The following is a 72,089-nucleotide window of genomic DNA, read 5'->3' as shown; positions in this document are numbered from 1 at the left end:
GGAGGAGACTCTTGAGAGTCCCATGGACTGCAAGATCAAACCTCTCCATTCTTAAGGAAATCAGCCCTGAGTGCTGACTGGAAGGACAGATCGTGAAGCTGAGACTCCAATACTTTGGCCACCTCATGAGAAGAGAGGACTCCCTGGAAAAGACCCTGATGTTGGGAAAGATGGAGGGCACAAGGAGAAGGGGATGACAGAGGATGAGATGGATAGTGTTCTCGAAGCTACCAGCATGAGTTTGAGTTAACTGCGGGAGGCAGTGGAAGACAGAAGTGCCTGGCGTGCTCTGGTCCATGGGGTCACGAAGAGTCGGACACGACTAAACGACTAAGCAACAACAACAACAAGAAGAACAATGTAATCATTAAATAGTTAACAGATGATAAATACAATAGTAAAGGTAAAGGTAAAGGTACCCCTCCCCGTACGGGCCAGTCTTGACAGACTCTAGGGTTGTGCGCCCATCTCACTCAAGAGGCCGGGGGCCAGCGCTGTCCGGAGACACTTCCGGGTCACGTGGCCAGCATGACATCGCTGCTCTGGCAAGCCAGAGCCGCACACGGAAACGCCATTTACCTTCCCGCTAGTAAGCGGTCCCTATTTATCTACTTGCACCCAGGAGTGCTTTCGAACTGTTAGGTTGGCAGGCGCTGGGACCGAACAACGGGAGCGCACCCCGCCGCGGGGATTTGAACCGCCGACCTTTCGATCGGCAAGCCCTAGGCGCTGAGGCTTTTACCCACAGCGCCACCCGCCACCCACGATAAATACAATATACGGCACTAATAATCATGTAAGAAGGTCATGTTCCAACCTTACTGCATTTTTTGTGTCACATGCAACTAGAACTATTCTGTTTCTAGTGCGCTTAAGATTTCTATCCACTTTTTTCAATTTGGGGTTTACACACACATTTTAACTTCCGAGTTCAGAGGTGTGTCTTTAGTCACTGTTAGTAGGCATGGTTTTATTACGTCTTCCCCATGATCCATGGACATCTGTGGCACAGCCATTTTCTTTCTCTGCTTACTGGTGGTGTGCGGTGAAAGTGATAAGACTGGGATAGAACCTTGTTGGTCATTGTTCCATAGCCGTCATCTACGAGATATCCACAGTTCTCTTTTCAGAGCAAGTCGTCAGAGGTTCCCTGGAGCTGGGGAAAGGAGAGCAAGGGAATCACTGCACGAAATTATAGGCTGGCCCAGTGGGTGAGGCAGCACATTGCTGAGAAATGTGTGCAATCTTAGGCCTTGAAAACAAAGCACAAATCGAGGGCTACAGAGGTCCTTAAAGTGTCAAGATTGTAATCAATTGGTCTACATCCACTGGGACAGGATCTTATAATCCATGAAACTATTAATTTCCAAAGATTAAAACAGTAATTTCTATGCTGGGAAATATGATTCTGCTCTATGTCATATATATATATATATATATATATATATATATAATTTCACTTTTCATTTTACATATATTTACCTCATCATCATCATCATCTTTATATCAATCCGCATTTTCTTCTACTTCCCTCCCCTCCTTTCTGCGGTTACTTATTTTATATCTTTTTATTACTGCATATCCAATTTAAATCTATTTATTAACTTCCCATTATATTCTCTTTTAGTTATCCATTACTGTACCAGTTTATGCCAACCCTGCTAACATTTTAAGTTGTTTACAATGCGTCTTCAAATAACCAAAAGATTTTTCTCCAGTAAGTCATAATGAGTCTCTCATCTTGATTTCATATTCTTCCATTAACTTTCACCATTTCTGCATATTCCATCAGTTTTAATTGCCAGTCTCCTTTCGTTGAAACTGTTTCTTCTTTCCACTTTTGGGTATACATCATACAAGCTGCTGTGGTAGCATACATAATTTTTTTTTCTTTTCTTTGTATACCTCTCCACCAATTATTCCGATTCTGCGCTGTCTTCGTCAGATGAAACCCACAGTCAACAATTATTTCTATTTTTTTACAGACAGGAAACCAAAGCCAAGAATGGGAAGTGACTTTGTCGATCAACAAAAGGCCACACAACTTGCACTTGGTGAAGGTGGAACTTGAACCCAAGTCCTCCAAAATCAACCCCAACGGACTCTCCTTTAGAAATCTCTTCCTAAATACACAGCATGCAAAGAACAAAAGAAGGTTAATATCATATAAAGAGTCTGCGCTATATGAAAACGTTGTTTGGGCTCACTTTGTCCAGCATACAAGCACCTGTCCAAGGAACTCTCCACTCAGCTGGGCCAAATGAAAAGAGGGAAGGCAGCATGGTGCAGTGGTTAGAATGCCTCCTGCTGCAAGCTGTGTGGCAGCTCAATGGCTGAGCACACACTTTGCACATCCAATCCTTCACATTTCTGGTAAAATATATCAGCAGCAGGTAATCAGAAAGATCTCTGCTTTGACTCTGGAAAGAGTCACTGCCAGGAAGGAGAGACAATCTTGGGACAGCTAAACCAATGTCCTAAACCAATCAACCTTTTTGAGTCCACGGCTCCTTTGACCAACTACATTCTTTCTGTGGCACCTCTGTGGGGTTCAGGAGCCCAGTTATGTCACCCCTTTCTGGCAGAGGCAGCAGACCGTCACCCCTTTTTGAACACTCTCCCTTGTGAAGTGTTCCCTCAGCCTCCTCTCCTCTCCCCTCTCCTTGGGAGTCCTCTGAGCAGTCGCTACTGCCACCCCTGGTCCCTGAGCTCCCACCCCCCACCCCAAAGAGAGGTGCCTCTTCACACTGCCTCACAGGGCCCCAGCCTTGGTGGCCCAACGGAGACTGGCCAGAGGTGAACATGAGGCTAACACCTTACCTTGGGAGGCAGCAGTGGGCACCACTGGGTTTACATGATGGAAAGGCTCCCTTTCAGCACCGGACACTCAGCTCCCAGGCAGGCCTTGCACACAGCAAACACAAGAAAGGCCAGCACAGTGCCTGCCTGCCTGGCCTCCCAATTGTTTAGCCATTCCCAAGGGCTGGTGGACTGGCTGGCTGGGCTCCCTTGCTCATTTGCTTGCTTACTCCAAGGCCACCTCAGTTCTTGACAACCAGCATCCTCTGGCCACCCCATAGGCACCCCATAGGCACCCATAGGTGCTTGTAGCCAGGGCTGCCTCAACAAACAGCCACGCAAGCCTTTGGGAGGCTGAGACATGAGAAGGCTTCAGATGAAGAAAGGGAGGAAAGAGGGACAGAGACCAGTGCTGCCCGCAGCACCCCGACTATCATTCAAGGCACCCCAGAGTGCCACGGCACACTGGTTGACAACCACTTTCCTAGCCTGTTAGAAGGCAGCTTCCAATGTAACTTGCCAGCTTAAAAGGTAGCAGCCCAGCATGAAACAGAAGCAGCATTTCCTCCACAACCACATGCCACAAGAGTTCTTAGCCACACTCTCTTCTTAAGGGAAATCCAGGGCTCCCCCTGCTCTTCCTGGTTGTTTTGGTTTTTTCTTTTTGCTGCAGGGATTTCTAAAAAGGTCTTCCCTCGTCCAGACAGAACCTGTAACCCCGAGCTTTTAGAAAAGGGCAGGAAATCGATCTCCCGAGTCTGTCAGGCCGGCATGAAGCCCCTGCTCAAGGAGAGGATATGGTTACAAGGCACAGGTGCACTGCCAGGATGCCTCGCCAATGGTAGCGCAAGCAAGGAAGGGCTTCTCTCCCTTCGCAGTCGAAGAAAGAAATTTGTCAGTGACAAGAAAGATGGCTTGCGTGCCGCGCATTCCTGGGCCTGAGGAATAATGAAAGTGGGAGGGGAAGGAGAGGGGGAAATCAAATTTCAACTAAGGATGTCAGCAGCGAAGTTAACGCAGGTGCAATATTCCCCTAAACAAAGGCCATCTTTGTTTCTCCTCTATTTTGTGCTGCAAAAAGGAGTTTCCTTCCTCCTCCTCCTCGCCCTCCTCCTTTTATCAGCTCATGGAAGATTAAAATGCTGATACCCTTCCCCAGCAAAAATATTTTTACAGCTCTTGCTCAAAGGACTGGAAGATGAGTCGCTTTTGACGGAACTTAAAAACAGGGACATTTTAAAAACGAGAAGTCTAGACAGTAGCGTTGTTCAAGGTAGTATTTATTAAGAACGTTGTCAGGGAGGGGTGGAGAAAGACACACACCTGGATTGTTAAAAACTGCTGCAGTTCAAAATATGAGAACGTCACATCTCAAAGAACAGAGCTGGAGTGGCGCATTAGAGTGTTGGACTGCAGCAGGGGTGGTCAATGTGGTGGCACTCGAAAAAGAATTGGACTTCATCTCCCATCATCCCTGAACATTGGTCACCCTGGCTAGAGCAGATGGGAGTCCAATAGTGTCTAGTGGGTCACAGGTTCCCCATCCCTCCTGGAGCCCAGAGACCCCCAGAGCCAGGCTGGGCAGAGCTCCCTGCTTGTGCCCTCTCAAAAACATGTGGCCTCTGGACCCCCCCCCCCCCAATGTGCCCCTGGTTGGATGAACAAAGCTTGCAAAGCAACAGAAGAACAAATAAACTGAGTTGCTCAAAATTAATATCTGGATGTAAAGGCTCCAGAAGCAAATTGGTTACTGTGGCTTACTGGCAAGGGGGCAAGTCAGCAGGGAGGTAGGCATGGTGCAAACTTGCCAATCTGATGCTCCTTCCATTGCGTCTGCACTGCACCAACCTGGGTGGAGTCTACACACGTATTTTTTTTTAAAAAAATGCTGTGAGAATGTTTTATTTTAAAACGTTTTGAAAAATGCATTGAATTTTGCATAGCTCACTGTCGCCATCCAGTGTCACCTTTGTAGATTGCACTTTGCAACGCATTTGAAACGTTTTATGTGCAGCTGTGTAGCCGAGTTCCTGGTAAGCCACAGCAACCCACTGCCTGGAAGCTAGCAGAGCAACTCTGTCCCACTGCACTTCTGGGTCCTGGATGTATGTGGAGATAGTGGACAGAGCATTAGATGGGGATTGGGAGTGTAGGAGACAGAGCAGTAGACTTAAACTGGGGAGAACAGGAATTCGATTTGTCACTAAGCCATATAATTCATTGCGTAGCCCTGGGGACAAATCATTAGCCTAACCTGCTTCCCCAGGACAATTATGAGAATAAAATGGGGCAACTTCCTTCACGTCCTGGGCTCCTTAAAGGAATGGTGGAAAACAAATATAATAATATAATCCATAACAATGTCTGAAAACCTTAAATCTTCGGGCAAACTGAGGAGGAAAAACATCGTCAGGAGATCTACGAGCCTAACATTCGTTGTTTATATCCCATAAGCTGTAACATATGGAAAGATTTGGAAATATAAGAAACATTGTCCTGGCTATTAAGATGAAAAATGTCAGGCCTGGCTTTTTAAATGTCATGGAGGAAAATTTACTGCACCTTAGGAAAGAGCACTGGATCAGAGAATTGTTCGGAACAAAGGAACTCGATTTATTCTGCAAATGTTTGCATTTAACAATCCAAAGTTACCTTATACACCACGGAAGTCAGAGCAACTGATTATAAGATAATTATGGCTTAATGCTTCAGTCCAGCTCCATATATATTGGCCCTTATCCAAAGGAAATTAGCACCAGTTTATACATTCAGGAGAATCATGTGGGCTGTACTATTTTTGACTGTGAGTCAGGGATTACAGGTTTTGACCTAAACATATATACCCACACAAAAACACAAATTGCGTTCATTGCCTACAGAAATATAGCAAACCAGGGAACGGGGTAATCCTAGCTTTTCCCCTGATATGCTAACTTTCCAGGTGCAGGGAGTCTATTCCATGGAGGACCATGAAATCTTCTCCCATCTGAGACACTATGTCACCCAGGGAGCTTGATGGATGAGTAAGAACTTCAACTAGGATCTCCTTATTCAGCACTCAGACCACTATGCCACGCTGCCTGACAGGTAGGTCTACTCAGAAGTAGAGGAAAGACCATAGCACAGAGCTAACGCACACACTTTTCACTCAGGTAGATTCGATCCTGCCATCTCTAGGTTTGGCTGAGAGAGACCCCTTTCTGAAACGCCAAGGAGTTGCTGTCAGTCCGTGTAGACAATATTGAGCTAAATGGGCCAATGTTGTGACTCAGTGCTATGTTCCTAGCATGCAGGTCTCCTTCCTCCACCACAAAACTTACAATCCTTGGCCAGGCCAGTGTTTGAACTGGGCCATATTAATTTACAGAAGCAGAGGTAGGAGGGTGTGTTTTTCCTCTATTATTCAATTGACTCTCTGTTTTCTGTATTTAACGTAAGTGGATTCGCAATAGATTTTTTTCCTTCTTTTTCTTTAAGCATTCAGATGTAATGGAAGCCGTTTATGCACCTTTGGAAAATTAGCCAGCGTTTAATAAAGCAAACAGGAGCTGTTTCTGATGCAAGAAAAGAGAGCTTGTGTGGAGCGAGGGCTACTTCATAAACAGAGAGCCAACAAGCTCTCCTTAAACTCGGCCCTGCAGATCACGAGAGGCACAACCTTGAGTTGATTGAAGGGACGGAGCCAAAATAGGACGTTCTTGTGGTGAGACGGCCGATATGGTCAGGCTGGAAAAGCTCTCAACTGCTTCCTGTGGTCAGCCAAATTCCGCAGGCTTGCAGAACTGCCCTGCCTTGGAATAAAAGATTTCTTAGAATTTGCTGGGCACTAGTCAGGGACTCTGCAAACGACCTGTGATTCAGTCCTGGATCGTTCCGGCTCCTTAAACAAACTCAGATAAAGAATAAAAATGTGGCCGTGCTTTCTCTGGATCCATTCCCAAGACTGCAAGAGGCACTTGGGGAGGAAACGAAATCTCTAGCGACACCTCATTCTGGGAAAACTGAACTGACGGGTACAAAAATATTACACACACATACACCAGAATATCAAAAGCAAGACTAGGCACGATGATCCTGATTCCATACCCTCCAACATTTCCCTGATGAAAATACGGACATCCTATTCAATCATAATACAGTGGTACCTCGGGTTAAGTACTTAATTCGTTCTGGAGGTCCGTTCTTAACCTGAAGCACCACTTTAGCTAATGGGGCCTCCTGCTGCCTCTGCACTGCTGGAGCACGATTTCTGTTCTCATCCTGAAGCAAAGTTATTAACCCGAGGTACTATTTCTGGGTTAGTAGAGTCTGTAACCTGAAGCGTATGTAACCCGAGGTACCACTGTAATTTTACTATTTATACTCCATCCATCTGACTGGGTTGCGCCAGCCACTCTGGGTGGCTTCCAACATATATAAAAACATAATCCAACATTACACATTAATGCGAGATAACGACAACTGTGACTTTAAAGAAGAATGGGAACTTTTCACAAATTACTTAAAAAGACAACAAAATGAATTGGACTCGTTGGCAGGTTTTGAATAAACATACACAGATTTATTGACTGATAACATGGTAGGCAGATAATGTAAGGATTTGTATAATTTTATAACATGCAGAGAATAATATGTGCTGAGAAGTTAGAGGAGCTGAGGGAAGTCTCTGGGGGAGGGGAGGGGGTTTGAGGGGGGACAAAAGGGGAGAAAATAATGAATATGATATGTTTTGATATGTTGTTATGTTGAAATTGCTAATAAAAACACATTAAAAAAACTACCCTAGACAGAGCTGCATTTAGATGTCTTCTAATGGTTGTATAGTTACTTATCTCCTTGGCTCGGGGGTCACATAACTCCATACCCTCCAACATTTCTCTGGTGAAAATAGTGACATCCTAAGGAAAAGCGGGACACATTCTGGGATCAAATAAAAAACCGGCTCGGCTTCTGTAAATCCGGGACTGTCCCTGGAAAATAGGATGTAGTATGTTTAACATACAATATAAATCACATGTAACATACTACCGTATTTTTCGCCCTATAGGACGCACTTTTCCCCCTCCAAAAAGGAAGGGGAAATGTGTGTGCGTCCTATGGGGCGAATGCAGGCTTTCGCTGAAGCCTGGAGAGTGAGAGGGGTTGGTGCGCACCGACCCCCCTCGCTCTCCAGGCTTCAGGAAACTCTGTGCAAGCCGCGGGAGCCCTCCCCCGGCTTGCGCAGCGCTGCCTCTTATCCCGAAGCCCCGGCGCGCTCAGCAGTCGCGCCAGGGCTTCGGGTAGCTCTGCGCAAGCTGCGGGAGGGCTCCCACAGCTTGCGCAGAGCAGCCTGTTCTGGGGGCTGGGGTCAGGGGAAGCTCGGGCTTCCCCCACCCCAGCCCCGCGCCTGGGGGGGAAATAATTTTTTTTTCTTTATTTCCCCCCAAAAAAACTAGGTGCGCCTTATGGGCCGGTGCGTCCTAAGGGGCGCAAAATATGGTATATAGAACTTACATATTGAAAGGGTAAAATTTGATACAGGTAAAAATAATTATTTTTTTTAAGATATAATGGTTAAATTAAGAGCATCCCCAAAGCAGTCAACTGCAATCTCCTATATAACTCTTGTCAGGATTTTCATTTCTGCTAAGAGAGACCTTGCGAGTTACCCTACAATTGGTGTCCAGCAGGCAGTAGAAAATCTTTTCTGGAATGGTATTGAAATAGAGATGCGGCAGAATAGATCCCGGTTCTTGGTTCAGAGTGAAGTGAACAAAAGAACAAATAGTGAGGCAGATCCTCAATTTCTGGGGCTCAACAGAACCGCCCTGAGACCTTCGGGTATAGGGCGGTATAGAATTAATACTACCAACAACAACAACAAATGCATAAGTAGAGCGCCAAGGGGGAGCCTCTTTTGTAGGCGGCTTTTCCTCAAAGCCACTTCTGCCCTTCAGTGGAGGTGGGGTTGTGGGCTTCACAGCCCAGCCCCCACGTGATTGGGGGGATTCCCTGCTGCGTCACCACCTGGCCAGCCAATCGGCTGGCTCTGGGGGCATGGCCTGCCTTATTTAAGGCAGGACGCGGCCGGGGATCTCCCTCTTTGCTGCTCCGCAGCTATTTGGTTTTCCCACCCTCCTGCCCTTTAAGGTTTTGGCTTTGACCTTGCTATGGACCTTGGTTGGTCACTGTTGAGGGGCCTGGTAGGATTTTTTCCACTTGGCAAATTGGCACCAGCCACTTGGTTTTCGCCTACCTCGTAGCAAATTGTCACAACTTTCTGGGTATTGGCAGTTAGGCATTGGTATGGTTTTGTGGATGGAAGAGGGGAGGTAACGCCATAACCTGCCCCGCATATTGAAGGGTAGTCTGATAAAGGATTCTGGGGGGCGTGGCCTTGTCCAAAGCCTAGGGAGGTGAGGGCCAAAGGCACGCCCCCTAGCGGTGACCGGGGGAGTTCCTAGTTGATGTGCATCATCAGGACTCCCTCTACTGGTGGTTAGCCCTTCCCGGACTTCAATCGGATGGCCTGAAGTTGGATATAGTCAGTTAGGACCAATGCCTAAGTAAATACCGCTCATCACTGTAACCAATAAAGTTGTGGCCTTTTTAGCCTATTAACCTTAATAATTGCGTCATGCATCATTATTTCCACCTGGAAGGGGGGGCAGGAACTTGCCACGCAACCTCTTCTTCCTGTAATCGTTTTTCACAGAAGGACACAGGGATGCTGAATCAATGCCGATGAGGTAAACAAAAGGAATGGATAATTGAAACTCAATCTTAGCACCAGGTCTACGCAACCCTTGGCTTCAGCGAGACAGCATAAGACTCTGTGATTCACAGTGAAAGCCCAGTCGCTTCAAGGGAATACCAGTGTCCAAAAGAATTATTCACATCGGAGTCAGAGGAAATCCCTCTCTGGGACAATGGGGGCACCTCGGCAAACTGGAAACATTCTCTCTTCAACTAAAGTTACGATGCTGGAATGTTTCACGGGACAAGTCGTACAACACAAATCACAGTGAATTAAGAGGGCCACCACTTGGGCTACCTCCAAAATATTTAGGCTCGGTTTCTTCTTCACCCAGATAGGATAGGAGAAAATTTTGCCCTCCATTTGTCAAGGATGGGTTTTATGATGTGCATATGTATGAATGTTTTGTGTTCCCCCCCCCCGACCCCCTCCCAAGGTTTTAAATTTTAAAAAAGAAAAAGCTGTAGTCTGTTCTGCAGTTTCGGGACTTCTTCTTCCTGTACAGCACTTTATTTATTTATTTATTTATTTATTTATTTATTTATTTATTTATTATTTTTGACACATATAGACTGCCTATTAACCACATCTTCTGGGCAGTACGTCAGAAAGAGAGAGAGAGAGAGAGAGAGAGAGAGAGAGAGAGAGAGAGAGAGAGAGAGAGAGAGAGAGAGAGAGAGCTGGCCAGAAAAAGCTAAAACAATAAATCAATGCAAATATCCACATAAAATCAACGCGCACATCATAAAATCATCATTTTAAAAGTAACAACCCCAGCATTTAAAACTTGGCTAAAATCTTTTGTTCCAAGGGCCAAAATCCTAGCGCTGTGCACTGGATTCAACTGAATTCCAAATTGGTCTGCCTAGAGGAGGCTGCTTCTCTGAAGTTGGGTAGGGACAGCCCCAGATTACCCTGGCGTGGTTTTGACTGCCCACAGTGATCTGAGGCTGTCAGTGGGTGAGGCACCAGGTGGGAAGGAAGGAAGGAAGGAAGGAAGGAAGGAAGGAAGGAAGGAAGGAAGGAAGGAAGGAAGGAAGGAAGGAAACTGGGGGTCTGTTTTGCAAGTATCTCCTTTTCTTGCCCCTGTAAGGGCAGGTGTGTTGTCTCAGGCCATGGGTAGGCAAACTAAGGCCCGGGGGCCGGATCTGGCACAATCACCTTCTAAATCTGGCCCATGGACGGTCAGGGAACCAGCGTGTTTTTACATGAGTAGAACGTGTCCTTTTATTTAAAATGCATCTCTGGGTTATTTGTGGGGCACAGGAATTCGGTCATTGTTATTTTTCTTCAAAATATAGTCTGCCCCCCCCACAAGGTCTGAGGGACAGTGGACCAGCCCCCTGCTGAAAAAGTTTGCTGACCCTGTCTCAGGCCATGTCAGGTCTCATTGGATTGAGGGACTGTGCACAGCCCTATAAAACACATTTAAAATATCCCTGCATATTATACACATTCTATAAGGGGTTTCCCTTGCATTTGATCTGAAAGCTGCAGTTAGGGCAGTTCACGGTGCTGCTATCAATATATTAAGTACAGGATTCCATGCGAAAACATACGCTGTATACATGGCCAACTTCAGGTGGAAAACACGGCACGCAATTTGTTGATCTTCCCTTTCCACGGGGATCGAAGAGACCGATTCCAGAACCTTTACTAACTCCGGGAAACAGAAGCGGTTCATTTTTTTGCGTTAACAGATTTGTGGCACACAGAGTGGCGCTTAATGCTCTGGCCGCAAGTAAGATGAGAAAGCGAGAGCTAGCCAGTATTGCAATAAGTTGAGCCGGAGATTTGGAGGTCTAACGGATGTTGAGCTAAGTATGAGATAACAGATGACATTTATTAATTCCGACTCCCTTTCTTCAAATCATTGGTGCCTTGTTTTACGTAATTGCTGTATGCTCCACGTTTTGGTTTGCAGTGTGGCAAATCAGATGGGTTGAAACTGTTACGGCCTCTGGTTAATACGATAAACTTTTGATTGTTGAGTCTACTGTATATAAAGCTCTTAGCACATGGGTAGGCAAACTAAGGCCAGGGGGCCGGATCTGGCCCAATCGCCTTCTAATCCGGCCCGCGGATGGTCTGGGAATCAGCTTGTTTTTACATGAGTAGAATGTTTGCTTTTATTTAAAATGCTTCTCTGGGTTATTTGTGGGGCATAGGAATTCATTCATATATATTTTTCAAAATATAGTCTGGCCCCCCACAAGGTCTGAGGGACCGGCCCCCTGCTGAAAAAGTTTGCTGACCCCTGCCTCAGTACCTTGTAAAAGCAAGACATGCATTCATTCAAAGAAAGTACTGTATGTAGAAAAGGGGGAAATATTATTTTATTTTGTTTCTTTTTCATTATTAGATTTATATACTGCCCTTCATCCAAAAATCTCACGGTGGCTCACAGAATAAAATGAAGGATAGAAACAAGCAAATAAGTAAAACAAAACAGCAAAACAATAACCCACCCCCCAATAACCCATTCTTCCACAATTCATCTGACATCTTTTAAACATGATTATTAGGGGGAGGGGTTGAATTAATGGCTTGAAGCAGAAAGAAAACATTCTGGGCTGCCTGCTTACCTTACTTATACAATTTATAAGTAATGAAATGAGCAATGATGTGTGTGCCTGCTTTAGTGCAGAACCTCTCTTTGGTGTTTTGTGCCATGGTGTGAGTTTTAATGAACACAAGACAAAAGTGGGCAAACAGGGGGAGCACCCAGTGTATGTCTCAGGTAGATACACTTATTTATCCAAGCTAAGCATCCATACTCTTCCATCCTATGTTATGTCCTAACGTGGGACCATCAGTTGTAGCACATTTTTGAACAGCCCATACATTGTTTGCTTCCAAACTATGGGATATCTCAAGTCAGCTCAATATTAGGAACAACCAAAGTTTCCTCTCTGAGCGATGCAGGAATGAGGTCTGCTTTGAATAACGGCCTTAACACAGATTCCTGGCGATACAATGCTGGTGTATAGCCTTGATGAATTAACTGTGCCCTTTTTTAATAATAATAATAATAATAATAATAATAATAATAATAATAATAATAATATTTTCAAATTTTACATTCCAAATTAAGCATCTTTTATTATGCCATACATTTATTGACTTCCCTCCCTTCCGTTCCAAGGTTCATTTAACTTTCCCACCATTCCTGCATATTTTGATATATCCATTTAATTCTATTTTCCTATCTTACATTGCTTCAATGTTTATTATACTGTTGAATTTACTTTAATACTGCCAGCGTTTTCAACTGCACACAATTATTTTCAATATACTCGACAAAAAAATTTCCACTCCTCCTTAAATACCTCTTCTTCTTGTTCTCTTATTCTACTTGTTAGTCCCACTAACTCTGCATATTCTAACATCTTAAGTTGCCAATCCTCCTTGCTAGGGACCTCCTTCCCTTTCCATTTTTGGGCTAGCAAGATTCAAGCTGTTGTTGTTGCGTACATAAATATATTTTTTCTGACTCCTGGGAACCTCTGTCTGAATAATACCTAACAAAAATGCCTCTGGGGTTTTTTGGGGGGGGAGGTTGTTAGAACATTTTTTTTCATCTCATTATTTATCATTTCCCAATATTCTTTTACATTTCCTCATGCCCACCACATATGGAAAAAGTTTCCCTCTCTTCAACCACTTTAAAGTGTATGTCTGTGTGTGTGTGTGTGTGTGTGTGTGTGTGTGTGTGTGTGTGTATATATAAAAGTAAAGGACCCCTGACAGTTAAGTCTAGTCACAAACGACTCTGGGATTGCGGCGCTCATCTTGCTTTATTGGCTGAGGGAGCCGACGTTTGTCCGCAGATAGTTTTTCCGGGTCATGTGGCCAGCATGACTAAGCCGCTTCTGGCAAAACCAGAGCAGCACATGGAAACGCCGTTTACCTTCCCGCTGGAGTGGTACCTATTTATCTACTTGCGCCTGCATGCTTTCAAGCTGCTAGGTTGGCAGGAGCTGGGACCAAGCAGTGGGAGCTCACCCCGTCGCGCGGATTCGAACCGCCGACCTCCCGATCGGCAAGCCCTAGGCTCAGTGGTTTAGACCAGTGTTTCCCAACCGGTGTTCCGCGGCACACTAGTGTGCCGCGAGACGTTGCCTGGTGTGCCGCGGGAAAAATTAAAAAATTCGAAAGATATCTGGAGAGGCGGCCTTCAGGCGAGTTTTAATTTTAATTTTCCTTCTCCCACTTAATGCCCCACGCTCGCCCGAGCAGCTTGCAGTCCTCGGTAACCACGGCGACCCGAGGGAGGGGAGGGAACAGGGAAGTCGAGGGCGGCGGCGAGCCGCGATGACGTCAGTGGGCCGCGCCGCCTCGCCCTGGCACGGTGTGAGAGCCCCGGCTAGTGGCGCGAGCTTCAGAATAAGTGGGATCCGCGTGCGCGAGACCGAGATCGCGGGTAAGGAGCTCAGCCCTGGGCAGGAGGAAGCGGGGCCGCGCGTGCGGGCCACATCCCCACAGAGAGCGAGCCTCCCCCGGCCCACCACTCCGGGCAGGTCCACTCGCATGAGGGGGCGGCGATGGCGACGGCCGGCAGCTTGCCTGCAATGCCATCCCTCGAGCAGGCGAGGAGCCCGGAGGCTACCAGATGCGAGTCCTCTTTCCCACCCTGCTCGGGAGTCCAGAGCACTTGGTCGCATTCAGGATCTAGAGTGGGGAAGCGGGGCTTGTGTCTGGGCTGGACACATTGGGCTGCCTGTGCCGCTCGACCTGCGGGGAGAAATCAGGGTGGGAGTCACGACCGTGAGGCAGGGCTGCCAAGTGTGGCAGAAGAGGACACGGCCGTCGCACCTGTCCTTAGGTAGGAGCTTCTTCCGTGTCGACCTGCTGCCCTAAAGTCTTGGCTTTTTTCTTGGCTTTTTGGCGGTTGGCACAGAAGGAAGGCAAGGGGGAGGGGGAAAAAATGAAACTTACACTTTCGTGCGTCCCTCCCGGAGTGACGCTGTGCGCTGACGTCACGGGGCTGTAATGGTGGTGTGCCTCGAGATTTTTTTCATGAAACAAGTGTGCCTTTGCCCAAAAAAGGTTGGGAAACACTGGTTTAGACCACAGTGTCACCCGTGTCCCTAGCGCCACCCGCATCCTTCGTTTAAAGTTATAGCTGCTGCTAATTTCTTTAACCCCTCTCATAATCATTATACTAGCAGCTAGCACCCAGTAATCCTGCCCATCCTTCACCTGAACTGCCTCACCCACCCATTAGTGACAGCATACACCCCATTGCTTCTATACTACAGATCCGAGGTAACCTTTGCCATTTTGCATTCCTATGGATTTTTCTCTTGTACTATGTTTTTTTGGGTTGCATGACTTTGTTTTTTAACTTCCACCAGAATTGCAGCACAATCCATTCGGATATAGAGTGACTTGGGTGCTATTTTCTTGCCTGGTGTGGAGAAGTGCTTTATGATGTGCTTGCTGACAGCACGGAATGCAATCCCTGTCTCCAGGGAAAGCCACTCTGTCCACTGCTCTAATGGTGCTTATCGTTTGCCTTTTTTTGGTGTGTGTTTTTTCATATATATATATAGCAGCTTTCATTAGAGGTTTCAACATATTAAGCAATAAAATCCAAACTCTTTTGTAGAAAGATAATAAAAGACAATATATCAAAAGAAAAGACTAATATAGGAAAAGAAAATATAAAACACAATAGTCATGATCCTCATAAAACAGAAGTGTGTGTGTGTGTGTGTGTGTGTGTGTGTGTGTGTGGCCCTCTTTCTCCATTTTATCTCAGTCTTCAAGCCACATACTGAAAGTTAAATCCCCCATCTCTAGAGCTGCCATATATCCTGTTTTTCCAGGACAGACCCAGGAATCGGGCAATCATTTTGTGTCCGGGCGGATTTCTGCTGAATTGTCTGCAAAATGTCTGGGGAAACCCGAACATATAGCAAGGGTTAAAAAAAAAATCCTTATAAAAAACAGGGGAAAGCCCCAAAATGTTCTTTTTGGCTTGGGGTGAAATGTTCCCCCAAAAAAGCTCAACAATTTTGAGGGGGGAGGAATGCTCAACAACTTTCTCTGGCTATTCACTTTGGAAATATGGCAACAATACCCATCTCTATCAAGATGCTGTCAGCGGCTCCCAGCTAGTTGCCCAGGAAAGTGTAAAGACAAGGGAAAGTTTCTTACAGTCCTTTTTTATTCCAATCTTTATAGAGAGAGGCTTTGGAACCCAGCCTCTTGGATAATGGCGTTGTCCTGAGTGAACCTTCACTCTATCCCAGTTCCTTATTCGTCATCATCATCATCATCTCTACAGCTGCTATGTGCCCTCTGTCTTTGAACTCTTTGCTCTCCTACTTTTAAGGCTCGCCGGGTTCTGGGAGATGGAGGGTCTGGAACGCTTTCTAATGACAAAGTGTCAGCCGGGTGTTGTTCTAGCTCTCCCATGATTTCCCGATTTCCCCCCTCATGTGCCTCTGAGCTGCAACCTCCCTCAATCCCCTGTTGTAAATCTACCGTATATTGTCTTCCTCTTCCTCCTCCCTGGAAGGGTCTGGATGGGGAGGCGGTCTCCACTATTCCTCCTCGGCCCAGTCCCTGACAATCTCCCACCTCAGAAATCTCCCCCTTTCCTCAGCCTCACACCTTGAAAAAAACCATTCAGAACTGGGTCTTTTGTGTGTTTTTAAGCAATGGTGAAATTAACAAAGATTTTCTTTGCACCTGTTTAAATCACCAGGCTTCTCAATTTCCCTAAATATCTCTCCACTAACTGCAGAGGGGTGGGTGGGTGTTTGGGGGGGGTGGCTAATGTGAGACTCTTGTCAATTTCACCATACAGGTTTGTTTGTTTTAACATAGGCATTCCTAGGTACTCTGCCCACGTGAACTTGTTTTAAAAGAAATAAACAACATTGCTTCATCTGTGCCCCCAATGGAAGTGAAACGTACGCCGCTTTTCAGTTTAGCTGAGTTCCTCCCAGCTGGCTACAATGTCACAAATCTATTTCTGCATTCATTTTCAAATAAGTTCATTTGTAGCCCACCCCCAGACTGCAGCATTAAATTCAATGCAAACAAAATGGCGGTGGCAGCAGCCAGTGTGGTGTAGTGGTTAAGAGCGGTAGACTCCTAATCTGGGGAACCGGGTTCGTGTCTCCACTCCTCCACATGCAGCTGCTGGGTGACTTTGGGCTGGTCACACTTCTTTGAAGTCTCTCAGCCCCACTCACCTCACAGAGTGTTTGTTGTGGGGGAGGAAGGGAAGGAGAATGCTAGCCGCTTTGAGACTCCTTCGGGTAGTGATAAAGTGGGATATCAAATCCAAACTCTTCTTCTTCTTCTTTAAAGCATTTCTAAAGGCGAAAAGGTAGGGAAATTCAAGGCGATTGTGCTTCCGGTTGGATGTTTATTCTGGGGTGGCTGATCTTCATGGATGCAGCTGTTTTGCAGTGCCCACATGATATCATTGGCACCAAAATGCTAGCCTTTCCTATTTTAGTACAAATCCTCTGAGAATTCTGCTGAGAATATTAATGTCTCTGGTATCTTTTGGTACCAAAGGAGCAGAAGCGATTATTTATGTATGCAACAACAGCAGCGCAGAGATGGAAAGAATATAAAGTCCCAACCAGAGATGAATGGTTGATGAAGATGATAGACAACGCTGAAATGGTGAAAATGATAGGGAAAATCATAAACCAAGAAGATAGAAACTTTAATAAGAAATGGGGGGGGAGAGATACAATTTACTTAAGAGAACACTGTAAACAACTAAAAACTTGAGTATTTGAGTAACGCTGGCAATGCATTAAAAACTAAGGTAAAAATTGATTATCTTAAGAAAACAGAGAAAATATATGATGCAGTAGAAAAAGTTTGATAATGGAAACCGTGGAGGGAAGTCTAAGGAATCAGGGAATCCTAAATTATTATGATTAATGTTTGAATTCAAATGTATAGTGTAAAACTGAATAAAAATATATATAGATACAGTGGTACCTCACTGAAAAGACCCACTGAGTTCAAGCAACTTGGAATAAAATTACAGTGGTACCTCAGGTTACACATGCTTCAGGTTACATACGCTTCAGGTTACAGACTCCGCTAACCCAGAAATAGTACCCCGGGTTAAGAACTTTGCTTCAGGATGAGAACAGAAATTGTGCTCCGGTGGCACGGCAGCAGCAGGAGGCCCCATTAGCTAAAGTGGTGCTTCAGGTTAAGAACAGTTTCAGAACAGGACCTCCGGAACGAATTAAGTACTTAACCCAAGGTACCACTGTATATATAAAGAGAGAATATTGATGTCTCTGGGCATCGGATTGGTGATATCTGGCCTAAAGAATGCCAGATGCCGCAAGAGTCACAAGAAAGGGTAATTTAAAAACAGGTTGTACTTAAAAAGGAGAAAAGTCAATCTTTCAGACTCTGAAAAGTCAATGCCCTCCTGTTTCTGGACACTTACTAGCTAATTGAATATTAAATATGAAAAAAGTAAAATAGTGAGATACCATTACAGAACTACAGGAAGCCAAGGGCATGTCAACATATGGTTGTCTTTCAAAACCCTTAGTGAGCATAATTGACCCCAAATCCCTGAACAAATAGCTAGCTAATTTTAATTAGGGGAAGTATTTTCTTTGTAAAATATTGGAGCCATTCCTACAAGGGTCATTTTTTTCCCTCCAAAAAAAAGAAAGAAAGAGGGAAGTTTAGAATAGAACATTATTTGCTTATTTAAATGATTCAGTCTGCTTGCTTTATAATTAGAGTTCATTTCTCAGTGAAAATCTCTCTCCCTCTCTCTTTTGCTATGCAGTTAAAAATTAAATTACATAAACTAGAAAATTAGAGGTTCCCCTTGGGTTGGGTACAGATGGCCATAATTACAGACCATGTCAACGCTTCCAGTGTGGAACTTTCCTGCGGTAAATAAAATACTGTTTATTTCCCGCTTTTCACAAGAGAGGCCTGTAAGATAGGCTTATAACCAAACATTAACGACACATGTAAAATAATCAAGAAAATATAAACTGAAGAAGAGTGCTTTAGCACTGATGGGCAACACTCTATGGCGCTGCAAGCTTTTGATGCTCAAGGTGCTGCGAACTGTACCCAAACTCACATCTCAGGGTGGAAGTATCCCAGGAGAGTGTAGATATCTGGACCCTGAGAGCCCCATGTGGCAGTAGCTTGATGCTCGAGACCTGCATGCCAGTGGGTAAGGCTGGCGGGGGTGGCTGATGCTGGCGCCATTAACACATGCACACATTCAACAAACGTACATGGAGACATATACCCAGATGCACAATGAACACCTCCATTCAGCACACATTGAAAACATATAACACCGGTCCTGAAAGATCTAGATTGGTACATTTCCAAACACAATTCAAAGTGTTGGTGCTGACCTTGAAACCCTAAACAGCCTCAGCCCAGTATACCTGAAGGATCATCTCCACCCCCATCGTTCAGGCCAGACACCGAGGTCCAGCTCCGAGGGTCTTCTGGTGGTTCCCACACTGCAAGAAGTAAGGTTACAGGGAACCAGGCACAGGGCCTTCTCGGTAGTGGCACCTGCCCTGTGGAATGTCCTCCCATCAGATGTCAAGGAAATAAACAAGTATCTGACTTTTAGAAGACATTTGAAGGCAACCCTGTATCAGGAAATTTTCAATGTCTGATGTTTTACCATTTTTTATGTGCTGTAAGCCACCAAGAGTGGCTGGGGAAACCCAGCCAGATGGGTGGAGTATAAATAAAATTATTATTATTATTATTATTATTATTATTATTATTATTATTACACACTCATTTAGGCTGCATCAGGAATACTGTATATGTTAAAACCTTCCCTTCTCAGCAACTCTAAGGTTCAGCTGATTCAATGTGGCTGTCAAAAGGTATACTCAATGCTGATTTTCGACAAAAAGAGGTGCCAGAACTCACCATGAACTCACCTCATTCTCCTAGAATTGCAATGGCACCCAACTGAGAGGTGCTGGTACTGAGTTCAAGCTGGAAAAAATCCCTGTTTTTACAAAGGACCAAACTCTAAAAATTCACTTTGAATATATTGATCACATCTAATCAACAGGTTGTGCAACACTGGCTATGGGCCCAGAGAATCAACAAGTCAAATTAATTTAAAAAAAGCAGGTGAAAGGTAAAGGTAAATAACCCCTGGACAGCTAAGTCCAGTCAAAGGCGACTATGGGGTGCGGCGATCATCTCGCTTTCAGGCCTGCGTTTGTCCACAGACAGCTTTCCAGGTCATGTGGCCAACATGACTGAACTGCTTCTGGTGCAACGGGACACCATGACCGAAATGCTGTTTATCTTCCCGCCGCAGTGATACCTATTTATCTATTTGCACTGGCATGCTTTCAAACTGCTAGGTTGGCAGGAGCTGGGATAGAACAAATGTTGGGCTCGCCCCATCATGCGGATTTGAACTGCCGACCTTGTGATCTGCAAGCCCAAGAGGCTCAGTGGTTTAGACCACAGCGCCACAAGCATTCAGCCCTTAAATGTGGATCCTGTTGAACAATACAGTAAATGGTGTTGTTTAACAAAAGTCATGTCAGATATGTTGGCCAAGCCACCCATTTATACCAAATAAAGGCAGGATTTGCCGTAATACTTAATGACTTGAATAAAGACCTTTAACAGAACAGAGGCAAGGGGAAGAGCGAACACTTTCTTTTATATATATATATAATTGTTATTAGTTTTTTTTAACATATCATTTTCAACAGTAATTAAACATACTTTTACATCTTATTCAAATTTTTGACTTCCATCAATCCTGTCTGAAAATTTTCCAATCTAATCTCTCAGTATGCATTTCTTATCTTCCTTATTACATTTCAAACTCATAACCAATATCTCTATCTTTTTCTACTTTGTAACACTTCGTATATTTCTCCTTACAAAACTTCTTGTAGTCCTACTAGCGTAATTTGTTGATTACAGTTGCTCTTCAAATAATTCATATACTTCTTCCAATCTTCTGTATATCTGTTCCCACAGGTTTCGAATCCTTCCTGCCATTTTGTCCAATTCTGCATAGTCCATTAATTTCATCTGCCATTCTTCTTTTGTCAGAATTTCTTCTTGTTTCCATTTCTGGGCTAACAATACTCTTGCCACAGTGAAGAGAACATTTTCTAAACATGCATGCCTATCCAAAGGTTGTTAAAAACACATTTTCTGAGTGTTACAATAATTCTCTGAAATATTTCCAGCGTTTGAAAACCTCTTGCTTAGTTGTTTAACATTGTCCTTTGCTGTCAAACGTTCTGGGAGCCTTGAAAAGGGGGAAGGAGTTTAATTACAATGGGAGGAATGTGCAATGCAAGCTGGTGTTTTAACACCTGCAAACAGTGCTTTCGGAGCTAACCGTGGTTAGCAGAAGTGCTGGCGCCGAGGTAACACTACACCACAGCTTGCCCTGCAATGAGAGCTATAGTGATTGACACATAAGATGGGAAGAACATTGAGGAAGGGAAGAATGGAGCCCAAAGAACACCTGATCTCTTAACCATGGTTAACAGAATAAGAAGCATCGCATCAGCATTGAGCTAAAGATATTCTGTGTTTCATTGTTGTTGTTGTTTAGTCATTTAGTCGTGTCCAACTCTTCGTGACCCCATGGACCAGAGCACACCAGGCACTCCTGTCTTCCACTGCCTCCCGCAGTTTGGTCAAACTCATGCTGGTAGCTTCAAGAACACAGTCCAACCATCTCGTCCTCTGTCGTCCCCTTCTCCTTGTGCCCTCCATCTTTCCCAACATCAGGGTCTTTTCCAGGGAGTCTTCTCTTCTCATGAGGTGGCCAATGTATTGGAGCCTCAGCTTCATGATCTGTCCTTCCAGTGAGCACTCAGGGCTGATTTCCTTAAGAATGGATAGGTTTGATCTTCTTGCAGTCCATGGGACTCTCAAGAGTCTCCTCCAGCACCATAATTCAAAAGCATCAATTCTTCGGCTATCAGCCTTCTTTATGGTCCAGCTCTCACTTCCATACATCACTACTGGGAAAACCATAGCTTGAACTATATGGACCTTTATTGGCAAGGTGATGTCTCTGCTTTTTAAGATGCTGTCTAGGTTTGTCATTGCTTTTCTCCCAAGAAGCAGGCGTCTTTTAGTTTCGTGACTGCTGTCACCATCTGCAGTGATCATGGAGCCCAAGAAAGTAAAATATCTCACTGCCTCCATTTCTTCCCCTTCTATTTGCCAGGAGGTGATGGGCCCAATGGCCATGATCTTCGTTTTTTTGTTGTTGAGCTTCAAACCATATTTTGTGCTCTCCTCTTTCACCCTCATTAAAAGGTTCTTTAATTCCTCCTCACTTTCTGCCATCAAGGTTGTGTCATCTGCATATCTGCATATCTGTTGATATTTCTTCCTGCAATCTTAATTCCTGCTTGGGATTCATCCAGCCCAGCCTTTCGCATGATGAATTCTGCATATAAGTTAAATAAGCAGGGAGACAATATACAGCCTTGTCGTACTCTTTTCCCAATTTTGAACCAATCAGTTGTTCCATCTGTGTTTCGTAGGGATATATATTTTTTAATTTGTGCAAATGTTCAACGCAGGCAGGGGGAGTAGGATTGCTTCCCAGCTTCACCCTCCATTGCTGATTGTACCTTGTAAGCGATATCACCATGTATTTCAGCTGTGTCTGTGTAAACTCTCTCCACATGATTCACACCCGCAAAACCACTTGGGATGAACCATGCAGAGAGAACCGACCTGCATATACACACGAATCCTGCAGTCAGGACCAATGAGTGCAATTCCAGTTTCTCCCTTCACTGCCTGATTATGCCCATTGCAAGGATGTCTGCACAGCATTTATGATTTTTCCATATTTCTTCTTCCAAGTGTTTCTCAGGTGGTGCAGAAAGAGCGCATTATGCGATTCCCTTCCCAACATTATGCTGAACATTTCAAGCAATCACAAATGTGGGAAGGGACCTTGTATTCCCCCCCCCCTTAACATGCACATTGAGGCTATTTAGAATATTTTATACAAAGGACAAAAGAATAGCATTTCACAAAAACCTGTTTTGCCTACTGTATGCTATTCCATCCTTTCTTATCTGGCCACTTTATCTCCATGGATTTTTTCCAGAAGATAAATCTTTCAATCAGGATTTCTATACAAGCCGGATCCCTTGTCCACTGGGTTGTATGCTGATTTGTGTGTGTGTCTTTTAGTGATTTTATTCAACTTTTAAAAGACTTGAAAGGCAAGAAACATTAGATGTGCTATTCATTCTACCTGGGGGGGAAAGGCCTTTCACCCAGCTCCTCCCCACCTCCCCGGAGTTACTGAACAAGTCAGTGACAGCAGATTGTCACGGGTTTGAAAGGTTATAAAACTCAGTATTAGTAACTATGACTGCAAAACTAAGAAATAAGGATGAGTCACAGAGAAGAGATGAGCGGAAGTGTTTTGAAGAGTATCTCAGAGGGTATAATAGTCAGTTTAACCTACAAGTAGGAATGAGCATATGAGCAGCAAATAACTTTAAATAAAGGAAGATTTGAGATAAAAATGGGTGGAATAACAGATTGTCTAGTCCAGTGTTTCCCAACCTTGTGCCTCCAGCTGTTTTTGAACTACAACTCCCATCATCCCTGACTAGCAAGACCAGTGGCAAGGGATGATGGGAATTGTAGTCCAAAAACAGCTGGAGGCACAAGGTTGGGAAACACTGGTCTAGTCGACAAAAGACTGCCTAGAATCACAACAACTGCCTAGAAAGACTACCTAGACAAAAGACTACCAGGGAGCGATGGACTGGGAAGTCCAAGAGATAAGGATGAATATTGTATGGTATGTATATGTTGTAAAAATGCCTTAACAACAACAACAACAATAACAACTCATTGGCTAGGACTGGACTATGCACTGTGATCAGTTGAGCATGAGAGGTTCCTCAGAGACCCTCTTATATAGTGAATACAGTAAGCTTACAACTTCAGCATAGTTGCATAAATAAAATGGAAAGCATAATACTGGTGTTCAACAAAAATGGTTTAAAGATTGTCTCAAGGCAATTCTTAAAAAATGTAGTATAAACACTGACAACTGGGAAACACTGGCCTACAAGCACTCCAGTGGGAGAACAGCCTTTATCAGAGGTGTCATGAGTTTTGAAGACACTTGAACTTAGGGGGGCCACCAGGTGGCGCATTGGAAGATGGCCGACAATGACATCTCTCCGACCCACACGAGGTAATTAAGAGGCTGCTATGGGAAGTATGCAGTCTTCCCAACCCCCCAAGGAGACGGGGGGGGACTGCCTTGCCAGCGGTGGCCATAATGCACCCCCAGATTCGAGAGAAGGGGGTCTCAGGTCACTTGGCACCAGCCCTCGGTGAAGTCGGCTCTTCCCGGACGCTGTCTCCAATCTGCGCGTGCTGGTTCGCTTTAGCTCGAAAATATAATTGGAAATATATAATTGGAAAGAAGCTAAAGCACATACATCAAGCAAAGTTCAGGAGATAAGGCTGCTGATTAATGGATCTCTGGGATCGGAGCGGCGGGCGAGGACAAATAAATCAAGCGATGAAGCACCATTAAGAGACTGGTATGTCTGGAGCGAAGAAGGGGGGTGGAGGAAAAAACTTTTCTTTTCTTTGTCTTATGTGAGTATTAATAACCCTGCACCCCAAAGAAAGAAGAATCGCCGTATTTTATTAATCACAAGCAGAAATTTAAAAACTGTGTGGGATGAATTAATGATGAATGAAGAGAGGATTGGTAAATATCGGAGGATGGGAAATTCTATGACGTAGTTTTAAATGGCGTCTTGCAAGACAGGCTTGTCTAAGAAAGACGGGGAGAGGAGAACCAGGACTACTGGAATGTGAATGATGATTGGAATTTGATCTTAACCTGGCAGAGCCCTCTATGAGATATTTTACAAGCCTGGGAAAACTAAAGGGCAGACCGAAGAAAAATTTCTGAAGGAGGAGGGGAATGGCGGCTGTCCCTATGAGATATGACTTGTGGAGTGTGTAAAACCCACACAGACGATGTTTGCTTCCAACCTGCTTGTGAAGATTATCAGAGATCACAAAGAAAAGAATATATGACAACAACAAGAAGATGAAGAAAGTAATAAAGGGACTATCTGGATTGAACTGGATAGAATTGTTTAATTAAAGCAGTAATAGAAGTGATGTTTGGATCCTCGTTCGGAGCATGATGTATGGGTACCCCCCCAACAAAATTGAAAAAATTGGCTGTATAATTTGGAACTAATGTGATTTGAAATAATGTGATATGATTGGCCTGTTAATAAAAATTATGTTTGAAGACACTTGAACTTAGGACACAAGGGAGAAACGTGGTAGGAGGAAGGCACGCTTGGCAAATCCACACCATGATCAACTCCCGCCCGGAAACCAATGTCCCCACTGTGGAAGGACATGTGGATCCAGAATTGGCCTCCACAGTCACTTACGGACTCATTGTTAAAACCGTGTTTGTGGAAGACAATCTTACTCAGCTACGAGTGATCACCAAAGAAGAAGAAGAAGACATGTGAAAAGGATCTAGGGGTCTTGGTGGACTACATGCTCAACCTGAGTCAACAGCAAGATGCATCAGCAAAAAAAGCTAATGCTGTTCCCTTGCAATTATTACAACCATGATTTCATGATGATGAGCATCTAGTAGCTCTAAAAGTCGGTAAGATTGTGTTTTTGTTCCCGAGTGCTCCTTATATACAGCCCACCACCGGGTACTGGAATTGAAGGTAAGAAGCTTTTCAACCAGCAAAAGGTCCAGGAATATATTCTTCTATATTCTTATAGAAGACTTTAAAAGAGGGCTGAACCAATTCATGTAGCAGAAGGCTCCCAGTGGCTTCTAATCGTGATGGCTACATGCTACCTACAGCATCAGAGGTACCATATATCTGAATACCAGGGGCTGGGGAACAACAACAGAAGAGGGCTATTGCTCTCATACGCTGCTTGTGGTCTTCCCCTGGGCATCTGGTTGGCCATGTGGGAAACGATGCTGGATTACATAGGCCATTGACAGGATACAGGAAAGATCTTCTCATGTTCTGAACATGCTGTCTTAACTCCTCTAAACTTTCCAATTGGAAAGGTTTCGGCTTCCACTATGAGTATTTTAGATTTTTTAAAAAAATTGTCTTCAAATGTTTAAAATATGCCTTTATTTTTTTAACTGCATTGCTTTATTTGTGTGTGTGTGTGTTTGCCCCCCTCCCCCCGAAGAAACAAAAAAAATTAAACATCTCCATATATTAAAGCTTTTCTTTCAAATGAACAGTGCAACAACTAAAAGGTCAGCATTAGGATCCCTTGAGAGTGAGAACATAATTTCCACAAACAAATAATTCCTTAATCATACAATTTTCCTCTTATTTTTTTAATTTTTTTAAAATGGCATGTTTCACAAACTGTTTACTCTGAGCCGCAGCTGAAGGATATTGAATCTTTGAAAAATCTTACTAAAGCGTGTAAACATCACTTGATTGGCAATGTACAGTCAAATATTTCCTATTTATGAACTAATTCCTTCACCAGATTCCCATAGTAAAAACGTTTATTGCCATTTCTAAATGAACTGAGCAACGTCGGCTCTCAATGCAACAGTGTTAACCCGAGTCCATAGGAGGGTGGCGTTTTCATATTCCTTAAGGGGGCTCGTGAAAGAACAGCCCCCTTTTTTTAACAAGTGTGTCTTTCTTAATATTTTAACAAGTGCATAGACCTCTTGGGGGTGTGCAGTGCACTGACTCGGCTTCCAACTAATGCTTTCAGAATGGCTTTTCGTCTGGAATCTGTCACCTGCGTTGGTTAATGTGAGATAAAAAGCAGATGAGAACCATTTCATAATGGGCTATACATTACAGCCAGGGTGTTTCTCTTTCGTTTGAACGACATCTGACTCTGCTTCGCACTGAGCCAGACTTTGGAGCAATGAACTAATCAGTACTTATTTGACTGGCAGCAGTTTTCGATGTCCCCCTCACTAAGATCCGGGCGTTAATTTCAGCCGGAACCCACCGGAACTGAGTTCCAGCACCTGTCAGGTGGTTTGTGGTGCTATTGCCATTCTAAGAGAACGAGAGAGGCTGACACCTCTCTCTGACACCTCTTTTTCTAGAAAAATAGCACTGCTAAGATCCTTTTTTAAAAAAACATTTTTATTAGAAAATGAGTTTTTATTACAAAAATGAGTTTATAACAATACACAATACATATCCACATGAAGAGATTTCTCTGAATCTCGCAAATTCACCCCGTCCCTTCCATGGGTCCTAAGGTGAACATTTTCAGCTACATATTATTTCATAATCTACCATAGTTTTCTGTGTATAATACACCCCCTATTTTGGGGGGAGATTGCCCAAAGTTGCTGAGGTGTTGTTGTTTTTTTGCAGAGGATTGCCAAAAATCACTCTCCCACTTGGCCGGCAGAAGCAGCTTATTGATCTATGGTCTACTATTAAAATGAGGCTGCATTTTAAATTGTCTTTAAATTGTTGCCACACACACACCCCATTATGTTTTTATTGTAATTTTACTGGTGTTAGCTGCCCTGAGCCCTGCGCTCTGGCAGGGGAGGGTGGGGTATAAATAAAATATTATTATTATTATTATTATTATTATTATTATTATTATTATTATTATTACCATGGTTCTCAAACTTAATCTGTTCCGGAAGTCTGTTCCAAAACCAAAGCATTCCAAAACCAAGATGCGCTTTCCCATAAAATGAAAGCAATAATCAATGCACTGTACTATAAAATAGATAAGACAGTATTGTAGATGATGAAAATTAAAATTATTTTTTTTCTTCTTACTGATGATAGTCATTGTTTGGAGGGGAGACTTTTATCCATTTCCGCAGTCACACAATCAATCAATCAGCTGAACTGGGTTCAACACAGCCACAAAAACAAATTAACCGAAAAAGCCTGAAAAACAAAAACGCAAAATAAATAGCAAAACAAAAAGCGTCAAATACAGTGGTACCTTGGTTCTTGAACTTAATCCATTCTGGAAGTCCATTTGACTTCCAAAATGTTTGAAAACTAAGGCGCAGCTTCTGATTGGTGCAGGCACCCCATAAACAATAGGCGACAGCCAGTTTGGACGTTCAACTTCCGAAAAACGTTTGAAAACCGGAACACTTACTTCCGGGTTTTTGGTGTTTGGGGACTAAGGCGTTTGAGAACCAAGGTACCACTGTATTTTATTTGTCTTTTTTCACTCTTCCTCATAAACACACCTGCCATGACGTTTATCCAATTGATGCATACATTTATGTGCATTGCATATTTATTCTGAGGGTTTTTTCCTTTTTTAAAAATAAACATTTAAACAACTTTAGAAATGTTTTCTTACATAACCCTTTATGCACTCCCTGCATGTCATAGTCCAGCCAGTGGATTTTAGACTTCCCTTAATTTCTGCATATTTTCCATGACTGGACTATGTCGTTTCCCCCTGCCCTTTTTTTTTTAGAAGACGCTGACATCTGCAGCTTCTTGCTTGATGTTTTTCAAATGTTCGTCAGGAATATTTGCCAACCCTCAAGACCACAGAAATCGCAAGGTGAACTTTGTGTTTTAAAAGCCAGAAGGGAAAATAATTTCATGGCAATGATGAAGGATTGGGAAATAAAGACCATCAGCACCCGTTGTAAAGAAAATAAATATGGCATCCAGTGAGCTGTCTGGAAGGGAGGAAAGGAAGATGGGTTAACATTTCATTTCAGGAGAACCATGGTCTCTGTGGAACCCTACATGCATGGAAAGTGCAGGGCTCCAGGTAGGTTTAATTGACCTGTGTGATCCCTGTCATCTCTAGGTAAGGCTGTGAAAGCCAGTGTGGTGTAGTGGTTAAGAGCGATAGACTCGTAATCTGGGGAACCGGGCTCGTGTCTCCGCTCCTCCACATGCAGCTGCTGGGTAACCTTGGGCTAGTCACACTTCTCTGAAGTCTCTCAACCCCACTCACCTCACAGAGTGTTTGTTGTGGGGGAGGAAGGGAAAGGAGAATGTTAGCCGCTTTGAGACTCCTTCAGGTATGATAAAGCAGGATATCAAATCCAAACTCTTCTTCTTCTTCCTGTGTCTGAAATGATGGAGAGCCTCAGCCAAGATGGCCAAGAGTTAAGAACAATGGGAATTGAGTGACCGGAAAGCACCACATTGGCTCTCTCCAAAGTCCATGTCTTTGGAAACCAAATTGACTACCCCATTAAATTTAGTAGCAAGCATATATCAAACACTTGTTCACATGAGGGTGTTTTTTTTTAAGAGTTCAACTTCTAAACGCAGGTTGTTCTTTAAGAGTTTTAAACATGGATTTTTAAATGTAGAGTTGTAAATGTAGTGTATTAAACACTAGTGTCCACCTCTGAGGGTCTTCTGGCAGTTCCCTCACTGCAAGAAGTAGGTTACAGGGAACCAGGCAGAGGGCGTTCTCGGCAGTGGTGCCCTCCCTGTGGAATGAGAAGATAAACAACTACACAACTTTTAGAAGACATCTGAAGGTAGCCCTGCACCATGAAGTTTTTAATGTTTCTTGTTTTATTATGTTTTTATATGTGCTGGAAGCCGGATGTAAATATTATTAGTACAGTCGTACCTCGGCTCCTGAAAACCCTGGGAGTTGAACGTTCTGGCTCCCGAACAACTGAAACCTGGAAGTGACTGTTCTGGTTTTTGAACGTTCTTTCAGAAGCCAAATGTCCTACAGGGCTTCCACGGCTTCCAATTGGCTGCAGGAGCTTCCTGCAGCCAATCAGAAGCCGTGCTTTGGAATTCAAACATTTCAGAAGTCAAGCAGACTTCCAGAACAGATTCTGTTTGACTTCCAAGGTATGACTGTATTAGTATTAGTATTAAGGGTAAAGGGTAAAGGTCGGGACCCCTGACCATTAGGTCCAGTCATGGACGACTCTGAGGTTGTGGCACTCATCTCCCTTTACTGGCTGAGGGAGCCGGCGTACAGCTTCCGGGTCATGTGGCCAGCATGACTAAGCCGCTTCTGGCATACCAGAACAGCGCACGGAAACGCCGTTTACCTTCCCACCGGAGCGGTACCTATTTATCTACTTGCACTTTGGTGTGCTTTCGAACTGCTAGGTGGGCAGGAAGTATTAGTATTAGTATTATTAAACTTTCTAATGCAATCTACTGTTTTTGACATATCCTGATAAAAATAAGCATCTTATGTCAAAGAGCAGCAGATTTAGATGTTTTCTACTGGGGGGGGGGGGGGGAGAATACCCATGAGATTTAGTGACGATGGTTTGAAACGGCTTTTCACAACCTGTAACCCACCAAGCCAAATATGGAGTGGCCACCATAAATCCGTTTTGCTGCCTTGAACTGCAAAAACAGTGGTGTCAAGCAGCAGCCAGGCCACCACCATCCATTTAGCAGCATTTAGTAGGTCTAGTTTTACAATAATAAGAATATTGGTGTCTGCTAAATGATAAGTTGCAATAAGATCGCATTCTCCACTTTAGTGTTGCAAATAAAAATAGAGATATTTTTCTTAATGGGAAATAATGCATGCTTGAGCAATGCTTGTCAGAAATGCAGAGTGGGTCCTTGTATTGGATATTTATGGGTTATTTAGTTTGGCTTCTCATTTGCTTTCAACATTTAAGAGGAGTGCCATTAATGCAATTCATTGCTAAGAGTTTACTGACAAGAAAATCTGCACAGTGAAGCCATATATGATTTTTTAAGAAACATATTTTTCCAGGTGAAACTATTAACCAGGGTCCCAATTAAGCTCACTGTTTCCTGAGATTTTTGTATGTGGTGCCCCAAGAAAGAGAGTAGCGTGGAAATACAGGCTGGATGGTGTAAGAGAGCAAGCAGGTGAGCCAAATGAACCATTCAGGGCTAAGTCTTCACCTGAAGACAAAGGTGAATGGGGCACATTAAAATGTCTTAATCATAACAAGGTGAAAACTTCAGTTTGGGGATGGAGGAGGAATTAATTTTAAATGGATTTATGCACAGAATTTGAGAGTTCCCACCTAATATGTATTTTTAAATGCTATTTTTCTCTATCAAAATATCACTTTGAGACATATTTTGATGCATTAAAACTGCTGAGAGGTGTGTAGTAGGTCCATAACATTGATGGAAGAGCAGAATCTGGTAGCATAGATCAGATTTGACCCACACATTAGTTGGAGGCGTACAAATCAAATAATTTTGTATAGGAATTTTCAAAGGCCCGATTCCTCAACCCCAACTTTTGCAGGCTGGCAAAATCCTTTATGGAAAAACCGGTCAACCTTTCCGTCTGCACCTTTGTCAATTCACCCCTTTTTCCTTTGGTTCCTCTCTGCTTTTTTTATCTACTCTGCTCTTCCATATTCCATCCATCCAATCTATTTCCCTACTAGGTATTTCAGAGGGTTGCCTTATGCTCCCTTTTTCTGGGACATGTCCTATTTTTCATGGCTAGAGTCGTCATAGCGACCCATAGTTAAAAGTAGGAGTCGGCAAATGTGCGCTCTTCTTTGCTCTTCAAAATATGGCAGCCCTAGACCAGGCTACAGCAGTGGCATTCGAGAGGAGAAGCATCAGGAATGACTGCTATCTGCTTGCTTGCAGTCTTGTTCTCCGTCACTTGGTGACAATAGCAGGGAGGCAGTGGTGAACCCAGTGAGAGCCAGTGTGGTGTAGTGGTAAAGAGCGATAGACTCATAATCTGGGGAACCGGGTTCACGTCTCAGCTCCTCCACATGCAGCTGCTGGGTGACCTTGGGCCAGTCACGCTTCTTTGAAGTCTCTCAGCCTCACTCACCTCACAGAGTGTTTGTTGTGGGGGAGGAAGGGAAAGGAGAATATTAGCCGCTTTGAGACTCCTTCGGGTAGTGATAAAGCAGGATATCAAATCCAAACTCTTCTTCTTCTTCTTCACTGAGGGATTGGGGCCCACACAGAGATGGTGTTGTGCCCCAAAACCTGGACCCCCTATTGTGTGCATCTAAGATAATAAGTGCATATGAACATTCAGAGATTAAGGCCATGTTCACCAACATTTCTCTGATGAAAATAGAAATGTTCTATTTAACAACAACAACAATTTCATTATGTATACTCCGCCCATCTGACTGGGTTGCCCCAGCCACTCTGGGTAGCTTCCAACACATATTAAAACATAATAAAACATTACACATTTAAAAAGCTTCCCTCTACAGGGCTGCCTTCAGATGTCTTCTAAAGGTTGTATAGTTACTTATCTCCTTGGCTCAGGGGTCGCATAACTATGTACCCTTCAGCATTTCAATAATAATAATAATAATAATAATAATAATAATAATAATAATAATAATAATAAATATTTTTTATTTATATCCCGGTTAAAAAAAAATAGGCTCAATGAAAATAGGAACATCCTCCATACCTTCTGACATTTCTCTGATGAAAATAGGGTTGTCCTAAGGGAAATTGGAACATTCTGGGATCAGATCAGAAACCAGGATGGCTTCTGTAAATCTGGGACTGTCCCTGAAAAATAGGGACATTTGGAGGGTCTGTAAGGCCCAGCTTGTGGATGTTGAATAATACACCTTGAAACTGTGTGCCCTATGACTCATGGTCTAGTATGCCCAGAGTGGCAAACCTGGGTTTGCTGCTGCACAATGTGTGGAAAAGCCATTTTATATCAAAAGCCATGGTTTGGAAGCAGGTTTTTAAACCTGACATGCTATCCTTGGCTAGAGCAAGACAATCCAGGCAGATTATTTTCACAAGGACTATAAAACATATAAGAGCCCCCTCAACAGGACCACCCATCCTTTCTGTTTTAAGAGTGGATCTACACACAGGAAGAAAACGCTGTAGATAAGTCAAAAATAAAATCGTTATAACCAGTGCTTTTTTTCTGGGGGTATTCAAGGGTACGCAGTACCAGCATCCTTTATCTAGAAGAAAAGCACTGGTTACAACAAAAGGGGGGGGGGACTGCTATGGAAAATCCCAAATATTTTATTTTATTTTTATTTATTTATTATTTTATTTTATTTTATTTTATTTGCTCTCCAGACCGTTTGGTGTTGCATGTTTATAACACATTTGAAGCACTGTTTTTTGACTGGCGTAACTAAGTCCTAAGTGTTCTAAAACCAACCTTGTAACAGTAAGCTGAACTCCTTGGCCAAAAGTACAGGGATGAGTTTGCCCTCCAAGGGTTAATACATCATCGTTTTTACCAGCCTGCTAAACAAAAAATGGCACAAATCCTGCCACTCAGGTTTTCAAGTATCATCTACATAATACAACCCAGCTTCTTTGAGATTAGGGAGAAAGGGGACCAAGCCAAGGAGACAATGGCTGAATGAAACCTCTCCAGTTGACATCACAAAACCATCATGCTATGGGATTGGCTGAATGAGCCAGCTAGGGCTCAGTCCTGCTTGCTGATAACAAGTGCCAGTTGGACCTCCCTTCAACACAGCCAATCTTGCCTTATCATGGTGGTGAGGGTTGATGAAAGGCCCAAATAAATGAATAAACATAAGGATGTACCTAGTGTAGGGTTGCCATATTTCAAAAAGTGAAAACCCAGACACAAAACTTGTTGAGCTTTTCTGTTTTGTTTTATTTTGTTTTGTTTCCTTTTTGCCAAAGTTGTTGAGCTTTATTTGCAAAACTGCAAAAAAAATGCTGTTTTTGAGCAAATCTGAAGGGTTATTTATGAAAACCGGCAAAACGGCACTGCCGACATGGCTTGCCACACATCCAGATTTCCCCAGACATCTCGCCAATTTCCACCCGGGCACTGCTTTTGACCACAGTATTCCAGGTATGTCCAGGAAAATGGCAACCCTAACTAGCGTGCCCAGCTCTCCTGGATGAAATGGCTTTCCTTGGGTACAGTTCTGCTGAAGAGCCTCCTGTTTAAGCAGCTCAGGCCCCTTTAATTGGGCAATCCCTCAAAAAGTGATCTTTTCTAATGAGAATGAAAGGTTTTGTGTTGAATTGCTGTTGATCGTATACACGACAGGGTGTAGACTGTTGCAGAATCTCTCTCCTCATATAAACGGAGTGCTACTGTCTCTTTGAAAAGCATTTTAAACTCTTTTCAGACCCCCCCCCTCCACTTGGGTACTCAGGTTTCCTTCCTTCACGCCCCCCCCCCCTTCCCAAGCACTCCAGCAGGTATTAGAGCTCAGAGGTTTCTGGTCTCCAAGTAGTTAAGTCTACATCAGCACTAATAGCTATGAGCTCATCTCGTATAAGCACATTTTTTCGTTAAAAACCCCGCAACCTCGGAAAAAAATGCGAGCCCTCTTAAACAGCCCGGCTCGGAATAACTCACGATATGACGCATACCACAGGAAATAAAGTGGTATGAGGCACCTACAAAATATTTTTCAAACAAGTCATTGAAGCCGTAAGCCCCATGCCTCAGCTTTTAGGAAGTCACTTATTAAGAATCAACACCAGCCGTGCCAAGCTAAGCTCTCGCTCTTGGTGATTTTCCAATTGAATATTCAGGGCCCCGTCTCGGTCTTGTTTTCAGGGAAGTACATGCCTGGAATGTTAGCAAGCTATTTGCTGGAGAGAGAGAGAGAGAGAGAGAGAGAGAGAGAGAGAGAGAGAGAGAGGGAAAATGCCCACAACAAGCCCAATGTTGATCACATTAATGCATTTGAGTGGGTATAGAGTGCAAATCATTGAAAGCACTTCCAGATCTCGGTTGCCGGGGGACAAAGCAGACTCTGTTCTCCGATCTGATGGTCATATTTTTCTGGGGAGGATGTGGTGCAGGAAGAGGGAACGCTGCCAGCCCCTGTCGAATGGTTCCAAACAGGGCCTAGGCCTAGCTCTTTGGCCATTGATGAGCGGGAAATGAAACACAGATGGGTCAGATGCGTGAGGAGAGGGGGGATTACAGGTCAGGCCAAGGAGTGGGAATAAATTAAGTGCTTATGAGGTACAGAATGGAACATTGTGGAACCGAAACAGAGCGGGATTGGGGGGGGGGGGAGAGAGAGAAAGAAACGTACATCCTAATGTTGTTAGGCAAGGGGGGGTGATATACCTCCTCTCTCCCCATCACTGGAAAGGCACCATGTCCCTGCTGGGATTACAATTGTCCTACGGATTCCTAAGGTATGGTGTGGGCATTTGGGAGCATGCAACCCTCTGGAGCGATCATTGGGGCGGGGGAAGAAACAGTAGAAAGAGGTTATTTACGGGGAGTAAGGGCGGGACGAGACATTACGGGAGCGATGGAGCTGTAGCCAAAAGTAGCAACTTCACGTTTCCTCCTCTCCTCCCTGCTCCCGGTAGCATTTAGTAAAGCGAAACGTGATGTCATTGCGTTCCGGTTTCTGTATACCCCATCCAGCTTTGAATCCAACTGCAGAAGCAATTTGGTGAGCTGTCACCATCTAGTGCCCAGTGCTGGCTTCTCCTTCCCTCAACTGCCACTACATGGGCTTCTGGTGAATCCTCTTGCCCCGAGGAGAGGAGAGTAGAAGCAAGAGACCGCCTCATCAAAACCGTTGTCGCACTGTTGTTATCGTTGTGGGGAAAAATAAAATGACAATGACTCTTCTGGTCATATTAAATTCATGTGCAACGCTCTGTGAGATCAGCCTAAAAAAAGAGATACACAAATATGTTAAATAAATGGTTTGCTGCATGGTAAGACTAGCCATTGGGATGTGGGTGGCACTGTGGGTTAAACCACAGAGCCTAGGACTTGCCGATCAGAAGGTTGGCGGTTCGAATCCCAGCGATGGGGTGAGCTCCTGTTGCTCGGTCCCTGCTCCTGCCAACCTAGCAGTTCAAAAGCACGTCAAAGTGCAAGTAGATAAATAGGTACCGCTCCGGCGGGAAGGTAAACGGTGTTTCCGTGCGCTGCTCTGGTTCACCAGAAGCAGCTTAGTCCTGCTGGTCACATGACCTGGAAGCTGTAGGCCGGCTCCCTTGGCCAATAAAGCGAGATGAGTGCCGCAACCCCAGAGTCGGTCACGACTGGACCTAATGGTCAGGGGTCCCTTTACCTTTACCTTAAGACCAGCCATGGCTTGAAATAGTTACCAGGGAAATTATAATAGGTGTAATGCCCTGGATTTACCATGCAGCTGCCCTGTGTATTAGGACCTCCAGACCACAGCAACCATCAGGCATTTCCCCTGTGTTGAAATTTCATGGCTTGTTTTTTTAAAAAGCCATCTCATTCTTGTAATACATATCAATGTTCCTCTGAAAAGCCAGTGCAAGGGGTCGAGAACACTTGCTAGGCCATTCACAAAAAAACCAAGACCTTTTTCTTATGAGGATGCTCTCTGGGTTTTGAGCAGAGAGAGGGTTTATGGTTCTCAGTTAACTAAGAGGGTCGGCTTAAAGGTCTCCCCCAAACTCAGCTCAAGGAGTCTGCATGCACAAAGTCTGAGAAATGAAAACCTCCAGGAAGTCAATGGCCTTTTTTCGCAGGTCAGCATTGGAGCTATATCCTCCAACATTTCTCTAATGAAAATAGGGACGTCCTATTCCATCATCATCATCATCATCATCATTCCTCACTCATCTGGCTGGGTTGCCCCAGCCACCCTGGGCGGCTTCCAATATTTATAAAAACATAATAAAACATTTCATATTCTTAAAAAAAAGACCTACACAGAGCTGCCTTCAGATATCTTCTAAAGGTGGTGAAGTTATTTATCTCTTTGGCTCGGGCGTCGTATAACTCCATATCCGCTAACATTTCTCCAGAGAAAATAGGAGCATCCTCCATACCCTCCAACATTTCTCCAATGAAAATAGGGGTGCCCTAAGGAAAAGCAGAGCATTCTGGGATCAAATCAGAAACCCAGACGGCTTCTGTAAACCTGGGACTGTTGCTTGAAAATAGGGACACTTGGAGGGTCTGTACTAAAGTTCTTGTTTTGCTTCTGGAATCAAGTCTGCTTAAAGGGCCCAGGGACGCGGGTGGTGCTGTGGGTTAAACCACAGAGCCTAGGGCTTGCCGATTGGAAGGATGGCAGTTCGAATCCCCGCGACAGGGTGAGCTCCTGTTGCTCGGTCCCTGCTCCTGCCAACCTAGCAGTTCGAAAGCACGTCAAAGTGCAAGTAGATAAATAGGTACCGCTCCAGCGGGAAGGTAAACAGCGTTTCCATGCACTGCTCTGGTTTGCCAGAAGCGGCTTAGTCATGCTGGCCACATGGTCTGGAAGCTGTGCACTGGCTCCCTTGGACAATAAAGCGAGATGAGCGCCGCAACCCCAGAGTCGGTCACAACTAGACCTAATGGTCAGGGGTCCCTTTACCTTTACCTAAAGGGCCCACACAGTAAATGTAAGGCCATTGCAGACCATAGCTTGTACCAGGCCAGATGCTTATATGTCTTCTAAGGGTGATATAGTTAGTCATCTCTTTGCCTTGTGGGTCACATAACTGCAATATTTCTTCGATGGGAATAGGGACGTCCTAGGAAAAAGCAGGACATTCCGAGATCAAATAAGGAACTGAGACAGCTTCTGTAAATCCAGGTCTTTCCCTGGAAAATAGAGAGACTTGGAGGGTCTGCTGGAGCCCAGTCACTTTCCATTCCGTCTTCAGTGTTACTTGAGCTTCCTAGTGCAGTCTATTGTATAGTTCTGAAAAGTGGAGCTTTTCCGACCTTGTACCGTTATCAGATATATGGCACGAGGAATTCCCCTCACCCCATGTAAAACACTGGCACACACTACTGGGGTACAAGATTTGTCCATTTACCAATTTTTTCACGTTTTGAAACACAAGCCTTATTTTCAAAGTCTGATTCTGTACAAAGAAGGGCTTTAAAAAGTCAACACAGCTCTAATTCTTTCTTGGGGATCTGATGGAGTAGATTTGGCTGACTCTGGAGTGTTTTGACCTTTGGAATAAAAAAAGAAAGTCCGTGAGACAATACCATCTCTTGGCAAGATGTTGTTGTCACTCTGAATTTTCACTTCAGCCACTGGCCAGATGCCACAACCACAGTCTTGTTCGAATGGTGTTAAGTCTCACCACAGTGCCATGTCTGATACCCAACACTATCTATTTGACCATAAATCATTGCCTGTCAACTGGGCCCCCTCCGGACTTGTATAGTAATAAAACTGAGGCAATTTGGCATAAATGATGGGGGCTAGAAAAAATATCTCATGTGGTTCCACTATTTCACCCCAGGTCACCTCATTTGCAAACTCTAGCTACTCACTTACAAATTTAATGTGGCAGGAGGAACTCCACTGCTGATGCTACAAAATAATTTTGTGCTTATGATCAAATGGTAGCAACTGCCTTTTACCGATCATTAACAGTTATTTGTTTCGTTTGTAATTAGAATGGACAAATATGTCCATTTCCTGTCTCTGGCACTTTCACACGTTTTGCTCTGTTCCATTTCCACATCCGCCTGCAATTTGTCTATTTATTTTTAAAAAGCAGCCCTCTCAAAATATGTATTTTCAAATGCTATTTTTCTCTATCAAAGTATTACTTTGAGACATATTTTGATGCACTGAAACTGCTGAGAGGTGTAAATATCATAACATCGAGAGAAGAGCAGAATCTTGTGGCATAGATAGGATTTGACCCACACATTAGTTGGAGGAGTACAAATCTAGGATTGCCTAGAAGTAAAAATCCGGACACAGTTGCTGAGCTTTTTGAGGGTGATTGTCCAACGTTGGGTGCCCAGCTTGCACATGCCATGCCATCATGACATCAGAACAATGTGGCATCAATGTGACATCATGACATCATGCCATGTCGTGACAGTGCGGTGCATTTACGCACTCTGGAGCCATGACAGCAACTGGGCCAGGGCCTGCATCCCCACTGCAGATGCACCCCAGAAGCAAGCAGTGGTGGATGGTGGCAGCAGAGATGGAGTCCGGGCACCCAAAGCAAAAAAATTGTGGGTGCCTGAACAGCCAGGGTGTACTGGTCCCGGGGGGTGGCGTGGTCTGAGTCTGGTCCTAGGTCGAGAGTATGGGGGCTGTCCGTCAAGAGCGAAGCGGGGTCCAAGGCAAGGAGCCAAGCTTGGTCAGGAACTCTGGAAGAGCAGGACAGGGTGCTGGCAGGAATAGGTTACCAACGATGTTGCTCCCGCAACCTGGGACTGGGCTGACTGGCCTTTATCTCCTCTGAGGCATAGGGCGGTCCCAGCCCACAGGTGACTCGCCTCTCTTGGCCTTAAGGCGAGCACTCCTCCTGTGAGAACTTAGTTCCCTCCTCCTCTCTGCCCTAAGCCTCTGCAGCTCTGGAGAGGCTGGAGGGTTACTGGACCCAGAGGCAACCTCACCTTCCCCTGACAGGGCTGGGAGAGGAGCACCTGCAGGCAATGGGTCCTCTGTCACCTCCGGAGCCAGAGCAGATTTAGCTGGTGTCTGCTCCTGAGGATCTGGCACAGGTGAGGGCCGTTCAGGTTCAAGCCCCTGCCCCAGCTCAGTCGGCCCTGGAGGCGGGGACTCCTGTGCAGGCTGGGATTCCTCAGGCTCAGGCTCTGAACTTCCTGTTCCTCTTGTAAATGACTCCGCAGATGGATGTGACTCTATAAAAGGCAGAGTCACAGAGCCATTTTCTCTTCTGTTCGATTTCAGCTCTGTTTCATTCAGTTCAGTTAAGTCTCTGGCTCTCAGCAGCAGCATCTAGGCCCATCCTCACAAAGGATGTGAGCCATGTTATATGTTTTAACCTGAAGCTTAAAGACTGCCTTCTAGGATTTGTACTGTGATCAACTTATGAGTAAACTTATTGTTATACTTTTAAAAACAGACTCATGAGTCTTTGTTGTATTTCAAGAGGGAGAAAAGGGGACACCAGGAGGAATCCATCTGGGCAAGCCAGATTGGATTAGTCATTTTGTAAAGATTCAAACGAATCTAATCAACTAGCTTCTGTGAATATAGAGGGGCTTTGCTCTGCTACATCTACTAGAGTGAGTGAGTGAAGGAAGGAAGGATAATACTTAACAAATATTTCCTTGCCTATTATCCTAAGCATCCCCACATAAACCACTGAGCCCCCTGGGCTTGCCAATCAGAAGGTTGGAGCTTCAAATACCTGTGACAGGGTGAGCTCCTGTTGCTCTATCCCAGCTCCTGCCAACCTAGCAGTTCAAAAGCATACCAGTGCTAGTAGATAAATAGGTACCGCTGCGGCGGGAAGGTAAACGCCATTTCTGTGCACTCTGGTTTCTGTCATGGTGTTCCGTTGCACCAGAAGCAGTTTAGTCATGCTGGCCACCTGACCCAGAAAGCTATCTGTGGACAAATGCCGGCTCCCTCGGCCTGAAGCGAGATGAGCCCCATAGTCACCTTTGACTGGACTTAATCGTCTAGGGGTCTTTTACCTATATGAGCGCACCATGTTGGCAACTCCTGTGTTAAAGCGTTCACCGTATAGACAAGACCAACTTGTGGGGTTGACTTCAGCACTTACCATATTTTTTGCTCTATAAGACTCACTTTTTCCCTCCTAAAAAGTAAGGGGAAATGTGTGTGCATCTTATGGAGCGAATGCAGCCTGCACAGCTATCCCAGAAGCCAGAACAGCAAGAGGGATTACTGCTTTCACTGCGCAGCGATCCCTCTTGCTGTTCTGGCTTCTGAGATTCAGAATATTTCTTTTCTTGTTTTCCTCCTCCAAAAACTAGGTGCGTCTTATGGTCTGGTGCGTCTTATAGAGCGAAAAATACGGTACATAATCTGGTAGCGACTCACTTCTGTGAAGCAGCATTATATCTAGGCAGCAAATTCCAAGAGGGGCGATCTTCTTGCCTTCCATTATATATCTCTGTGCAGCACTGCAGGCAGCAGTTGGGGAGGCAGTTCCATTCCAGAAGAGTAGGGAATCGTTTTAAACTTGTTGCTTCAGGTGCAAAAGAACCCCTACCCCATCCAAACCCACAGCGTCTCGGGTGTCGCTTCCCCACCAAGGCTTTGTTGTTAAATTTGCTAACATTTTGTGCCTATTGAGAAAGCCTCCTTAGAGAGGTGCGGACCTCAATAAGAGAACGGCTGCGCTCTTAATGAAAAAAAGCTTGGGGATATTTCCTGAAAAAGGAGGGGAGTGTTCCCAGCTGTTAGCTCAGGTCTCTTTCTGGAGAACATCTGGAAATGCATCTCCAGGGACTGCATCTGGCTTTACTTCCCAGCACTCTGTCTCACTGATCTGGTTCCGTTCTGGCCCTCTGTACTCATAGTTCAAAGAACAGCAAGGCCTGTTAAGAAATTACTGCCATATTGTTCAGCCGGTCGCAACCAGCAAATATATGGAATCATAATTGGGAACATATTAAGGGAAACAGCTCGATAGAGATAAGCTGTTCAACTACATATGCTTCTTCATGAGGGCTTAGTGCCAATCCTAGAGGGTTTTCTTTTTCTTTTTGCTTAAAAAGGGGGGGGGGGACTTAAATGTTTGTTACCAGTCCTTTTGAACTTCTGGCAAAGCAGATGGTAAAGCATTTTTTGATTCAAATGAAAAGCATCCTAGTATAAAAATAGCTTGCTCTCCCAGACCTCTCAAATTGAAACCATTGGTGGATTATTTATATATTTGTTGCCCTTTTTCCTACCAATCTCATTAACATATGCATTTCTGAATTGCAGGTTAGTCTGGCCTGAATAGATATTCGACTTATTTTATACATCTGCATGGCAAAGACCAAGCGCATATGGCATATAATAGAACAAATTCTGTTTCCCCGCCCTCGCAAGACTGGGGTGGAATTTACACACATATAAAAAGCGCTGTGAAAATGCTTTTTTAAAAAAATGTTTTGAAAAATACATTGAATTTGGCATAGCTCACTGTCACCACCTAGTGTCACCTTTGTATATTGCACTTTACAACACATTTAAAACGTTTTATTTGCAGCTGGATAGCTGAGTGCCCAGGACTCAGGGCAAAACATAGGCTTGGTGGAAGAAACAAACCAGAGATCTATGGGGCAAACTGTTTAGCTTTTCTCACATGGGAATGCAATCAATCAATGGGGGAAGGGGAATGACAGCACTGTTGAAACTGGGAACGGGCCTTGGCTAGGGAAGAGAAGAAGATAATGATGATAATAACAGATGAATCCATATTGCCTAAAACTCCTGTTCTAAGTTGAGCAAACGCTTACTTGCATTTTGCTAGCAAAAGCTGCCTTTCTGCTAGCAAAAGCTGCTCTGTGCGTGTTCTGAATTAAAGGAACCATATCGACACTTGCAAAGGTCATCTGCCAGGTGGGGCAGAGTCAGTTACATGGATCACTATACGATGGCTTTTGGTGAGACCTCACAGAGCTCTCATGAGAACTTGTGGAGTGCCACGAGATCTCGCCGAAAGCTGCAGCCTCCACTTCTCCAAACTGCTATGCCAAATCATGCATTTACAAATGCAAATACTAAATGAAAGGTTCATAAAAATGTAAATTTTAGTGATATTCACATACCAAAATGCATTCTGTGAGAATATTGCTTGCAAAGATGCAGATATTAGGCAAAATTGTACAGGTGAATTTTCGGAAATGCTTTAAATATTTAAAAAAAACCCACCTCAAGCTGATGCAGAAATATTGCATGAGCTGAACTTAAAACTAGGAGGCTGAAAGAAACTGAAACTCACAGGTTTGACCATCGCTGTTCCTGAGTGACATAAGGGGGAGCCGACTGGCACCGTGAAGAGTCCTTTGGGCTGCAAACCAAGAGTAAACATTTCCCTGAGCAGATACAGGAGGAAAAGGACCAAAATGGAGTAAATGGACTCACCGCTAAAAATGTTGTCATCAGCTCACATCCCTGGTATGAAAAAGCATTCAGAAAAGGTTTTAAAAAGTATTAAATTAAGCAAAAGGCTTTCCCATCTCATAATAACAGCAATACTTTTGTGCACTATTATATTTGTAGCATGTGGGACTTCACAGAATTGCTTCTCTCGTCATTCCGTTCGTAATCAGGACAGTTTTATGGGGATAATATAGAACAGTAGGGCATGTCTTCGTGAGATTCATAAAACAGTCAAATGTTCAGCTGATGTTACTATTCTATCATTCTTATAAGGCCCAAACTTGCTACTCAAGATTTATTATAAAGCCAGTTTCTTTTCCAAAGTTGTTATGTGGTTGTATAGATTTTGCAAGTCGTTAGAGCCTTTGTTACAGAACTATTTTGATCGATGTGAACGCAATAAGGTCTGGTAAAAATTAATAAAGAAAAATAAACAACACGGCTGAAAGTTACATTTACTGTGCAAGCTATGTAAATTAGATTAACTTGAAGCTGCCATAAATCTAGTACGACTGTTGGTTGTTAGAACTACAGACGAATGCTTAGCACTAAAACCACGCTTTCTAAGTACTTGTCGTAATGATATTTCTGTAATGTGTTACTACAGCAAGCTGCTATTATCATTCCCTCAGATGGGAGCCTGAGAAAAATAGTGGCTTGCCTGTGATAGTAATAAGATTAGAACTGGGGAAATTCTAGTTTATATATTGTTACCTGCCACCCCAACCTCTGAGCAAGATTCCAGGGGTTCTGAGATACATAAGATAAAACTTTATTCGCATTAGCCAATGGCCATAGCAGCAGTAAAACATTACAGTGGTACCTCAGGTTACATACGCTTCCGGTTACATACGCTTCAGGTTACAGACTCCGCTAACCCAGAAATAGTGCTTCAGGTTAAGAACTTTGCTTCAGGATGAGAACAGAAATCGTGCTCTAGTGGCGCGGCGGCAGCGGGAGGTCCCATTAGCTAAAGTGGTGCTTCAGGTTAAGAACAGTTTCAGGTTAAGAACAGACCTCCGGAACGAATTAAGTACTTAACCTGAGGTACCACTGTACAGTATACGCAGAAAAAAGAAATTTGATATAAGAGCACAATTTAAAGTCCTGAATCAGCCGTCAGTTCCAGGGGTTCTGAGAGCTTACCCAGGGTTTTGTTTCCTCAGAATGGGGGACAGCAGAGACTGTGGTGTCTTTACGATCTATGGTTTATTAACACTCACATATGAAATTTGAGGATACAGTGGGGGGGGGTCACAGCATCAACACCCCAAGAAGTTCATGCTCCGCTCAGAGCCACAGTCTTAGATTCCTGCAGAAATCAGGCATGGCTCTGTCTCACAGGCTTCTGTCTGCAACCAGTCTTGCTCTGGTCTTTCTAACTACCAGATAGTTGAGGGAGAGAGCATCATCCATTTTTCCTTTGGCACAGAGCCCCTTCCTATGTTACCTGAATGGCCCATATTTAAAGGGCCATTACCAAGAAACTCATCAACTATTTTGCCAAGCCTGCATGGAGTTCAGCCTTACCGTCATCCTGACAAAGACCCATATTCAGGGTGCCACTCTGTGCATCAGCACTGGTGTCCACACTCAGTATAGACAAATATTATTATTAATAATAATAATCCAAAATTCTCCTAAAACACACATTTTTTGTGCAGCAATTTCCCCAATATGTGTGTTATTTTCAACAATCTATGCATGTGTGTGCAGACTTTACCCTAGTATACGCCTTCATGTACAAAACACTTGGTTGGAGAACTGCGTGGCAACATTCAGAGAAGCACGAATTATTTAGAATGGCTGTTTCTGTTTGGTTCTTATTTGGGAAAGTGCAAGCTTTGGTATGCTCACATTTAAATGTGAACAGAACCAAATTTCTCAGCCCATTCCTATCCTCTAAATTAAAGTATCTGGTCAACGCATCTGGATAATTTAAAGGCGAGAATGCATAAAATGCATGAACACATTTCTGTATCCTTACATGTAAACCTGCCCCCTTGTAGCTGTCCCAGTCTAGATCTCAAACACACAAACACTGTCTGTATCTTTTTCTTTAAAAAAAAAAGTTCAAGAAAGGTTAACAACAGGAAGATTTAAAGGAACTATTGGGACTACCCAAGGCAGCAGAGATATGAGAAACTTGAAGCATGGGAAGTCCCAACAAATAAATTATAATTCAGGCAGAATATTTGGAATAATTGACATGTAGGTGTATAATTTAGAATATTTAATGTGATTTGATTGGATTGTTAAAATGGGAAACTTAATAAAAATGATTTATTAAAAAAAGAAAAAAAAGTTCAAGATACTGAATTGTGAGCATACATTTAAAATATCCTTTATTTTGAGCCTAAGGGAAAAGAGCTGCTGATTTGGGCAACAAATCTCCTAATTGTTTGGGAGAGGGTTTGTAATAAACTTCATGCCCGCTTTCTTCATGCCACCATGACATCTAGCTGTGCTTCTCGGGAGCAGGCAAGTCGGGAGCACAATACCACAGCAATTTGTTGTGTTGTCATGATCTCTTCATTTTTCAGATTTTAGGAAGCTCGACTCATTTGGATCTCCATGGAAACTATTCAGAAACTTAGCTAACCTGCTGCGGGAAGGCCAGGAAAATAATGCTCTCTCCTAGTGGATGGCTCGCCAGTTGAATAACGCTCAGCCGTGCAATTTATAATGATTTGATAAGCAGTGGCAGCTCGTGGATTATTGCAGTAATTCTCAAACGGAGGTGGGCTACAGCAGTGAGCTGCGAGAGAACGGCTAAAGTGCGGTGAAAGGTTTAAAAAGTGACTGGTTGGCTGTTTATATGGCATGCACGCATTACAAGACACACATCCACCCACTCTCAGAGGAGTCTGCCTGACACCACTCTGCATGATCTGGCCTTACCTCCTTCCAGTTAACCTCCGCAGAGAGGTCTAGAAGCCATGCAATCGGATTATCCCCATAATTTACAATGCAGATGGATTGCCAGCCCTCAGAGAAGCCTCGCTTTTACCTTCCCAGTCAGTGAGTATATATATTTGAAGGAGCGTCTCCACCCCCATTGTCCAGACTGGACCCTGAGATCCAGCTCCGGGGGCCTTCTGGCAGTTTCCTCACTGTGAGAAGTGAGGTTACAGGGAACCAGGAAGAGGGCCTTCTCGGTAGTGGCGCCCGCCCTGTGGAACACCCTCCAAGCAGATGTCAAGAAAATAAACAACTATCTCACTTTTAGAAGACATCTCCCCTGTATAGGGAAGTTTTAATGTTTGATGTCTTACTGTGTTTTAATTTGTTGGAAGCCGCCCAGAGTGGCTGGGATAACCCAGTCAGATGAGCAGCATATGATGATGGAAGGGTGGTAGTGATGGTGATGATCAGTAGCCTCTTGATAGCTGGTCATTTGTGCTGGGCTATTCCCATGCCTGCTGTCTTTGTCCATGGAGTTTTCTTGGCAGGGATACTGGAGTGGCTTGCTGGTTCCTGCTCCAGGTGGATCACGCTTGGTCAAAACTCTCCACTATGACCTGAAGGGGAAGAAATGGAGGCAGTGAGAGATTTTACTTTCTTGAGCTCCATAATCGCTGCAGATGGTGACAGCAGCCACGAAATTAAAAGACGCCTGCTTCTTGGGAGAAAAGCAATGACATACCTAGACAGCATCTTAAAAAGCAGAGACATCACCTTGCCAACAAAGGTCCGTATAGTTAAAGCTATGGTTTTCCCAGTAGTGATGTATGGAAGTGAGAGCTGGACCATAAAGAAGGCTGACTGCCAAAGAATTGATGCTTTTGAATTATGGTGCTGGAGGAGACTCTTGAGAGTCCCATGGACTGCAAGAAGATCAAACCTCTTCATTCTGAAGGAAATCAGGCCTGAGTGCTCACTGGAAGGACAGATCGTGAAGCTGAGACTCCAATACTTTGGCCACCTCATGAGAAGAGAAGACTCCCTGGAAAAGACCCTGATGTTGGGAAAGATGGAGGGCACAAGGCGAAGGGGACGACAGAGGACGAGATGGTTGGATAGTGTTCTCGAAGCTACCAGCATGAGTTTGACCAAACTGCAGGAGGCAGTGGAAGACAGGAGTGCCTGGCGTGCTCTGGTCCATGGGGTCACGAAGTGTCGGACACGACTAAACGACTAAACAACAACAACAATTCCCATGCCTCAATGCTCCTCCATATTCAAACAAATTCAGATAGAAAACATGCCATGTAATTGTCTGGTGGGTGGCAGAACCATCTGTTTATGGAACGTGATGTTTTGCTTGACATCAGGATCCAGGCAGTAGATCCAACTTCAGTGGTACCACCATTGACAGGAAGGCCCCAGGTACAATCTGATGTGAGGCTTAGACAGACTCCCTGCTGCCACAGAGAGCTGCTACCACAGAGCATAGACAGTCCTGATCTGGATAGACCAAAGGTCTGGCTCAATATAAGGCAGCTTCAAATGTCCCCATACCATTTCGTTCAGACTGATAGCTCCTTGGAGGAAAAGTGGGATTTAAGTGTAATTCATAACGAATTTTAAAAGCACGTAGGTTTGCCCTGTCGGTCAAAGTTTCTCAAGACAGATGGCAAGCCTGCAGATTGATGAGGAGGTGATTGGTACTGAAAAATATATTTCTCAAGCTGCGTTGAAGGAAAAAAGCGGAATCCACATGTGTCTGACAATGCTCTGTGTAACTTGCAGAGGCTTCAACTTCACAGGGAAGCAAATCTTGGCAAAGCAATCACATTTTTTCATATTATTGTTGGCTTCCCCATGCATAGAGGCACAATACCTTCCGCTCCTGAGGTTCCCTGTTTCGGGAAGTCTCGTTCTGCTTAATTAAGCAACAAAGCAGAGCAGCCATTGTTTACTCTTTATATTATGGGGGCATTAATTAAGGACTAATGAACTGAATACAAATTGCAGGCTGGAGTGGCAGCTTATTGTGATATCAGAAAAGTATAAATAATCTGTCCCTATTTAGCATTCCTCTCTTCTCACTGACATCTAATAGTGCCCTTTATCTTCAGCATAAGGAATATAGGATTCCTAAAAGGAGCAATTTATTTACTTGCTACATGGTTCCGATTCCAGGCATAAATGTGATTGATGCAGGAAGACATATCCTTTTATGGTATCTTGTTTTCCCGAAAAACACAAAATAATACACGCAACCAAGGGAAGCAAAATAACAATAGCCATGTCCCTGTGTGCATCTGGCATCTGCATGATTTTGCCACCACGTATGTAAGCAGACAGTTCCAAGGAAGAAAAATCAGTGCAAAGTCCTGATTGGGTCTACCACATGTGAGCATGCAAAGCCAGAGATTTACAGAAGTCATCCCAGTTTCTGATTCAATCCCAGAATGTCCTGCTTTTCCTTAGGATGTCCCTATTTTCATCGCAGAAAGACTGTACTTTTAGGGGAAGGACTATAGTCCATGAAACAAAGGCTTTGTCTGCAGAGAGTGTTGTTGTTGTTTAGTTGTTTAGTCATGTCCGACTCTTCGTGACCCCATGGACCAGAGCACGCCAGGCACTTCTGTCTTCCACTGCCTCCCGCAGTTTGGTCAAACTCATGCTGGTAGCTTCGAGAACACTATCCAACCATCTCGTCCTCTGTCGTCCCCTTCTCCTTGTGCCCTCCATCTTTCCCAACATCAAGGTCTTTTCCAGGGAGTCTTCTCTTCTCATGAGGTGGCCAAAGTATTGGAGTCTCAGCTTCACGATCTGTCCTTCCAATGAGCACTCAAGGCTGATTTCCTTCAGAATGGATAGGTTTGATCTTCTTGCAGTCCATGGGACTTTCAAGAGTCTCCTCCAGCACCATAATTCAAAAGCACCAATTCTTCGGCGATCAGCCTTCTTTATGGAGACAGTAGGGCTGCCATATTTCAAGCAGTAAAAATCTGGACAGAAAAAAATGCTTCTTCTTTTTTAAGGAAAATCGCCAAACACGACACTGCCAACGTGGTTTACCATACATCCGTATTTTCCCAGACATTTAAGCACTTTCCGCCTGGGCACTGCTTCTGACTGTAGTATTCCAGATAAGTCCTGTCTAAAACCCTAAAGACCTGTTGTCAAACATTGCAGCATTGCATTAACTGATCTAGGTGGGTTGAATTCAGAGTATGGTAGCTTTCAGGTGTTTTAAAACATTATTTTTAAAAAAATGAAGAAAGAAAATATCTTACATAGATTTAATTATTTATTCATTTATTTTATTGTTTAATTGACGTGCGCTGCCTTGTGGGGGGTGGGGGAAAAGATCATTTTAAAGTCAGGATACAAAGAATTGAAATAAAGCAGAGGCTGGATGGCCATCTGTCATGGATGCTTTAGTTGAGATTCCTGCATTGCAGGTGGTTAGACTAGATGATCATTGGGTCTCTTCCAACTCTACGATTTTACGATTCTATGAAAGAAGCATAGCTGAACTACCATTCGAAAACAGCAGCAGCAGAATAAGAAGGGCACACAAACATCTGGGAGATCTCCAGAAACGGGAAGAGCAAGACACATCTCACCATACTTCAGCCTTCTCTTGTCCGCATTTGGAAATGTTAAAAGTGGCATCTGTTTCGACTTTGCTCAGGAAAAAAGGCAAACCAGCTTGGATTTATTTATTTATTTTATTTTATTTTTAAAAGACATAAATTCATAAAAGGCAAGCTGGCTTTTTGTGGTGGAACATCCAGCGGATAAAAAAACTATTTGGGTACATTTGAGACCCACATGGCCTGTGTTATCTTCTGGGTTGCCCAATCCATTCCTGTTGACCTGCTTGCATGTTTTCCCCTTCCTCCTTTCCTCCTTTCCTCCCTCCACCCTCCTCTTCATGCCATTCTTTGCACACTTGCTTTATTGCTGAGCCCCCAGCCCCCGCCCCGCCTTGAATACAACACGCTGTAAATTTGTTTATGGTCCCCATTTTATTAATAGCGGCAATCAGAGGAGACTTCATGGATATGGCGATTTCCCTCCAGCCGCAATTGTGTCTGCCGACTTGGTGGGAACCCCACAGGGTGCTCGTAAATGGACAAGTTTACAATCCGGCCGGCGTAAAGTACCCAAGCGGCATCTACAGCCAAGTCTCCTTTGTGCTCATTCGCCACCTGTGATGCCAGAGGGCAGGAGGTCAGCAAAGGGGGCTTCCTCTCCCTCCCCATGGATCAGGATCAGCCAGCCTCCATCTATCTTGCAGTGGAAGACTTGTTTTGGTTTCTCCCATCATGACTCTGTGGGGTTGTTTGGATATTTTTAATTGAAAGACAAAGCACTTCCTTCTCAAAACTTGGCATCCATGAGGAGCACAGTGGGGGAAATGCTCGTTCAAAATAATTAAGGATGTCAGGAAAATCCTTTCCTAACTACTACAAGATGAATGCATTTCGTAGCATAGTCAAATTAGAGTCTCATAGCTGCAGAACTTTCAGCTGACCTATATTTTTATTTCCTTCGCCCTTCTAACCAGTGCTGGGAACAAGCACTGTGGAAAATACAAGCTGTTTCTAGGGTATTTAACTACCACTGATTAAAGAAAACTAACCTTAGAAAGAGAGGAACAGCCATATAAACATCTGACCAAGTACAAGCTCGTCAGAACCCTATGGTCTGCAATGGTCTTACATTTACTGTGTGGGCCCTTTAAGCAGAATTAAGTCCAGAAGCAAAACAAGAACCTTAGTACGGACCCTCCAAGTGTCCCTATTGTCCAGCGAAAGTCCCAGATTTACAGAAGCTGCCCGGGTTTCTGATTTGATCCCAGAATGCTCCGCTTTTCCTTAGGACACCCCTATTTTCATTGGAGAAATGTTGGAGGGTATGGAGGATGTCTCTGTTTTCATTGGAGAAATGTTAGCGGATATGGAGTTATGCTAACCCCGAGCCAAGGAGATAAGTAGCTATACAACATTTAGAAGACATCCGAAGGCAGCCCTGTGTAGGGTTTTTTTAAAAAAGAATATGAAATGTTTTATTATGTTTTTATATATGTTGGAAGCCACCCAGAGTGGTCGGGGCAACCCAGGCAGATGAGTGGGGTATAATAATAATAATAATAATAATAATAATAATAAGAATAATAATAAGAAGAATGGAATAGGACGTTCCTATTTTCATTGGAGTAATGTTGGAGGATATAGCTCCAATGCTGACCTGCGAAAAAAGGTCATTGACTTCCTGGAGGTTTTCATTTCTCAGACGTTGTGCATGCACACTCCTTGAGCTGAGTTTGGGGGAGACCTTTAAGCCGACCCTCTTAGTTAACTGAGAACCATAAACCCTCTCTCTGCTCGAAACCCAGAGAGCATCCTTATAAGAAAAAGGTCTTGGGTTTTTTGTGAATGGCCTAGCAAGTGTTCTCGGCCCCTTGCACTGGCTTTTCAGAGGAACATTGATATGTATTAGAAGAATGAGATGGCTTTTGGAAAGTATGGAGGACCTCCCTCTTTTCATCAGAGAGATGTTGGAGGGTATGGAGTTATGCGACCCCCCGGGCCAAGGAGATAAGTAACTATACAACTATGTTGGAAGCCACCCAGAGTGGCTGGGGCAACCAGTCAGATGGACAGGGTACAAATAATAAAATTGTTGTTAATGATTAGGAAGTCCCTATTTTCATTGGAGAAATGTTGGGCACAGTATCAGTCTTAAACAAGAACAAAACAGCAATGGGATACTCCTAACTTTACCCAGATACAACTAAGTCCAGCACCATGTACTGACTATACTATGTATACCGACACTATCCCAACACTGGCCTTCCTGTGTCACTGGAGAAGTTTGGACACAACTTTTCTTCCTTATTAACCCTTATTAAGATAGGTCTGGACCTTTCACACTCTGTGCTTTCTCTACATCTTTCATCCTCCCTTCTTGGCCTGATGCAATTCATGGGTTAATTAAATGTAGTTTCCTTTTACAGCTGAACTGGGAACTTGCAATCAGAAGAACTCGGGAGCTACAGCAATGACACATGATGACTCCAGATTCTGACAGGGCAAAATGGAATATGTCATTTCAGACTGTGGGACAACTCCTTTTCACGCAGGAAGGAAATCTCTCAGCTAGCAAACTCTCCCCCTTCCCTCCCCACCAAAACAACAACAACAACAAAACCACCCTCTAGCACCTTCAGGAGAAAAAAAAATCCCACTTCCCAAACATATTGCACACCTATTGATTGCATAGATTCCAGGCCTTTAGCAGTGTTCCTTGACATGTTTTCCTGTTGATGCTCTTCCTAACATCCCCTATTGCTTTCTTGCCAATATGAGGAATCCCCCTAACTTATTCATTCCAGACTCCACTACATGAGCACGCTGGTTGTGTAAAACGACAACGCAGAATAGCAAAGCACAAAGGAATTTTTCACGATCAGTTTGATCCAATAGAGCTCCATTTTCTGTCAACCTGCCACCTTTTGACCTCTGCCCTAAGAGCACTGGTCACCCAAGGGCAAAGGTTCAGTGGTAGGTTAAGTCTGTGTGTGTTTGTGTCGAGGGGCGAGGGGCTGTCTGCTCCTGCTTCCTGTTGTCTCTAGCCCAACAATGCAATTGCTTTCTAAATGCAAACTTCACCCCCACTAAGCAATGGCATACAGATGTTCTGCTCTTCCAGTTCCCATGCCTTTGAGTTTTGTTGCACAACTAATCAAGTTGGAGGAAGTGCAGAAGGAAGGAGATGTTGCTTGTAAGTTTCTATCCTACTTTGGGGTCGTTGAGCTTAAGAAAATATTCTACACTTCCTCTTGCTAAGACCTTCCTTAATTTTAATCACACATATATAGGATTGCCTGGTCGCATGGCAGAGATCTTCCCAACTTTTTTTAAAGAGCAACACAGCCTCAAAAAAGGACACCATCTTCGTCGTCGCCCTATGAAACATCTCAAAGCGATTCCATCATATGATAGAAGGATATATAAAACAATGGCATATATAAAAACAGTTAAAGCAATTTCAAGTATAAAAAAGCAATTTTAAATCCAGCATAGGTATCAGCTGGGACAAGCCTCCACTTTGAAAGCTTGTTGAAAGAGGATCCTGTGGATATTGCCAAGGGATCTCTCCTAGACCAGCTTTCCTCAACCCCCGGATGTTTGGGCCTGTAGCTCCTATCATAGGGTTGTCATATTTATTTCAAAAGTAAAAACCAGAGCGCGCGCACACACACACACACACACACACACAAACAAACAAACAACAACACGTGGTTTTGACTTACCAAAGATCAAGAACAAAGCATCACGCTTCAGAAATCCCCCCCCCCCCCAGAAATGCTGAGGCTGGTGCGAACTATAATCCAAAACAAAGAAGCTCTATGATCCAAAAGAAGGAGCTCTAGGATTTCTGAATTCAGAAAGTTGCTCAGAATTCTTCTGAATTCAGAAGGAGCTCCAGAATTTCTGAATTTGTAAGGTTGCTCGTTCCTAGGGATGAAAGATATCTCAGCTCTCTCAGCTTCTCAGCTTTCCAACTGTAAATTCAGTTGTAAATTCAGTTTTCCAACTGTAAATTCAAATAATCAAGCAATCAATCTCCTTTATTGGCATAGAGAAAGTGCATCATATGTGTGGATCAGAAAACAACACAGTTAATGAAACATAGTAGGAGATACTTTAGGATAAAACTGTCCAGATATCGTGAGGTACGAAAATTACTCTTAGCACCTATGGTGATGTAATACTCATGAATACTGATGAATGGTGCCAGCATTTTAGTGCAAATTTCTCCTAATAAACACATTTTAATGCAGTTTTGATTCATGTACACATTTTCCCAAGCAAATTCCCCTTATTTGATGCATTTGTGTGCGTTATTTTCACTTGTTTATTCATTTTAATGTGCACTCTCCTTCCATGCAGGCATATTTGTCAACCTTGGTTGGTTGGGGAATTTCACTGCAAAATTTGGATCAGTGCGAATTTTAGTTCTTCGGTTCTCACATTGTTACAGGAAGTGTGGATATGGTAGCTTCACCTTTAAAATGCCAGTTATTTAACAGCAGCAACTTTCCTTTCTTCTTCCTAAATTATGCTGCCTATATTAAATCCTTCATAGGTGAGGGAACCAAGAATGGATTTTTTTCTGTCAGGATTATAAACTCCGTTCGGGTAGTGAATACAAATTTCTGGCTTGAGCATGTACCAAAAGCCAAATAAAAAAAATCAGCTTTAAAAGATTAGTATATAGTGAGAGGGTCGGGGTGGAAGTCCTTGACAGATATCAAAGGGTGTCTGAGGGTACCATGGTGCCCAAAGTCACCACATTGGACACCCAGATCTAAGCAGAGCAGTCAGCATGAAATTAACATGAACAGAGAGTGCTATGTCTAATTGTTGTCGTTTAGTCATGTCCATCTCTTCGTGACCCCATGGACCAGAGCACGCCAGGCACTCCTGTCTTCCACTGCCTCCCGCAGTTTGGTCAAACTCATGCTGGTAGCTTCGAGAACAATGTCCAACCATACCCAGGTTCATGGTTCTTACATTCCAGATTCCTATGCAATATTTTTCTTTACAGCATTGGACTTTCCTTTCGCTTCCAGGCATATCCGCAACTGAGCATCCTTTCGGCTTTGGCCCAGCCGCTTCATCAGCTCTGAATCTACTTGTACTTGCCCTCCGCTCTTCCTCAGTAGCATGTTGGACGCCTTCCGACCTGAGGGGCTCATCTTCCAGCGTCATAACTTTTATATGCCTGTTGTCTTTGTCCATGGAGTTTTCTTGGCAGGGATACTGGAGTGGCTTGCCGGTTCCTGCTCCAGGTGGATCATGTTTGGTCAAAACTCTCCACTATGACCTGTCTGTCTTGGGTGCCCTGCTCGGCATAGTTCATAGCTTCTCTGAGATATTCAAGCCCCTTCGCCACGGTAAGGCAGTGATCCATGAAGGGGATGTCTAATTAGGTGTGTCCAATTTCTCTCCTTTTCTCAGCAGGTTGTAATGGAGAAAGAGTAAGGTGTGGACCAAGGGCTCCTGGATTCGAACTCCACCACAGTCATGTTGAACCACTCTCATGAGATTACCCCACCAAGTGGGATTCCCATAAACATCTTGTTTGTCACCATGAGAACAGGATGCTGGGCCATTGGCCTAATCCAACAAGCTCTTTTCGTATTCTTGTGATCTCAGGCCAGTCTCTATCACTCAGCCTAAGTTACTTCGCAGAGCTGTTGTAAGGATTAAAAGAAGGGGGGATAATTCTACATACATCATCTCACAGCTGGCCCCAGAAGTACCCACATCTGACTCAGTTTCGTGACATCTGAAAGAAGTCTTTGAGGTCTAAGGATGAGAGGAGACACTGGTGACATGATGGGGTTGCGAGATGGCAGCTATAAAGGATGTTGGGGCCCAGAGCTCAACATTTGCGAAGTGATGGGTACCGTCTTCTGAATTTTTCACTAGACTGAACCACATATTAGAAAGCTAAAAGCAGATGTAGCTGTGGCCAAACCCATACAAAACTCCGCTGAGTTTAGCTCTGAGGAAAGGAAACTTCAAGCGGTGGGTGTATTTCTGTTTTGTGGTTCCCCTTCACAGGAAACACAAAGGGTACACAAAGGACTGTAAAAATCTACTTTTAGCTTATGCTGTCTGTGTTTGATGTACGTGACACTCGGTGGCGGGGAGGGGAAATTTTCCATTCCCTGCGATAATAGTAGCATGTACAACTCACACCTGTATATTTATGGTAAAAAACTAGAACTAGCCAAATAACTGTCAGTTTTCATCCCTATTGTGTTATTTGAAGAGTGGCTGCATATGTGCTTCTTCCCTCATCAGTTAGGGCCTCTGTACAATTCAGGCATCAAAACTGGAGCTGTATGCTTGAAGTTTCTTAAAAATATACATCTTAAAGATGTAAGGCATGACAAACAAAGGTCTGAAAATGCAAATATCATATAGGTAAATACAGAAGCAGATTTATTTCTGAGCACACACCCCCCCAAAAAAAAACACCCTATATGTAATTAAACAGCACCACTATGTTGTGTTCTGTTTTTATAGTATACTGCAATGTGCTGTTATGAGTTCATGGGGGGAAGACTCCCCATAATTCCTGGATTTAGTAAAAATTAGAATTAATCAAGGTTTGATGAAACTGTGAGAAACAGTGAGCCCCTCTGTATTTAGTTTATGCTAGCAGCCCATTCCAACTTGGAATAGCCGCTAAGATGGGCCATTAGCAGGGGCCAAAGGCCAGTGATGGCCTATCGAGGAAACTACCAGAGGGCAAAACTGCCAGGCGAGGAGGAGAATGGCTCCTTCTCTAGCTGTGTGTGTTAGTGGGCAGGGCAAGAAAAGGGTTAAGATTTCAGTGCTGGGTGATGTAGGCTGAAGGAATAGTGGTGCTTTGCTAGAGGTTCAAAAAGCGGCTAGAAAGGGGTCCAGCAAAACTCTTGATGGGCTGGCTGGAGCAGGGTAGAAGAAAGGGACAGGAAGTATGGCTGCTTCCTCTGTTTGTAGACCTAAGCCTGCTGCTCCTAAATAATCATCTTGAGATGTGAATGCTCTGAACCTTCTCTTCATTGTAAATTCAGGTTGTATATGTCTAAATAAACCATATAGCATAAAGACACTGCAGTCTACCCTGTGCCCAGTGTTCAAAAGAAACACAAACTCTGGGTAAGTGGCTGGAATGTTTTGTGCACTCCTCATTGGAGATAAGGGTGGTGTGTAACAGTATTTATTATTTTTAATGCGTTTCAACTTGCTTGGAGACCTTTGAGTAACAAGCAACTAACAAATAATAAGAATAGCAATAATAATACAAAATGACAACGTAACCAAATCACGGGGTACAATTCAGCCAAAGTTCAAAACTTTTCTGTCCCATTGGTTTCAGCAGGAAAGGTTTGCAGCCTTCCAATTCGAGTCAATGGTGCTTCAAAGCAGCTGGATCATGCCCAAGGTGATTCATCCACGATACCTAACAGCATGAGGTGGAAGTCCTTTGTGATGTCAGTTACCCACCCTGTCCACATTATGACCAAATGCCAGGACTGTAATAACATCAGAGCCCAGCCCCCCCTTCAGGGATAATCCAGGCCCTCTCTGTGAATGTTCAGCTTTTGGTTGAAAAAGCAAATGCCTAGACCACAGATGCATGTGGCCCTCAATTTCAATTTTTGTGGCCCTTGGCTTAATTTCAAAATTGATCTGCAGTTCTCATCCCTGGCAAGAATAATTTGTTGATACTTTTTGGGTTGGAGACACACACACACACACACAGAGAGAGAGAGAGAGAGAGAGAGAGAGAGAGAGAGAAGCAGTGTTAGAAAATGAGAGAAAGAAGGGCCAGAAGAAACAGAGAATGGGAATGGGCTGGTCCTTTCCCCCAGTTTTGACTGAGGCACCACTCACTGCTACACCTGTAATGCTAGTGATCTCTAGAGAAATGTGGCCCGTGACCCACTGCCTCAAAAATGTCCACCCATGTCCTAGGCCTTTTGCTTGTGGAAAAACACAGAACCCTGCTTTTTTGGTGTTCTATTCAGTGGCTCACTAAGAAGTACCGTATTTTTTTGCTCTATAAGACTCACTTTTTCCCTCCTAAAAAGTAAGGGGAAATGTGTGTGTGTGTCTTATGGAGCGAATGCAGGCTGCGCAGCTGTCACAGAAGCCAGAACAGCAAGAGGGATCACTGCTTTCACTGCGCAGCGATCCCTCTTGCTGTTCTGGCTTCTGAGATTCAGAATATTTTTTTCTTGTTTTCCTCCTCCAAAAACTAGGTGCATCTTGAGGTCTGGTGTGTCTTATAGAGCAAAAAATACGGTAAGCTTGCTCCTGCCATCAAACATTCTGACCAATGGTACAAAGGCAAGCACCAGGCACTGTATGGATTGCAGAGCAATGGGAATATAGGAAGCTGAATAATATAGAGTCAGAACCTCAGTCCATCTACTTTCATATCAGCTACTCTGGCTAAAGGCAACATTCTGGAACAGAGTTCCCCAAATTGGGTCTAGAGCTGTTTTCGGACTACAACTCCCGTCGCCCCTAACTGGCAAGACCAGTGGTCAGGGATGGTGGGAATGGTAGTCTGAGAACAGCTGGAGACCCAAGTTTGGGAAGCAATGCTCTAGAGCAGCCTTTCTCAACCTGTGGGTCCCCAGATGTTGTTGAACTACAACTCCCATCACCCCTAGCTAGCAAGGCCAGAGCTCAGGGGTGATGGGAGTTGTAGTCCAACAACACCTGGGGACCCACAGGTTAAGAACCGCTGCTCTAGAGCTTCAAAAGGAAGCCGGTCCCATCCTAATGTGGAAATGCCAGAGATTGAACTATGGACCTTCTGTATGCAAAGCAGATGCTCTGTGATTGAGCTATGGCCCTTAGGAAGAGATACTCTTCTTGACACATCATGTTCAAAATGCAGGTCCTGGGGAGGCGGGAGGCTTTCTCAAATTCCTCTCAGGGCCAGAAAGCTGTTGATTGGTTTGGGGAAAGAGGCAGGGAAGCAAGGAGGGCAGATATTGAAAGGCAATGCCTATAGCAATTAACTTCATGACCATCTCTTACCTGCTAACAAGCCGATAGATGATAGATAGATAGATAGATGATAGATGATAGATAGATAGATAGATAGATAGATAGATAGATAGATGATAGATAGATAGATGATAGATGATGATAGATAGATAGATAGATAGATAGATAGATAGATAGATAGATGATAGATAGATAGATGATAGATAGAGATAGATAGATAGATAGATAGATAGATAGATAGATAGATAGATAGATAGATAGATATAGATAGATGATAGATAGATAGATAGATAGATGATAGATAGATAGATAGATAGATAGATAGATAGATAGATATAGATAGATGATAGATGATAGATGATAGATGATAGATAGATAGATAGATAGATGATAGATAGATAGATAGATAGATAGATGATAGATGATAGATGATAGATAGATAGATAGATAGATGATAGATAGAGATGATAGATAGATAGATAGATAGATAGATAGATAGATAGATGATAGATAGATAGATATGTTCAGTTTCTGTTAATTGGTTCTCGTGGGAAACTTGCAGATTCTAGCTTCGCACAATTAACTCAGGCTGGTGTCAATTTACTCTTGGCAGAAAGCCCAGGTCTGCTTGACCTAGAAACTACTCACTCTGATTGGTTAACGACCAGCACTCTGCTCTGTTATCAAGGGATTGCTAGCTCAGTTTGAAGTGAGGTGTTGTTAGGAGTAGAAGTGCTGTGTATGGTTATGAGAGAGAGAGAGAGAGAGAGAGAGGATTTATTTTGTTTTGATTTGTATGCAGAAACTCTGCTGGTTATTTTCTTCTTTTAATAAATCCTGTAAATAGTTATTCTGAGTCTAGCTGACTAGTCATTACTGCCGCAACTAGCTTCTTCGCTGTGCAGGAAAACTCTGCTACGTTTGGGCTAAAGCCAATAGGGCTATGCCTGACACTTCAAAGTTCCATGAGGTTATGGGCATTGTGCTGCCAGCCTGAGTTGCGGTGGTGTCAGCATCAACGGCGTTGGTTCCAGTAGTTCCAGAAGTTGTTGTTCTCTGGCTGGTTCCTGACTGTTGTTAGCTGGTGACGCAGCGGACACAAGGACAACAGCTGCAGCGTGTGAGTGCTGGGTGCTGTGGTTCCTGTTTTCTCTCTCGGTGGTCGTAAGTAGCTGGTTCCGGGTTCCAGGGACATCGCTCTCAAGATGGCCTCACAACCAGTTCAGATGGCTTTTGAGCGTCTGAATGACTCCAATTACTTGCTGTGGTCGGAACGCATGCAGGCAGTGCTGCAGAGGGATCGTCTCTGGCAAGTGGTGAGTAAGTTTCCTGCGAAGCCTGATGATGAAGACCTCGATAAAGACCAAAGAGCAAGGGCCACAATTGTCTTGGGGCTGGAAGATTCCCAGTTGCTGTATGTGAGGGGAATCAAGACAGCTAGAGGTGTGTGGCAAGCACTTAAAGAACTCCATGTGCGTGAGACAGCGGTTTCCAAGCTGTTCATTCGCAAGGCATTGTACAAGGCAATGTTACAGCCTGGGGTTACAATGCAGGAACACCTACACAGTTTACAGTTAAAGTTTGTTGCGCTACAGGAAAGAGACTGTGCGTTAGACCAGCAGGAGAAGGTGGCTATTATTTTGAGTTCTCTCCCGGAAAGCTGGGATAATTTAGTTTTGTCTCTAGAAGGCATGCAGGAGCATGATTTATCAGTCAGTTACGTTACTGGGCGTTTGATTGAAGAATGGCAGAAGAGGCAAGAAAGGTCGCTGGCTGCAGAGGCTTCTACAGGCGGGCGGTTTGGAAGGAGTTCTCATGCCGTGCCAGAGGTGAAGCAAGAGCAGCGTACCGGTGAGGAGTCAGCGTTTGCTGTTAGGCGTTGTTTCCAATGTGGGTCTTCAGCGCATCTAAAACGACAATGTCCGGAGTTGGTCAAGTCCCAGTTGCCAGTGCAGGAGCAGAGACGAGATCAGCAGCAGCAGCAGCGTAAAAAGAAATTCTTCAAACGAAAACAGTCGGCTCAGCTGGTGACCGGCGAGGTCAAGATTGCTGATGAGAAACAAGAGGTCTGGGTGGTCGATTCGGGAGCATCTCGCCACATCGTGAATTCAGATGAATTGTTTGTTTCCAAGAACTCAGCACAGCGCAGCCAGGTGGCTCTAGCAGACGGAAGTACTTCCGAAGTGATTTCGGGGGGTGCAGTTTTTGTTCCTTGTCTTCGTGAATGCCTGCAAAATGTACTTTGTGTGCCGTCATTAAGGAGCAATCTGATGTCTGTAGATTGTTTGCTAAAAGCAGGGTTTAAAGTGTATTTTGAAGGAGACAGTTGCATTATTAAGAAGGCTGGTGAGATTTTAGGCACTGCTAAGTCAGAGGGAGGCTTGTTTTGGCTTAAAGCAGGATCTCAAGTTGCAGCAGTAGTCAGTAAATCTCAGCCTGCAGTGAATAACAAAGCTATACATGACAACTGTGTGCACTTATTGCATAGGAAAATGGGGCATGCTTGCTGGAAAAGTGTACTAAAAATGTCTGAATTGGCTGATGGGGGTAATTTAAAGAGTTGTAACAAGTACCTTGATTGTAATGTTTGTAAAAAGGTTAAAACCCACAGAGTCTCTTACCCCAGAAGTGACAGAGTTAGTGAGTCACCGCTACAGCTGGTTCACATGGACGTAATTGGTCCATTTGCTGTAAGCAGGGGTGGATCGCGCTTTTCACTAACAATTGTGGATGACGCCACGCGTTACTCCTGGGTTTTTCCCATGAAGAATAAGGGTGACGTGTTCACTAAGTTTAAAGGCTGGGTGGCATCTGTGGAAAGATTTCTGTCCACTAAACTCAAAAGGATTCAGACGGACAGAGGTGGCGAATTTATGTCAAATGCCTTTAGAGATTGGTTACAAAAGCGTGGCATTGGGCATAGAAAAACGAACGTTTTTTCCCCAGAGGAGAATGGCGTTGCAGAGCGGAAAAACAGATCTTTACAAGATATGATGTTTGCCATGCTTGAGGATGCTGATTTGCCCATGTCTTATTGGGGGGAGAGCATGCTCACCGCGTGTTATCTCCAAAACAGGCTCTTTCATCAAACAATAGGTACAACCCCGTACTTTAAATTGTTTCAGAAAAAACCCAAAATTGACCATTTGCATGTGTTTGGATCAAAAGCCTGGGTATTAATTCCAAAACAAATGAGGAAGAAGGGAGATCCTAAGACCAAACAGTTAGTGTTTGTGGGTTACCAGGAGCTGGGAAAAGGTTTCCGCTTTGCTGAAGGGACAAATGGCATTGTGATCTCCAGGAATGCCAGTTTTTGTGAACATAGTGGCTGGGAGAGACTACATGCCAATACTGAGGTTTGGTTTGAACCTTCCCAGGAGCTTCATGACTCTGAAGGTAGACACAGAGAATCAGAGTCTGAGGGGGAGGAAAGTTCAGATAAGAGCTCTCAAGAAAGTGGAGTTAGCCAAAGACCAGTTGCTATGCAACAAAAGAGAGGTCGTAGTTCTGAGGAGGAAAGTGGGTCAGAAGAAAAATTTTCTCCCAGAAGATCTAAAAGACAAAACAAAGGAGTGCCTCCGGTGCGTTTTTCTCCAGATACTGCAAATGTGTTTAGTGTGATTGCAGAGCCCAAGAGTTTTCAGGAGGTGTTAAAGTTACCAAAAGAGGAGGCAGAGCTCTGGAAACAGGCAATGGAGGAAGAGATGTCCTCTCTGAATGAGCACAAGGTTTTTACACCAGCAGCAGCGCCTGAGGGGGCAAAGATTGTAGGCTGCAGGTGGGTGTACAAACTTAAACCTCTGGTGACAGGAGAGTACAAATACAAAGCTCGTTTAGTGGCTCAAGGATACTCTCAGAGGCCTGGAAAAGATTATGACGAGACTTTTTCCCCTACTGCCAAGGGGGACAGTGTAAGGCTGATTTTAACTCTTGGAGCAAAGAGAAAACTCCTGTTAAACCATTTTGACATTCAGACTGCATATTTACATGCATCAATATCAGAAGACCTGTATCTAGCCGAACCGCCTGGTTATGAGACAGGTTCCAATAGAGTGTTGAAATTAAACAAAGCTCTATATGGTCTCAAACAGGCTGCAAGATCTTGGAACAAATGTTTCCATGAGGCCTTAGTGTCATTTGGTTTCAAGCAGAGTACAGCTGACAATTGTGTTTATGTACGTGGTACAGGCAGTGATCAAGAGTTTTGTCTGATTTATGTAGATGATGTTTTGTATGCCTGCAAAACAGATAAACAAACTAAAAGGTTTGCCAAACAATTGTCCAGTAAGTTCAAAGTGAAAGACTTAGGCCCGGTTAGGACATATCTAGGGTTGGAAGTGTGCTGGGCCCAAGATGGCAGCTGCCTAATTAGTCAGCAGAACAAAGTTAAACAACTACTGACTACATACAGGATGCAGGATTGCAAAGGGGCAGTGGTGCCTATGGATCCAGGTTTCATAAAAACACTTCATATAGATGAGAGTCCTGAATTTGAACATCCTGATGTATATCACTCTGTAATTGGAAGTTTATTGTATCTAGCACAGTGGTCCAGACCTGATATTAGCTATGCAGTAGGCATATTAAGTAGATTGGTCTCAAAACCCACACTAAATGCCTGGAAAGGGGTAAAACAAGTTCTGAGGTATCTCAAACAGACAATTGGCTATATGTTACAATTAAATTCTTCAGAGGATGAAATGTTGAGTTGCTACTGTGATAGTGACTGGGGAAATTTGCCGGATAGAAAATCTGTCACAGGACTAGTCATAATGGTCGGTGGAGCTTTAATCAGCTGGCGGTCACGCAAGCAAGACGTTGTAAGTGTGTCATCAACGGAATCAGAGTACGCCGCATTGAGTGAATTGTGCAACGAGGTGATTTATTTCAAGCATTTGTTAGCAGATTTAAATGTAAATTGTGGAGAACCAGTACAAGTTTACATTGATAATCAAGCTTGTATAACATTAAGTAAAACAGAGGGTTTCAAATCGCGTTCCAAACATATCTCTGTAAAATACCAAAATGTACGTTGCTGTGTACAAGACAATATAATCACCTGTACTTATGTATCAAGTGAAGAAAATGTAGCAGATGTATTAACTAAACCATTGGCAAAGATAAAGAACAAGCGAATGTGCAAGGGTTTAGGTTTGCTGGAAAAATGGTCTCCTACATAGGTGTATTTGGTGTTAATTGTTCAGCAGAATCTGTGAGGGGGTGTTCAGTTTCTGTTAATTGGTTCTCGTGGGAAACTTGCAAATTCTAGCTTCGCACAATTAACTCAGGCTGGTGTCAATTTACTCTTGGCAGAAAGCCCAGGTCTGCTTGACCTAGAAACTACTCACTCTGATTGGTTAACGACCAGCACTCTGCTCTGTTATCAAGGGATTGCTAGCTCAGTTTGAAGTGAGGTGTTGTTAGGAGTAGAAGTGCTGTGTATGGTTATGAGAGAGAGAGAGAGAGAGAGAGAGAGGATTTATTTTGTTTTGATTTGTATGCAGAAACTCTGCTGGTTATTTTCTTCTTTTAATAAATCCTGTAAATAGTTATTCTGAGTCTAGCTGACTAGTCATTACTGCCGCAACTAGCTTCTTCGCTGTGCAGGAAAACTCTGCTACGTTTGGGCTAAAGCCAATAGGGCTATGCCTGACACTTCAAAGTTCCATGAAGATAGATAGATAGATAGATAGATAGATAGATAGATAGATAGATGATTGATAGATGATAGATAGATAGATAGATAGATAGATAGATAGATAGATAGATGATAGATAGATGATAGATAGATAGATAGATAGATAGATGATAGATAGATAGATAGATGATAGATAGATATAGATAGATGATAGATAGATGATAGATAGATGATAGATTGATAGATAGATAGATAGATAGATAGATAGACAGACAGATAGATGAATGATAGATAGATAGATAGATAGATAGATAGATGATAGATAGATAGATAGATGATAGATGATAGATAGATAGATAGATGATAGATAGATAGATAGATGATAGATAGATAGATAGATGATAGATAGATAGATAGATAGATAGATAGATAGATAGATAGATAGACAGATGATAGATAGATAGATAGATGATAGATAGATGATAGATAGATAGATAGATAGATGATAGATAGATAGATAGATGATAGATAGATAGATAGATAGATAGATAGATAGATAGATAGATATAGATAGATAGAGTGGTACCTCGGGTTAAGAACCTAATTCGTTCTGGAGGTCCGTTCTTAACCTGAAGCACCACTTTAGCTAACGAACCTAATTCGTTCTGGAGGTCCGTTCTTAACCTGAAGCACCACTTTAGCTAATGGGGCCTCCTGCTGCCGTCGCGCTGCCAGAGCACAATTTCTGTTCTCATCCTGAAGCAAAGTTCTTAACCCGAGGTACTATTTCTGGGTTAGCGGAGTCTGTAACCTGAATCTTACGTAACCTGAAGTGTATGTAACCCAAGGTACCACTGTAGATAAATGATGATAGAATAGATAGATAGATGATAGATAGATGATAGATAGATAGATATAGATAAATGATAGAGGATAGAGATAGATGATAGATGATAGATAGATAGATAGATAGATAGATAGATAGATAGATAGATAGATATAGATAGATATAGATAGATATAGATAGATATAGATAGATATAGATAGATATAGATAGATATAGATAGATATAGATAGATATAGATAGATATAGATAGATGATAGATGATGATAGATGATAGATGATGATAGATGATAGATGATGATAGATGATAGATGATGATAGATGATAGATGATAGATGATGATAGATGATAGATGATAGATGATAGAAATAGATGGATGGATAGATAGATGATAGATGATAGATAGATGATAGATAGATGATAGATGATAGATAGATGATAGATAGATAGATAGATAGATAGATAGATAGATGATAGATAGATAGATAGATAGATAGATAGATAGATAGATAGATAGATGATAGATAGATAGATAGATGATAGATAGATGATAGATAGATAGATGAGAGAGAGAGAGAGAGAGAGAGAGAGAGAGAGAGTACAGACAGATATTGTGTCTTGGTATCTAACATGGCTGCAGAATATAATACAGACTGGGGCCTTGCAAATGAGGAGAGAGGGCCATGCAAGTTAGACAGGCTCTTTCCCCAAGGTTTCTATGGGGCAAACTATATAGAATTTATTCTGGGGGTGGGAATTTGCCCCCCTCCTTGGACGCCGCTGCCAGGGGTGCCTGCAAATCCTTGTTTCTCCATCAGCCGTCCACCTTCAGGCAGTTTCCTGCCTCTGCAGTTGAGATCTGCCAGTGCCTGCCTTTCAAGTGTCAACACTCCCCCCCTTGGCTGGGCCAGCCAAACGCTTGTTAATGAGAAATAGCAGCTGGGTAGAGGTGAACTACTGAGAAGTATAAAGGCATGCTGCTGGTGCAGGAAGCAATGCCTTTTGGATCTTTTCAGCACTCCAAAAGCATTCAAATCAAAGAAGGTATGTTGCATTCATTAATGGAGAAAAAAAATCCCAGTTTCCCATGCAACGGTAGGCTAAACTAGACATCTCACAGAGGATGCTTAGAAAAAAACCTCCCCAGCACTTTGGGGTAAGGTTTTGTTTTCAAACTGAAAAGTAGCCCTGGAGGCCACAAGCAGGAGTAGAAGACCAGGGGAGTGGCACTGCTTAACCCTTTCTTTTCTGGTTAGTTGTCTACTCAGATCCCCTCTCCCCACTGCTTTCCTATCCATTTAGGAAATGATTGTTGGTCCCCAAATAATAATGATGATGATGATGATGATGATGATGATGATGATGATGATGATGATGTGATGGCCTGGGAGTCTGATTCAGAAGCTGAAACTGAGGATTCCCAGCCTGCACAGGAGTCCCCGCCTCCAGGGCCGGCCGAGCCAGGGCAGGGGCTTGAGTTTGAAGGGTCTGCACCTGTGCCGGATCCTCAGGAGCAGACACCAGATGTATCCACTCTGGCTCCGGAGTTGGTTGAGAACCCATTGCCTGCAGGTGCGCCTCTCCCAGCCCTGTCAGGGGAAGGTGAAGCTGCCCCTGGGTCCAGTAACCCTCTAGCCTCTCCTGAGCTGCAGAGGCTCAGGGCAGAGAGGCAGAGGGAACTAAGTTCTCTCAGGAGGAGTGCTTGCCTTAAGGCCAGGAGTGGCGGGTCACCTGTGGGCCGGGACCACCCCTGGCCTCAGAGGAAATAAAGGCCAGTCAGCCCAGTCCCAGGTTGCAGGAGCAATGTTGTTGGAAACCTGTTTCTGCCAGCACCCAGACCTGTTCTTCCAGAGTTCCCGACCACACCCGGCTCTCACTTTGGACCCCGCTTCACCCTTGGCGGACAGTCTCCAGACCCTTGACCCAGGACCGAACTCTGACCACACCTCACGGTAACCTCCCCCCGGGACCAGCACAAATAATAATTATTATTATTATTTATTTATACCCCGCCCATCTGGCTGGGCTTCCCCAGACACTCTGGGCAGCTTCCAAAAAAATATTAAAATACCGTAATACATCAAATATTAAAAGCTTCCCTAAACAGGGCTGCCTTCAGATGTCTTCTAAAAGTCTGGTAGTTGTTGTTCTCTTTGACATCTGATGGGAGGGCGTTCCACAGGGAGGGCGCCACTACCGAGAAGGCCCTCTGCCTGGTTCCCTGTAACTTGGCTTCTCACAGTGAGGGAACCGCCAGAAGGCCCTCGGTGCTGGACCTCAGTGTCCGGGTAGAATGATGGGGGTGGAGATGCTCCTTCAGATATACTGGACCGAGGCCTGAAGAGCGGGTTGGGTGGAGCAATTTGCAATGGCCATTGTTTGAATTGCACTCAGATCATACTTGGGGGCCCACTGTATGAGACAGGATGTTGAACTAGGTGCTATGCTCTAAACCACTGAGCCTCTTTGGGCTTGCTGATCGGAAGGTTGGCAGTTCAAATCTGTACAATGGGGTGAGCTCCCGTTGCTCTGTCCTAGCTCTTGCCAACCTAGCAGTTTGAAAGCATGCCAGTGCGAGTAGATAAATAGGTACCACTGCAGCGGTAAGGTAAATGGCGTTTCCATGTGCTCTAGTTTCCGTCACAGTGTTTGGTTGCGCCAGTGGTTTAGGCATGCTGGCCGCATGAACCGGAAAGCTGTCTGTGGACAAACACCAACTCTTTCAGCCTGAAAGCAAAATGAGCACCACAACCCCATAGTCACCTTTGACTGGACTTAACCATCCAGGGGTCCTTTACCTTTTACCTTATACACCTTGATATCACTTGGATTATGATGGCCAAATTAGTATAACACTGAAGGCCCATGTATTGAATACGATTTATCTTTCTATACTAGATTCTGCTCATTCTGGACATAAAATGTTGTTTGACTGTATACAGAGTCATTTTCTAACACAACAGGAACTCCAGACATTGTTGGTCTGCACTCCCATCATTCTTGGCCATTGGCCACATGGTTTGGGGTCGGACAGGAGTTGGAGTCCAACAACGTATGGTAAATGACAGGTCTGTTCTAATGGATAGAACCTTCCTTAAATAGCAGCCCTAGTTTTGGTTATTATCAAGATGTTCTAGAGCTGAAAAGCAAGTTCACATAAACTCTAACCACCTGCTTCCTTTATTTCAACAACCCATGGGTCTGCCGCCATCATGTCTCATTAGAGTTAGACCTTTACAGCTCAGTCATATTCTTACTCATAAGTAAGGCCCACTGTATTCAATGGAGCTCTCTCCCATATCATTGTGGCTAGGATTAAAACAGAGGCAGGGGTCATGTGGCCCTCCAAATCTTGATAGACTCCAACTCTCACTGGTCTCAGCCACATCTGGAGGGCAATGGGTTTCCCATCCCTGTAGTACAGATTTAGGCCAGCTTTACATAGATAACTTTGCTTATAAAATAATTCATCTAAATGCCATGTTCTTTTAAAGGCAATATACTTATTTGAGTTACTCATACACTTACATCTTTTGTTAAAATAGTTGGGGGAGGGCATCAGCAGCTGTACGGGTCTTTTAAAAGCGTTTTTCTGAATTCTCTAATCTGGGACAGAAGTTGCATTTTATAGTGGAAGAGCATTTCTTGTTCAAACATTTCAAAGTCCAGTCCAGTCCATTCCTTCAACATTATTGCCTCCCACTGGACTCCTGTTTAGTTGAAGGAGCATAGGAATAGGAACGAGATACTTGCAGACTTCAGAGCTCAAATGTTCACTGGGAGAGACAAACTGATGGAAGAGTATCTGACAGAAACACCCTGCATGAGCAATGTAGATGGTTGCTTATACCACACAAAACCTGCTAACCATTTCCTAACAAGCAGTTTTTGTTAAACCAAACAGTTAAACCAAATTTAACCAAGCAATAGACTTGGGGAATCACTTCAAGTTGGAGGAAATTGGTTGAGCCGTTTCAGAACTGTGTAACACACACAAAATTGGACACAGGCAGCCGACAATTTGTTGCTTGTGTATGTGATTGTGTTGGCTGTGCATGTTTCATCGTTTGATCATTGATGTTGCTCAAGCAGTAAAATTGCAGCAACCAACCATCACTCTTCTTAAGTTCATTGTTCATCAAAGTGTTGCTCAAGAACCCTTGACAGGTGGTTCTCATTAACTTCAATGAGAACCCAATGCATGCACCAGAAGAACAAATTTGGTCTCCAGACTCTGCCAGCCTAAATATATATTATTTGGTAGGGGCGGTTTGAGAGAGCAAGAGTGTTTTGTTAAAATATGTTGAAAAAGACATGCTGGCAACGTTTTTAGAGAACGCGTCTATCTGTCGGTGGAACAGTGTAGCTGGAAGATGTTTAAATGTACGTCCACACAGAATGGTTTAATTTAAGCTGAAGAATTTAGTGGTCATCAGTTTGGAACACTCTCCCGATGAATGAGTACCAGGGAGATTCAAAAAGACAGTGCACATAAATTTAACGGATTCGGGGAAAGAACAAAGAGTTCAAGGAGAAGGTGTTGGAGGGAGACTCAGGTGGTGTCAAGCTGAAGGAAATGTATTCTCCTGTTTTCTTTCAAAGAGAGATCTAGCAGCCATAACAAAAAGAGAGGGAATGCTATAAAAAGTGGGGGGGAGGTTTCTACTATTGAAATACAGTGTACCTCTGGTTAAGAACTTAATTCGTTCCGGAGGTCCATTCTTAACCTGAAATTGTTCTTAACCTGAGGTACCACTTTAGCTAATGGGGCCTCCTGCTGCCACTGCACCGCTGCCGCACGATTTCTGTTCTCATCCTGAAGCAAAGTTCTTAACCCGAGGTACTATTTCTGGGTTAGCAGAGTCTGTAACCTGAAGCGTCTGTAACCTGAAGCATCTGTAACCTGAGGTACCACTGTACTGTTGACTTCTCTTTCTTTTCCTCTCTCCCAGCCTGGCCCCCATCAACTTCCTAGGACAATGTACAATATATTTTAGAAAGCTGTTTGTCTAAGGTATCATAACTGGTTTTTTTCATTATGGTCCCTGCAATCAAGGATCAGCTTTGGGGCAAAGTTTTGATATGACTGGACACCCCTTGAACCAAGATGGCAGACTGATCCTTTCAAACCTGCATTGATATTTTGGTTTCTTAGATTTCCTGAGCAACGCTGGTTAGGCAGCTGCAAGTATGCTACAATTCTAGGTAGACAATCACATGATTTGTTCTTTCATTGCAAGTCCATATCTGATATATAAATCCCATAAATTGAGCTGTTTCAAGTTTTGTGCTTTTCATTTTTTCCTACAAGGCATCTGTTTTTGAAAATTGAAGTCAGCAATTGGGGGGGGGGGGAGCAGTGCAAGCAGTTAGTCTTGCCTAGTCACAAAATAGGCTCAAATTGGATAAGCCACAGTAAGCCTCAAGCTTCCATCCTCCCTTCTTTCCTTCCCTTCCTCAGCTGTGGCTGTAAGGAGGTGATTGGAAGCTTTTGATTCCATTTTAGATTAACCACAACTGAGCACTGCATTCAAGTCCTAAATTCTGATTAATCTTAACCAGGCATAGGCAAACTCAGCCCTCCATATGTTTTGGGACTACAACTCCCATCATCCCTAGCTAACAGAACCAATGGTCAGGAATGATGGGAGTTGTAGTCCAAAAAACATCTGGAGGGCCGAGTTTGCCTATGCCTGATCTTAACTGTGGGTAGTCTAAACAAGCCAGCCTTCATTGTTTGAAGTCGCCTTGTTTCCATTAACCATAGTTTAAACTAGCCACAGTTTGTTGAGGTTCAGATGTCAGAACAAAGACTCTCCTCCCTGAAAGAGAGGGGAGTGGTTGTGGGCGGGAGCCCGAGCACCGCCCAGCAGGGGGTGTTGCCCCCTGCCTCCAGCTCACCTGGCTGGCGCTCACGCCCCCCCCCCGGTGGCCACCCAACCAGGTGCCGCGGAGGGGGCGTGTTCAGCGGCCTTTTGCGGCAGCGCCAGCCTCTCCCTGGCCTCATTCCTCGTCGTCGTCCTGTCGCGAGTCACCCACCCTCCACTCCCTTTTAGTTAGGGCTTAGGTCATTGGCCTTGCTATGGACCTTAGGTTTGTCGCCCTGGTTGCCCGGGGGGCCTGGTAGGAGTTTTTCCATTTGGCATTAGGCTTTTTGGTTTTTTCGCCTACCTCGTAGCAATCGTCACAACTTTTGTGGTATTGGTGGGTAGGTTAGGCATTGGAATAATGTGGTGTGGTGTGTCGAAGTGCTAGGTGTGGCCATCGCCTATGCCTTCAATTTTTAGGGGTATTCCGTTAAAGGAATCTGGCGGTCATGTATTCTGTCCGATGCCTGCTTGGCGGGAGGCCATGGCACGACCCTCGGTGACAGCAGGGGTGAGCCTATAGTTGGATTAGCATCAACAGGCTCCACCTACTGGTGAATAAACCCACTTGTTTCGATCCAATGCCTAAGCCAATACCGTTTCATTGCTGTAATCAATAAAGTTGTGGCCTTTTCTAGCCCATCAACCTTATATCACGTGTCCTTGTGTCTTCATTTCACTTCGCGGGGGTCGGGTCCTCGAACCACAAGCAGCAGTTTTCCAAAGCAATTCCTGAAGTCCCACTTGCAGAGACACGAGAAGAGAGGAAGCATGGACAGACAGACAGACACATCAATCTATCAAACTTCTTTGCTATCAAGTTCTCCCTTTTTGTGTGTTCAGGACCATGTTGCTCGTGAATTTGATACAGGTGTACCTTCCAAATAGGAAGCTGCAAAGTAGTATTCCTTTGGGTGGAAAATATGCAAGAGTTATTTATTACACTGATATATTTATTATATCACAATCCCTCTTGCTGTCTTACTGTCTGCTTTGAGTGCCAAAGTGTCTGTTATTTCATAGAGTTTCCATACTTTCACTTTTGAGAAAGTTGTCAGCTGTTCAAAGTCAGAATTTTCACTGCCCCTCTTTATCACAGCTGAGCCAGAAAGCATTTTCTCCAGATTATTTGTACGCCGGATATAAGAGCAACTCAAGAGCACCAGTGTTAAGGCATCAGGTATGTAGATATCAAATAATTCACATTATCATTTCAATACGTATTATGTTGACCTGGGCTGCATCTACACAGCTATAAAAAAACACTCTGGAAATGCTTGGGGGGGAGAGACTGTTTTAAAGCTCACAATGGAAAATTTCATAGAGTTCTGGTTTCAGCTCTACAGCACCATCTGGTGTCACAGTGTTATAACACATTTATAACGTTTTATTTTTACTAATGTAGCTGAGTCCCTGAGCTCTGTCCACAAGTTACTCATGTCTAGGACATAATTGTGTGGAGCAAGGACATACTTCTAGTCCTGCTTCCAGAGTCTCATCTCCCCCCTTTCAACAACTGCATTAGATGTGGCTTTCCATCATTTGTCACCTTCCTCTGGTGGATCAGGCATGGTCACTGTTAGTTTTCTGTCTTCTCTCTAGGCCACTCAGCAGTATAACAGCCAGAGCAAAGGCAACTCTTTCACCCCAACACCACAACCGTTTGCAAACATAAATTCCCAGTAAGACAAATTTCCATTATTACCAGATTACAATTTTTTGTCTAAAAAGGGGGCTCTCTAAGGTATCTAAATGTTGGAGATGCAATAGGGATAATGCTTCTCTAAAACATATGGGTTTTTTCCATTCTCCTATATTGAAGGATTTTTGGCAGAAGGTAACTGAAACCATCCACAGAACTGTATGCAACAACCTTACATTTACAGAGGAAAATATCCTCTTGAATTATGTACCCAGCACATGGAA

Source organism: Podarcis muralis, chromosome 4, assembly GCF_964188315.1.
Source record: "Podarcis muralis chromosome 4, rPodMur119.hap1.1, whole genome shotgun sequence".
In the NCBI taxonomy this organism is placed as follows: Eukaryota; Metazoa; Chordata; class Lepidosauria; order Squamata; family Lacertidae; genus Podarcis; species Podarcis muralis.
This window is presented reverse-complemented; position numbering follows the sequence as displayed.